The 72,089-nt window shown below is 34.5% G+C and overlaps 1 protein-coding gene across 1 annotated transcript; it reads right to left on the reverse strand.

Moving 5' to 3' along the window:
* Window positions 1–13,997: 13,997 nt before the first annotated feature.
* LOC132548462 (ETS-related transcription factor Elf-3-like) lies at window positions 13,998–23,806 on the reverse strand. Its single transcript, XM_060212334.1, has 8 exons — window positions 23,741–23,806; window positions 23,013–23,481; window positions 18,179–18,418; window positions 17,133–17,273; window positions 16,422–16,553; window positions 15,639–15,839; window positions 15,063–15,255; window positions 13,998–14,106 (listed from the first exon to the last, which is right to left on the reverse strand). The coding sequence occupies exons 1-8, from the start codon at window positions 23,765–23,767 to the stop codon at window positions 13,998–14,000; spliced, it is 1,512 nt and encodes a 503-aa protein (XP_060068317.1). The 5' UTR covers window positions 23,768–23,806.
* Window positions 23,807–72,089: the final 48,283 nt, after the last annotated feature.

A 72,089-nucleotide genomic window follows, 5' to 3' on the forward strand; every position in this document is an offset into this window, starting at 1 on the left:
TCGTTGAGACATTAGCAGGTTAATTCATAAAATATAATCTTTAAGTTTGTTATTGTGTGGTTGAATTGGTTTGATGTTCCAAATACCCCAAGTTCTCTTTCCTGCAAGACATAAATAATAGTATGCCATCACAAGATCAAACTGAATTCAAACTGAGAATGAATATGTCCTCAAATGAGATCATCATCGTGCTGGTAGACCCAAATCTCATAATCACCGTTATGTATCAATGTAACCAAGTGAATGCTTGATTTGGTACGTACCGCATGTTATGGTATCAATGTATTCCAGATCCGCACGAGGGAAGGAGATATAAGATGTTTCAGAATTTTCTGCCATTCACTTTTAGCTCTGCGTATCATGGTGGTCTTCTCCAACTCGCTTTGCCAAAATATTGTCTCGCCGACCCATTTTAGTATCTAGTACCAATCGAAGTGGAACTGAACCATATATGGGTCATCTATGTCATTCAGACATGCAGTTACAATGTAAACTATCTTGCCAATGATCTCAATGAAGTAATTTGACAAAAGTTGATCGTTGAAAAGTACTCCCTTCTCCAGAAGTCCATGGTAGAACTATACAACCTATCGTGTTTTGGTGAAACAGCAATCGCTGTTGGCTGTTTGAGAGTCCAAATATGATTTTCCAGCTGGTAAAAACGACGGCATTCTAGCCTTATATCCCAGCTCAGCAAGAATATTTAAGCCGTCCCTGAAAGTAGGATCCACAAAGATATTGTCGGTAACATGCAGTCAAGATTTCAGGAAGGTGAATTTCTTCAACATGAGCTGAACTATGGATGCATCATTTACACGTAATAAGGGCAAATTGTGTCTAAAACATACCCATCAGGCAGCACAAACGATATGAACTTTGTATAATCCGTTTGTTCTGTCATTCATATGATGCCCTTTTTGAAACTTGTGATCTTTGCTTTTGTTGAGGTAGATATAGTTTCCATCTAAGATCAGAGTGACTTGATCACCATAAAATGCTTTGGTAAATACAGTATTGTGTGTAACAGCTTTTTGGCGTGATATATGGGCTGTACTAAGGTATTTGGGTACAGCTAAAGTGTTCAGTATATTAACAATTTTGTGAAAATATCATGACAGTGTGGCTCTGGATAGGTTAATAAGCATGGTCATATGATTCCATGAAAGACTGATTTTAGGTTTCGCCCAAAAATACAAAAAACAGGTCTGTTGCACTTGTAGTCACACTTGAAGATGAAACAAGGTCACACATGCCATACATGCCCTTAAATTGGCCCAAGGTCCAGCAAGTCCATGCATGGCAGTTTGAATCTGATAAATTTTCAAATCTCATGTTTCGGTACCTGATGTACAATTTCAAGCAAACCATTGATTAAAACTGAGGAAAGAAATCCACTTTGCAGAGGAACATAATTGCTTCCTATGAGATGTTCAGAACATACAAGAGCATCAGAAAGGCACCAAAGTGAATATTTATGGATAAGCGAGTGACGGACAGACTTGGGAATATTTACACAGATGTCGTTATACTTTAGGCATAAAGAACACTTCCAATGTGAAGAGGAAGCGTACTTCCATCATTATATACGAAGAAGATGCAGGTGTGTAGGGTTCATTTCATTGTCATTTGGTTTATCTTCACTCTCCTCAAATGAACCGCAAGTAACCATAAAATCATTATTACACCGATCGTCGCCCTATGAGTTAGGTTGTGGTCTTTTTCAAAGTTACCTCAACTCTCTACAGCAAATCCCTTGGTGTTTAAGCAATGTTTTAACTTATTTTTTCGAGGAGAATCAAGACATCGTTCTGATTTGAAGTTCTTGTCGTCGATCTTTAAATCTTGCTTTGCAACTTCGGATAACACATTCATCATAAATTTTACCCATAAGCAATATCACAAAATAGGTGCTATATCAAAAAGTTGAAATACAAGATTTGGTATTCTGTTCAGATAAATCAAGCAGGTATAGGAACAACAGGACATAGATAAGTAAGATGTTGTACTAAATGTGCAATTCTAATGCAAAGTCTCAATAGCAGAAAATAAAACAACTCCAGTTTGCCAAAAACTAACTCCTGCACCATTCAATGATGAATTGATTCTAGGGAAATGTGTTGACTGAACAACAAGCCTTCAATAAATGACAGCATTATCTACAACCAATTAATTACTTTTATAATAAATTCTGGCACTGCTGACTAATTTTGCTCAATAAAATGTATCCCTGGTGGCTAATGGGCAGAATTCACCAGTTCATGGCCTTCAGCTGCTTACCTCAGCTTCAGCTTGAATGTTTTACGCAAGGAGAGATACTGCCGCTTTATTGATTAAATAATGATGCATTAAATTCTGCTTTAATATACATTTTACATTTTTTGAAAAAAGACGAAAGTAAGCACAGGTCATGTGAGTCTGTTTATAATCAAATGAGGCAAAATGTGATTTGATTTTTTCCCCAATTAAAGTCACATATAAGTAATGAATGAAATTGAAATAAATATACATTCGGATACAAAATAAGTAGTTTCCTAATTCTGCCATCCCAAGAAAATCTATCCAAGGAACAATTTACCGAAATTTTCCAAAACTTGCATTTGTTAATTTTTTCATGAAAAAAACTTCCATGACTAATGTAAGATATGTTTGTAATACTTTGTATATGAGTTCAAAACATGCGGCAGACTTTAATGAAGAAGATTTGATACAATCTAATTATTTATCATAGGTTCTTGAACAAGTATTGGAGTAAGATGTGCATCCTGGCTCACACCCACAGCAAGGTTCATGAAATAGGCCACAGCACAAGTCATAGGTTCCTATGGAGTTTTTAAACATACATTCTTAGGGGATACTACACACGGTAGTTAATTACATGTACCGTGAAACAGGTCCTTAGTCACATGTAACATATCAACATGATCAAAATCGAATAGGCAGATCAAAAATAGAATAGCGTATAGGATCAAGTTTAAACCCAACGAGATTTGTAACGTGGCACGGACGCTATGAATGTTTTTTTTTTTTTTTTTTGGCTCCGGAACATGTGATGTTGATGTTATCTCAATGCACTGCTGACGTGATATGGTCGAATTACGTGCCATCGTCCTGGTTGTGAAATTCCCGATCGCTCCCTAGGGTGTGACAAGTTTACAAACGTCTTAACTAAGAGATCGACATTTTTTATCATAATTATGTTAATCATTTCTGATCATTTAAACTATCTGTGATTAATATGTTCTTTATAACAAACATTGATTTTGTGGATTTTTCATTCTTTTGTACATAAGTGGTCGTTGTTTTCTTATTGTGGGAAGGGCCCTGTCAATCTCGTGTCTTTTTGTTATGTGAATAAGAAGGCACAATTAATGGATATCACAATATATATATATTGCAATATAAACGACTTTGAAAGGATGAGCGTGACAATTTTGGTATCCTTATAAATATCTACACCTGTTTACTTCCTGATTAATTTATATTCTGTAAACATTAACGTGGAAATTTACCAATAACAAAGATTTCATCATAGACTTTGATTCGGTGTGCGCTTCCAGTATAATGAGGTATGCTGTGGTAGTTCGCTCGGAAGAGGTGAATATATAGACTAGGAAGTAGTCAGCAATGGCTGTAACGCTTAGATATCCAGTGCCTTGTTTGAACTAAGTGGCAATTCGTTTATTTCTACACATTGTTGAAATTATTCACTTGTGGTCTTTTGTATTGAATGCTACTGTTGACCTGTGTGTCGTTTATACCGTCTTAGCATCGAAAGGTTCTTTTCACTTCTGTTGATTCTACAATACTGTTATTGAAAGGTGTGTTTCACGTGTAGGTCACATGTATGTCCTTAATACGATCTCGCATAATAACCTTTTAAATGAAAATTTATTCTTTTGAGTATCATATGAGGAGAAATAATCAGAAGACCAAGTCATAAAATGACCGAGTTCCTGGTTAGCAATATTTAGTGCAGTTCGAGGTATTTTTTTTTCTCCAAAACTCTGTTTACGTACATATGGGAACTAACTGTGTCCCTCTGTTGGACGTTGTTTTTTAAGATCTTATTTGGGAACGTGACTCTATTAACTTCAGTTGAGGAAGATTTACATGGCAGGTGTCGTCGAGAAAGCAATAGACACGCAGGGAAAATATCTGACCTTCCGGTGTTTGCCTAAAAAATATGAGTCGGTAGATAAGGGATTAAAAACTTGTTTGTTTGCTTTTAACAATTACTTCTCATGTAGCGCATATTGATAAGAGAATGGATATACCCATGTAACAGGTTTGTTTATGTGTCGCATGAGTGTATTACAACATGATTATCTGACTATCTTTCCGCCATTTTTTTTTTTTTGGCTTGGTCGAGCCGATCGTTAGTGTTCTTCCCTTTAATGCCCCGTGTATCGATCGGCGTTCATGCAATGTTTTATATATAGTTTACACTAGAGCGACAGTTTTGAATTTTCCTACTAATTCTCAGGTGTTCATTAGATAAAGGTTTACGTTGTAAATGTATATTACCCTATTGGTAATTATAACGACGTATTTGTTTGTATTAAAATGTAATTTTATAATCATCAATATTGATATTGCCATGCTCAAAATTGCTGTTAGAAGAAATTCCAGTCAACATGTTTAGTAATTTAGCAGTGAATATTTTAATTAATCTATTTTAGATATTGTTCTTACTGAGAAGTATCTACTGGGATCTGTCAATGTGTACTAATTATAAGAAAAACAATTCTGTGTTATATGTGGTACTGTAAAAAGGATTGAAACAATCGTAAGGTTTATCAAATGTAAATTAGATATACATGTATGCCAGCATAATAGTTGTATCCTTAAGGAAAGGACGTAAATCCAGCTATTATTCGTAGCATTTCAGTAAAGCAATCGTTTCTGATGTTTAAATACGACACATAAGTAAAGGGACATAACTCCAGCTGCTGATCCCAGTACTTTAGCAGGGGACATAACTCCAGCTAATTGAATCTGGTCAAACTTTGAAATTACGGACAATGAAGATTGATATTGCCAAGTTCACCTCTAGGAAGAAGTGCATTCAGTCTTTGTGTTACTTTGTAGAGTTATTACAAAATAAGAGAGAATTCGGACCGGGTTAAGACACGTTCTGATAACGCTAGTTTGGAAATGTACTGAAAATCTCAAGTGTATGTTGTTGGGTTCCACCAGTGAGCAGTTTGAAATGCATTGATCAAGGCCATTTGAAATATCAACGTGACGCAGGAAATTTTCATGACTTCATATATGTCGATTCAAAATGTTAACTAGTCAAATTACTTAAAACGTGGGCGCTGCTGTTTATTTCATTTCTAAAAAAATGATAAATGAAAACTCTGATTGTTCATCATTCTGGAATATCATGCATTACAACCATGTAATATTCACACCTTACACATAAAAACAAAAAACCGACAAGAACAAACAGGAACAAATTGTACATAAATCCAAGCCAAGATCCTTCTGGCATCTGTCCACCATGGCTCTCAAGATTGAGGGAGACATAATCAATTGCGAGGGGTATTTGTTAATAGCTTGTGATTGGCGTATAGTCGTAGATACCTCTTTAAGTTTCGACAATGCTAACATGAAACAAATTTAATATAGTCTACCGAATTCACTTACCCTTTTAACGAGGGAATAATAACCAAACTCAATCCACGGCTAAAGTTTAACACTATACAATATCAAATCCTTACATTTCTGAAAATGTCTTTTAGAGCGACACAATAAACACTTAACTAGATATTGGGATCTATTTTAGCCCTGCTTAAACATGGAATACATCGAACTAATGGTGCATTTCTGTAGAAACGTATGTTCAATCTCTCGAAAAACGTTTAAAACTTTAAGGTATAAGAAATAACGTGAAAATTTCAAAAGTGATATCTAGGATTTTTTTTAACTTCAGGAAACCTTTTGGACAAGTTTATTTGGCATTTTTAATTAGCGTGATGTTTACATTCTCTGCGGTATGAGTTAACAAACATTAGGGGAGTGGGTAGTTATGATAATGTGATTTTATAATGATGTACCTGTGGCAGTGTCCAATGGTTATAGTGGGTAACTGTCATAAAATATGTCACAGAGATAGTGACGTTATCATTATGTCATACTCACTACATGGGGTCAGAATGACTCTTAAAAACGAACACATGGTGTCAGGATGACTCTTAAATACGACTAAATGGTGTCAGGATGACTCTTAAATACGACTAAATGGTGTCAGAATGACTCTTAAATACGACTAAATGGTGTCAGAATGACTCTTAAATACGAATACATGGTGTCAGGATGACTCTTAAATACGACTAAATGGTGTCAGAATGACTCTTAAATACGACTACATGGTGTCAGGATGACTCTTAAATACAACTACATGGTGTCAGGATGACTCTTAAATACGACTACATGGTGTCAGAATAACTCTTAAATACGACTACATTGTGTCAGGATGACTCTTAAATACGACTACATAGTGTCAGAATCACTCTTAAATACGACTACATGGGGTCAGAATGACTCTTAAATACGACTACATGGTGTCAGAATGACTCTTAAATACGACTTAATGGTGTCAGGATGACTCGTTATTAAGACTAAGCGGTGTTAATGTCAGGAAACTTCTCAATTACGATTTAATTTTGTCATGATGAAATTAGTACGACTACTTGGTGTCAGTGGGACTTTCATTTTGCAACTACGACTGCGTGGTGTCAGGATGACTCTTAAATACGACTGCGTTGTGTCAGAATGACTCTTAAATACGACTGCGTGGTGTCAGGATGACTCTTAAATACGACTGCGTGGTGTCAGGATGACTCTTAAATACAACTACGTTTCGATTACAATATTGATAAAATTCTATAAAAGAAAATATTAATCATTATGAAAGTTTTTTTTTTCGATTATTATAATATATAGTTCTATTAAATTTAAAATATGTTATAGTTCCGCGCCATTATGCTGATCATAATCTGCAAAACGCTAGCATAATTCGATCACCACTGATTAAAGATAGGCCTACATCATACATCCTTGCTACCGAATGTGTCATGTTTTAATTCGTATCAATGACCATGAATTGTATGAGTAAACAAACAACGTCATGGGATGAAAAGTTAGGAATGTAAAGTAAATCACTATTTTTATAGTACCTCTGTACTTGCCTGCTAAAATGAAAGACCGTTATAAAATTTTTAAAGATATATAAATTATGTGATTTCTGTTCCTAATTGATTGACTCACAGGCTTTTAGTGCTCGTCACCTAAACTTGTCCTCTCTGTTGGCATTATATATAACATAAATGACTTCATTCCTCTTTGTGAGTTTTCATACCCCATCACTGTGTCGATTCGGATCATTTGTACGTCGTCAAACACGTGGTGTCACGACTAAAGAAACAGACAGAAAGTAATATCGTTTAACCTCGGCCTTCCACATGTCGTTGTCATAGTAACACTACACATCAATCACCAAATAAGAGTACTCCTTTTGACTGAAAATGATTTGAAGGCAAGGTCAGAGAATGAGAGGCAAATTCAGCAATCTTAAAAAATGTTTTTTCATTTTAATTTCAATAAACCAGTTATATCATACGAAACGTAACTAGATCGGGAGACATCTGATAATAATTTTCTTGATAAGTAATTAAGCACGTATCAGTTGTACAAATGACCAAAGAGAGATGTTGTTATTTTATAAAAAAAAAAAAAAAAACCAACATACCATTCACTTTAAAAGGATGTATTGATTTTTGCCTATTTTCTCAGCTTTATTGACCTTAGGTTTTAACCAGCAATTGTATTTGTGCAGGCATCTTGCATTCCTTTTTGAGTATTTACCTTTTAATTTTGTTACATTTGCCAGCCTATTTGTGATTTATATGTTGTATAATCATGGTGCTTATCAGTGTGTTTACTGACTAATTTACAACATGTTGTGTACATAATGGTTTTTTATTTAAATCTCTCGGAGTTTCTTCCCTTGCGCTGTCTTAAAGACGTGGATTTAAACGATGCTAATAAATGTACGTCAAGTATCTAATCTATTATCAAATATCTAATAATAACCCAGAACAATTTCTACAGGTTGGTAGAGGAATCTTCTTTTATCACTACTACTTATCTGACTGGTTGTGACATAGGATTTGTTTTGTTCAAATCCAATTCATGAAAGTAACCTCTTACTGCTTCTGGAAGGTTATGAATTTGACAATTGAATGGATAGAGTATATTAAACACGTATTACATTTAATTGATTTTTTTTATTTATTTAGCTTAAACAGTATTTAATTTATGGATGGAACAGAAGAAGAAGACAAAATAAACAGAGGTGAAAAAGGATTGACAGCAAGCTTGTAGCTTATGTTAGTCATTTACGATAAATTGATCAGCCTCACATCACTACCGAATGGTAATAGCTTGTAATACTAGAAAAACGGAGTGAATATTATTTTTATCTAATTTTCTTCCGTCGCCTCTCATGTTTCTACAATTTAGATAAAGATATATCAGCGACGAGACCTAAAAGGCGAAACAGTGGTACATTATGTATGTGTGACGTGGACTACTGGCTAAATTGTATGTAATTTTACCTATATCTATTTGTAAAGGTCCAGCTTACGTGTATATCTTTAGTACAATTATATCAAAGCCATAACAATGCCGTATAACACTGAGTTGTATCACTATCAATTGCGCCCGTTTATCCCATGTAATCTGTTTTCTATCTTAGTACAACTATAACTGGAATGATATGTGATTGTTGCAGATGTGCAGCCGTAAATGGTCAATGCGAGGAAACAACATTTCTGCTGACGATAAAGTAATGTTTAATATGATATCATAAGATTTTTATAGCTAAAAGGGACATTAAATTAAAAAAAAATTAACTTTATCATTGATTTTACGTGTTTTATACACTTCCACTTACGTTTCTATTATATCCCGATATTAACTATTTTCAATGTCCAGCTTGACCACTTTTTTGTTTCGGGTAAACTCTTCCTAAACTTAGCGCGGATAACGTCACGCGATAGTGTTGAAAACGAGGCATTTTATTTTGTGAACACGAACACATGGTGGCTGGCCGAAATGATAATGACGGTAGTGACACAGTCAGTAAAATTCGTGTTTTCCCTCAACAGATTTTACTATGGGTGTGGCAAATGTTAATTGATAACTCTAAGTCATTTCAGAATTACCAAATCATTGACACTGAACGCCAATCGATTCAGGCGGGAAGCCAATTTTGTTTACAGGTGCAGTGTTTTGTGCGCACGCATAATTGAGTAGGAGTTAAGAAACAGTAACCAAAAGAATGATAGGAGGTAGCATTACTGTACTACTAATTACAAATCTATATCTGTGTAAGTTGTATACTATGGCAGTACTATTTGAGAACCTTATCTAAAATCCGACAGGATAAGAAGTAGAAAGAATACCACGGAAAACTGACTTAATTACTCGATATTGTAACAACTGGGATTAAAGATGTGTCAAAGCTGGGACAGAATACTAGGCATAGGAAAGTTGGTATCCCGACGTGAAATTTGCTGTCTCAATGCCAGCAGATCACTGCAAATCTCGGGACATGGAATGTTTAAATATGTGATACATTTATCCTTACTGATGTGCTGGCTTACTAGATTTTTGGTCCTCTTACGATACGAATTAGCTTTGTTGTTCACATTAAAGACTAAACAATAACTTTAGAATTCTAATTTCAGTTGGTACAAATATTATGGTTATTGATTTCTGTTCTATTCTGATATACGTAGAAACGTCTTTCTGACACATTAAGCGGGCGTTATCATTGTGGAGAAATATTACCGGAGATAAGTAAACTACAGGAGACAGGTATAGCTAACGCGGCATTCAAGTGTCTACATTCCTGTTGTTCAGTGTTATTAGTCTAAACTCTCGGGAACATGTACATTATTGTTTCTGCTTTTGTGGAAACACCAAAGATACTATAATGTATGTGATGCTGGGACATCTTCCAATGCTATAGGTATATTTGTATTAACTTCACTTAAGATATATTGAGGAATTGAAAGTCAAGAACACTTTAGACTCTTCTATATTAGCTGCTTACCTCCTAAAACGAAACCAATGACAATTTTTTTGTCATTTGAATTTCACTGTCCTTAACTTTAGATAGCAGCAAAATCTCTGTTTCAACAACCAAGTCGTGTTTAAATGGCGCAGTTGCTTCGACGAACAAGTGCTTGGTCCAAATATCACGGTTTTCCTGCAACATCTCGACGGTCACAACACATCGAGAGCTGTAGTCCTAAGGATCCCTGCAGGAAGTTTTGGTTGTCCATGTTTGATATTAATAAACCTGCTAGTTTTGTTGTATTGCTTTTGCCCACATTTTTGAACTTGACATTACTGATATCAAGGGTGTCGTTGATGAAGTAGAATACACTACTCCTTACGGAACATAAGGTTTTTGTTCTCTCTATGCCTTTTGGAATATCCGTATAAATGTTCTTTTGGCGATGAATTGATGTAACTTTGTCGGATTTGAGTTGGACATCTTAGGATGTACACAAGCATATTGGAATTGTGTCAAATCTTCTCATTTTAGTTGTTAACAATTATGGAATACATCTGTATTGTACCGTACTTAACCAAAACAAAGCAAAATATACTGCTGATATTAAGAATTATTGTTTTCAGAATGTATTTTTTTTCAATGACCATTAATACTCATATAAACATGAGGCAAAGCTAAGGAAAAGAAAATGATGTTATTGAAAAATGAAAAGGAACAGATTCATAAAATACAGAATATCATCAAATAAAAAATTCAATTCAATACGCGATATAAAATCAAATATGTTTAAAAAACAAGATATAAATGACAAGAATTCGTAATGAAGTTAAATTTTTTATTCTCAATGCATCTGACATTCAATTCAACAACAACAAAATATCTCAATAGGGATATATAAAATATATCATTAGGAATCAATTTCTTCTTAGTTACAGAAAGACAAAACGTGAAAATGTTTGCAGCATTCTGAACTTTGCCTTCCTCCCTCAATGATATTTTCTGGCCATAGGGTCCTGATGCATGTGTACTATTACAATAACATTGGATAACATGTTTTAACAAAGGAGCAGGGCACCGGTTTGAATAATTTGCACAAAAGAGAGTACAGCACTTGATGTAGATATTTGAATTATAAAAATACATAGAAATATTTGATACAAAGTTATCAACATTAAACGTTACATATAAATGAAAACATCCGATCTGACTTGAGAAATTGTCTCCGAAAAGTGAAACATACGAGGACAACTTACTAGTTACTATTTCCTTCAACATGACTTCAATAGAAATGGAAAAATACATGTATTTATAGGATAAAGTATCCTGGCCACAATATCAACAAGGATTGGTATCGTTTATGTAATCTCACAAAAGCAGTACGGTGTCCCAACAATGGAGATAATTGTAATATCATGATTTTTACACAAGTATTTTATTAGAGAAATAAAAGACAATTTTACCCTTTTCACCAGTAAAATGACAAAAATAATATATTGTCCAAACATAATATTGAGATTCTGATGAAGATGCATGTACATTTATGATAAAACCTGTTAGCATATTAAACGTGAACTGTATCAGTCGAAGTCACAAATTTGTTGATAAGAGTTTTCTACATCTAAATTTTCGGTTAGTTATTTTTGGTTTGTGTTTTTGCCTCTGCCGGATTTGGTATGAATAGTTATATTCGCTTTAAAAATACTTGGAATGTTAATAAGTAATAAAAAAATAATTAAAAAAATATTTACATAGTAGAAAATCTATTTATACTGTACTGCAAGGTAAACACAAAAGAACAATTTTATAGAATGTGCCATATACCTTAAACATATTGAATAAATAATCTGTTCTTTACATTGCATTCTTTTCACCTTATTAGTTTTTTGAAATAGTCATTATTTGATGTGCACAAATAAGACTAGGCCTGTTTTCACATTTGAACCTATTTAACTAAATGAAAATGGAATTAGATATTTTATATAATAAACATTACACTTGCTTGTCCGTATTAACGAAATAATTTTCAAGATACCAGCATTACTAATGACCTGTTGAAATAAACAGCAATGTAATCATTTGGATGACACAACAAAATGTTTACCGTTATTAAGATATTTGGGATGTAATTAATGACTTCCTGTCTAAATCCCGATGTTTACCGATGTTTATCAATCTCGGCAATCTTCGGTTTACGTTACGATAAGACATAGTGGACTGTCAAACCTTGATCAAGACGGACATACAAATGTACGGGCGCTTTGCACACCGCCACTAGCCATTCCGAACAGACAAAGAAAACACTCAGTGAATGCAATGTACATTCTTTTACTCTGAATACCCTATCAGTTTTTAAAGTAATATCAATGTTATGAGGGTATAGTAATTCATATATCAATAGTTTTTAACCCTGTGAACAGAAACTCATAAAACTTAAGGTCCATATGCCTCAATCCTCCCATTACACCCCTTATATCCTAACGCCCTTCAAATGACCTTTTACCAGGCACTCGAAACGTATATTTACAAATGTATTTATCTTTTATCTAATATACAAGCATATTTCCGTCAATCATGATGCTTATGGGAAAATCTTTTTAGATGTTTCTTTTTCTTTTTTGTAAACGTTAATTCTATGTGATTCATTATCAACCCAGGATATTAAAATCAAAATCAGTGAATAATATAATGTTCAATTAGCAAATTATAATATACAAACGAGACAAAGCGAAATTTACGGTTGTTTTAGTGAGGAAACCGTGTTTTGTCTCTAACAGTCTTGGTGAAATTAGTGTCATCTTATGACAAAAAAACAAAACAACTCAACATGACATATAACATTCAGTTACCCTATCACATAGAGAATACACGAAAAAAAATAAATAATTTTTATAAGTTCATATGACTATACAATAAGTCAATGCAATACATCACAAGGTCTCAACAGGTCACAATCTTCTTTTAAATTCGTGTGCTTATGATTGAGATGTTATGATATTAATTCTATTTTCATATTCATAACATAAAAAATCGTCGACCTAATAATAGATAAAAAATTAAGAACACATATTTTTCTTAAACAAAAACATTGTTGCATTTATACTTGCCACAAACAATCAATTACAAAACAAACAAACCTTCGTACAAAGTTAAGACTGATCAGTCACCCATACTATATACCTTTCCGCATTTTCATGATCCTCACAGTCTGTACTTATTTACAATTAAACAGTCACTAAAACAATCAGAGAAAATATGTATATATTTAGTAAAAAGATAGCAGATCAACTGCTGAAATATATTGCAAAATACAGGAGATATACTGCCTCAAAGTCTTTACTTAGCTAGCTTATCCAGCTAATTGACTTCCTTGTGCTCGTTAGATTTGAGACGAAAATATCAAACAGCTGTGAATTAAGAGTATCCTCCTCGATATCAAGTTGACCTAGGCCTTGTGCCTGACATTCCTCTAGCCTTCATTGCATTAGGTATTCAAGGAACAAATTGTCTGTGTATATATCCGACACAACCATCAGTGACTGTGATGTGATTAGGGAACACCAAGATCAAAAGATTATCTCATCGTCATTTTAGATCGAATTAGAAATTTAGTCTCCCATAACTAATTGATATGCAATAATCATTGTTATCTGTCCAGACTTCTATATCATGGTTTATGTTTACACCGTAATTTGTGACATCCACGCGACGTGTTAACATAAGTAGATATTGCAGTATTATTTTGTATCAGAATTCATAGTTACAAATGTCTTCAAACATTTATGAAGTGAACACATACATTGAATTGTTTGTAGAAATAACTTTACATGATGAACGTCTAAACACGTATAAATAACAGTACATTTCCAGTTGTTGTGATATAATATGTATTTGAGACTTATTGACTAGGCTATAATGATAACTTCTTTTCTCGGACACGTTCCATAGCCAGACTCGTAAATTTGTACACCAATCTTCGTCCCTCTACCCTCTCTAAGATACCTCTCTTGTAGTAATGTCTGAAACAAAACAAGTCATCTGTTGATAGCCGTATGCAATATATAATTTTAATATAATTGACTGTATGACATGCAATTAACGACAAATTACTTGGTGGCCATTGACACGTCATCGTATGATATGCAGTGTGTAGATTCCAACAACATTAACAATGAAATTGAATTGTTTCTGATGACTAACATATGTGGTTTAAACATGGATCTTGATGGATACATGGTAAATGCGTCATATGGTTGTTACTATGAAGATGAATGATCAATTTCAATGGAAGAGTTTTCTTTTGCTTGTAAGGATAGAGACGACATAGTTCCATAAATTGATTTAACTGATATTGCACTTTGTTCTATCCTTAAATAAATTGTTTTGTCATTAAATCAATAAAAGACTACGGGAGATAATCCTTACTCAGACTACTGATGCCACAATCATCATAACATTTATTGTCAGTTACTGTTTTGAGGTCCTGAACATCTTTACAGTAAATGAGCTTTTTTTAACCTACAGGTACAAAATGCTACAAGGTGTAAGCTTTGATTCATTAATTATCATTGACAATTACAAAGATCCTGTTAGATATTCACGATTGGTGTTTGCAATTACAACAGTTTGGGGTTTTCAAACATATGCAATATAGCAAAGTATTATAAGAACAAATTTAAAAAAACCTTCTTTAATAACGTCCTTAAATTGTACAAAAGATGCAAATGAATGGTATCTTGCAAAAGAAATTCACGATTGAATACAGTAATGACAAAAAAGTAAAACTACATTATACGTATGTTTCGTCCTTTTAGAAAAGTTTATGTTCAAAAGATATATTTTTTGCAACTAGAGGCAAGTTCTCAATTTCTTTATCGCAATGTACGTATAAATCGAAAAGGTCAAAAATACAGGGTGAAGGTGATCCATGCGACAATGAACACTCCGATAACAGTTTACATTATTACACACCCACCTCATTGCCCTGCTCAGTTTTTCGTATGTCATGTTTTCGTTGTTTTTCAAACTGCCCCACAATTGTGCCACAGCCTCTGATTGGACGAAGCGAAAGACGCCTTCCCTGTGGTTCTCCCAACGTAAATACTGAGGGTTATATAATGGATTCATCAGAATCTCATAGATGAATTCCCACAGGTGTTGATTCTTAGCTGAAAATAACAAGAAACGATTTGGCTACAGAAAACTATAATTTAACACACTAAAATCTTTTTACTTGCAGAAAGTATATCCAGTTAATTCATTTGGTGTTATACTTGTATAAATGCTATATTATACAGCTTGAATCAGCAGTGGACTCCAGAGAGGACGACAAAAAGGAAAATGCGTGCCAAACATAGCATAAAGTGTCCCTTCATACAATAGGGAAAATAATACATACGTTGACAACGCCAGATTAAGTTTGAGTCCACAATAATTAAATTGTATCGCGTTAGCAGAACGGAAGTGATACGACTAGGATTTAATAAAATTATTTTCATGATTATCGTTGCTTTATCTGATCAGAAGCTTTCACTAATCCGTGCAAGCTCACCTTTTTTCTCTTTCTGCGCTTCCTCATCTGTTGGTAGGCTTTTGATCCTTGGTCTACCTGGCCGCCGTCTTGGAATAGGCGTTGATGTCAGCTCGCAAGGCATAGTGCACTGGTTGGCCCCTTGGGTTGTTGGACAATATGGTTGGTACATACATTGGCGTTCGTTCATGTTACATACAGAAGGAGTTGCTCCGGGAAATGCTGAAAATGTAGAGAAAACAACTTATCATAACACACAAATAGTTCCTGTTATATTCAGAATCAGCGAATGTATTCAAATAATGAATAAAAATTGAAACATAAGTAATAACTCCTGTAATAAAGTTTCTTAAACTTTGTTAACCTATAACTATAATGGTATTTGTAGCGTTCAGATTAGTAACGTTTAATTTGGTGCAGTCCGAGGACTTTGTCCATATATTTACTTACTTTACATTCACGGGCACCAAAGTGCAGATATACCAGTAGTTCTGTCAAAAATTTCTTATACATGTCTATTTTCATTTTTCAGCAACAAAATGTCTCAGTTTTCTGCGATTAAAACACACACTCTACAACATATATGGTATCCAGTGTAGTGCACACCAGTGAAATAATTAATGGTAACTTCTACCGGGAACAAAACGATCTTCTTTGAAATTCTATATAAACATCTAATGAAGAGCCGGGTTGTTAAACTCCAGGCAGTGTTTACGTTGACACACATATATTATATATACTTGTTTTAACATGAACTTAAAAAGTTTTTTTTCAAAATTTGAATTCCTTCGAAAGAATACTTACAATGCCTTGCCTGCATATGATGAGGAAGTGGTAGCCTTGGGCATGCGTACGGCTGTTGTGGCTGCTGCTGGTGAGGGTAAAACATGTTTTCTTGTCTTTCAAGCTTCCCGAGATCATTACACGACTGATAATCTGATAACAATAAACACTTCATTTTAGAAATAAAATGTAATTATCTAGATTTTATTTTATGGTCATTTTAATATTTATTTATAAAAAGTTATTGTGATATTTTGGGACGAGCAGTTTTAGATTTCGATGATAAGACGATTTGGACTTTTCCTTAACTTATACTAAAACGCAAGTAGCACAAATGATGGCCAAGTTTTGTTTTATGAATGAAATGTCTTGGGTGTCATTTCCTTGTTTTCTTGTAGTCATGAAATATATTTAATATGTATTTTCACCCGAAATCAAAATCAATATTTTTCTGTTTTGAAAACGACACTTGATATATTTACTGCACATTGTTCAACTAAATAAAACATGCATTGTAATGGGAAAATGTTTTTATTTCTTAATGAAAATGTTACTTAGGATACAACTAAACGTTTTAATAAACGCCAAAGGTATAAATATAGAGTTTAATCCTTTTTTCACATATAGCAAGTATATCTTAACTACATTGTAGCAAATATTAATATGAATATTCCACGTGAGGTGGCATTATAGTTCCAAACTTCTCATCAACAAACTCTAATAACTCGCTACCTTGTAAACTGTCGTAACTCCTGGACATGTTTTCCATTTGAAAGTGTGGAGGGGAGGAGGAAAGACTGAGAGGTGAAGAACAGGAATCATCGGTCCCGTCTGTCATAGGTGTACTGGTATCCAAACGATGTTTGTAACCCACTGAAACACAGCATCGTGAATGATGTTATCAAGGTAATTTTGGTTCTATATACCAAATACAATCCATGTAATGGAACACGTTTATACCCTGTTAATGTCCTATAATAATTTTAACTTTAAGCTACATCGGTACAGAGGATATAGAAAACAATATATTTGATATTCTGAGGACTATGTGGAAGCCATTATGAGTTTATCATCTTAAAAAAGTATAACGTTTAAGACTTAAGCTGCATACATTTATCATATCAGCTGTTCTATTTTATGAGATCGGTATTAAACTTTACATTAACGTCGCTGTATAGTATCATTAACGTGTAAGTAGATACATATCACATTTTCCAATTTTATTCAACAATTTATCAAATTCAACTCTATTATACTAATAGGAAATGTGAAGATCATTGATAAAATGCGCTGGACAGGTCTATTAATTTTATCGTTTTATTTAAAGGGAACATGAGAGGCCGTATCACATCTTCGTGTTCTACCTGGCAACCTAATTAAGCAGTCATGCTTCAGTCACCATATGTCACTTCTACATCTTTATCAACGAAAGTGCATGAATTAGGCGAGTTTCGTTTCGCAGGAGATATGCACGAATGCATTTTACACGTGAAGTTCCAATGTTCTTAGAAACAGGTATAATAGAAATGTTCACATGGTTTTCATGAGAAGCATTTTCCCACGGAAGTACAGATAATGGATTGTAAAGTGGCAGTCTTCAGAGACATTATAATGATTCAATTAATTTTCACTTCCTTCAACTGTCACTGAATTAACATTATAACTGTCGAATTTCACATGGTCCGTATTGTTAACTTTGAATAAAGAGATTATTTAAAAGTTGACATGGTGTAATAACCTTTTCAACAATTTCATAACTTATCTCTTTTATAACTTACTTCCATCCTGCAGTTTTCTAAATTGATCACACAAAAGTCCGCCAAAGTTTGGCTCTAATTGTAGAAACTCGTCCATTCCCATTTTACACAGGTCTGCTCCCGATACTCCTCTGAAGTTTTCTGCATGCAGTAACGAACAATCTAACTGCTGTTTCTCTGCTACATCAAATAGCCAATCCAGCACATGCTTTGCGTTCCAACTTTCAGGGGATTTCCCGCTCCAAGACTGGCCTTCCTGTTCTGAAATGAACAATCACACCCATGATTAATAGAAGATAAGTAAAAAGTTTTATGTCATAGCGCTAACAAAACATTTGAACAATGAGGTTTTTTTACCTGAATATACAATGGAGATTGACCGAGATGTTTTTAAATCCTCAAATTAGGAAACACTATCTTGCATATCAAAGTAATTGTAAATGGAAATCTATCAAATATATACATTCATTTTTCTACACACTTGTGTTAAATGACATCAAAAGCAATTTTCAGGAAAATGATATATATATCATACATTATCAGTGCAGTGGTATTCATATAACGTTTCACAGTATTTGGAAATAGTAAATTGTGAGTACGTAATACAGTGCGAATATATACTGATTCAATGTATCTCTAAAGAAGCCTTTAGGATATTAGTTTATGACAATATTAGAACACTACAGAGTGTGATTTATCATCCCAGCAAACTATTGTCCCTTTAGAAGATCAAGAGTTGGTAAGTAAAGAGTCCCAGTATAAACAGCAGTGTGGACAAGGTGATCACGTGAAGGGCGTTCCTTACACGTGTAAACTTGTTACGGAACAAAGTACAAGGAGGCGAGTCTGTGTAGTAACCAGCCAGAACACATGTTTAAGGTTCATTAACCGTGTTAACCAAAAAGCACACAAGGCAACCAGGGTTGACTTGATATCAAATATTCTGTAAGGTTTTTTTTCAAACATTTTTCTTTGTCTTCAATAAGTATTGAACAATTGAACAATTTTTTTTCAAACTGAATATGATAAGATTATATATTACGATTTTATTACGATAATAAAAATTACGATTCAATTATTCAGGTTCCTATGAATGAAACATCAAATGAATTGCAGCGATAAAAGCTAATATCAAGGCAGGTTAACAAAGTTAACGACTATAAAAGTGTATGAATGTTTTGATAAAGTTTTACATACTAAAGTTACAATGTAGTTGCGAATTATTTGTTTATATTGTTAACCTAGACATACGATAATTGCAGATCTAAACGGTTTATGAAAAAATCTTAGATGACTAGGCATACTTAGTTTACTACTTTAAAAGACAGGTGCGCCACTAGCGGTTACGTAATACTAAGAAATAAGTAAAAATTCAATGAAAAATTACTTGTACGATACAGGAACCAGTATGAAGCCCAGAATCTTAGTGTCATTTCCCATGTAGGTACTTCCTCATTAGAGCTTAATATCATAGCTATAAAAAGATTGTACGTGTCTTTGTTTTGGTTAAGTCTTTATTTCTTTAACGGGGAATGCATACAGCCCGGAGGCTACTAGACAAATAAGAAAACAGTAAAATATGTACAATGACAAAATGTGATGCAATTAAGACACACTCTCGCACACTTTCACTTGCACTTCCAGAGATATGTGAGAGAGAGAGAGAGAGAGAGAGAGAGAGAGAGAGAGAGAGAGAGAGAGAGAGAGAGAGAGAGAGAGAGAGAGAGAGAGAGAAATGGGGGTAAGAATCGATCATAAACCGAAAACAATTAATTATAATTTTGTTTGAAGGTACATCGATTGTGTCATAATAATATGAATGTATTTGTGCATATCTCAAGTAAGGATATCTCATCTCTAGAAATGTTTAGAAGATAAGCATGCTATTTATAATTAATCAGTTTGCATTTTATTTGTAAATATTATATGCTGGAAGAAACACGGACGAAAGTAAAGGTGAGACAGTAATGTTATAGTCAGTGTACTTGGAAAATTATAAATGTTACAATTGTATATCTCTTCCCTATGTACGATACTTAAAATAACAACATCAACAAAATATTTAAGAAAGAAATATATAAGAAAAACTTTTTTTTATTTTGTAAACAAACAACATCTCAACAACATAATGACATGAAGAACAGACACGGCGATATCTGGGAGTCTTTAAGAAGAAGATGAAGAAATCACAACGTCAGGTGAACAAGGAGACCGAAATGAGAGGACATTTCAAATAAAAGATAACGAACCAAATAAGTTTAACAAATAAAACTGGGTTTCAAAAAGAAGACAAGAAAAAGTGTGCTAGAAAAAACGAAAAGACAGACGACATCAACCGTCTCGAAGTTTAAGAACGTGGAATGTCATAACCTATTTAGGGGTTGAGAAAACGAGAATGGCCAAATAAGGTTGAAGACATTAAAAATGCTATGTAGTACTATTTTATGTTAACAGGTATAATGTTCCTTACAATCAGCTTAGAATCAACATGTTCGTTTATGACTGTTGTCCACGCACCATTGAATGAACCTAAGTGGGCTTTCAACCTTCATACTTTTTCATTCATTAAAGTCCTCGTGTTTCCAGATGACAGTCCTTAACCCTCATCATGATTTGATATTAATAAATAACAGGCTATAAGAAGGGTCACATTCATATAAAGGATGTAGTGGGTAACATCTTGGTGGCATTATCTTACACCATATTCATTTTGACGGCCTTATAAGTCAGGTAACTGCACACTACCATAACCACAATGACTTACATATTTAAGATCAACAAGAGGCCCAAGGGCCTTTACAGTCACCTGAGCCACAATGGTTCTTGTAACATGTCATAGAAATGATTTTGTTAAAAAGGTCAGATAACTTTCACTATTTGTACACATGATGCAGATGTAAATTATGTATACTGCTATCCCAAGCTAAGGCTTCTAACCAATTTTGAATACAAGAAATTTCAATCAAGACTTGAATTTTCCAATATAAAATCGGGAACGGTATAACATCTTTGAAATTTCAGTCAATTTGAACAAATTTTGGCCCCGGCCATCAGCCTCTGGGAGTCAGTCAAGGTCGATATGTGCATCTCATCAAACAGTCAGTTCATACCGATAGAAAATAAATTCTAACCACGTTTGAACGATTTCGGAAAGAAAAGAAACAAATCATGCTCAAAAATGTAATTTCTTATACAAAATATAGTTCCTCTCGGGAAATGTGAGACCCTAGGGTCATGAAATTTATAATGTTTATAAAGCATCGCAAGACACATCCTGCCATGAAGAGTATTTGGTTCTATATTATCTGGGTATTGAGGAGAAACATTTTGAAATTTCAATCCAAGGTCAATATTTGCATCTCATTAAACTGTCATCTTAAATAATTCTTAGCAGGTCTGAACTATTTCCAATACAACATAAACAAATAATGTTCAAAAATATAATTTTCCTATATAAACTATAGTAAACTTTACCCCCTCCCCTATGGGAAATGTGAGACCTTGGAGTCATGAAATTTACCATTCCGGTAAAACGTCTGAAAGCCTTTCCATCCATGAAAAGTACTTGATTCTAACATACCTGGGAGTTGGAAAGAAGAATTTTGAAATTTCATTCATTTTGACCGATTTTTGACCCCGCCCAACAGCCCCTGGGGGGTAGGGATCATATAATTTACAATTTTGGTGTGCCTTAGGCCAAGGAAGATTTTTGTAAAATTTCATTGAAATCCGATCCGGAGTTCTCCAGAACAAGTTGAAACTTTTTAAAAGTTCACGATGCACGACGCAGAGTCTCAGATGACCTAAACTTTCTAACTGCAATCGTACCAGTGATCTATAATGGTATACCACTCGCAATTTTCCCAGTCATTATTTCCGTCAGACATCATATAGCGATAAAGGTAGGATAAAGAAGACTTTTTCTCTTCTAGCTTTCCTGTTTGTGCTTAAAATCATCATGTACATGAAATCCTGACATCGCGCGAGAAATGTTAAGATTGCGTTCGCAGGAAAGAAATTGCAGTTGAAAACAAAATGTATTTTGAACGATCAAAAATGAATTAGATAATTTTCGTTTTTTTTTTATTTGTTATTTGTTCGCGAGATAGATACCGTTAGAAATAGCATTACTGGCTTACACACAAATTTACATCTACATATTTACCCAAGCTGCTTGTATGGTTTGTAGAAAGATACTAGATATACAACGGTTACCATGGAGCTACCTATTAACTAAAGTTAAAATTGACGGAAATGTGCATTGATTTCACAAATGAGAAATTAATAGCGCTGTATTCCAAAGACAACATGCTTAAATCAACATTTCGCGCCATTTCTAATTTTCTGCTATAACTGCTGGCAGAAATATTTTTGGTTGTGAATACCTGAAAATGCGGAAGATTTTGTTGCATGTTAACAGAAACACTTTGATATCTTATTTAGCGAAAAGAAAGTAAATCCAATGCTACTTGCGCTGTTTGATATCCATGTACCACTCTTAAGCATAATGTGAAATATGAAAAAAACGGGGGCATTCAACATGTAATTTTCCAAACTATTAACAGCAAAGCATTTGTAATGCACGAGAGATACACTGACCATGTTTAAAGCAAGCATGCATGTCTAAAATATTATTCAAACATCAAATGTTTGTGTTAATTCATAGGTTATCTCAAATATTACGACATTTACATAACATATATTCGATATGTGAAAACAAGAATAAGCGGCAGAGTTTGTAATCGGTCTTTGAGACCTGAAATTTGTTCTGCAAACAATGAAATACGATTACTTAGAACAATTAAAATCGGAATACATGTTTTTTTTCCACAAATAACATGATAAATTTGTTTACCTATTTTGTGGTCCCCTGTCTGTAGCCGCTGGTCGTATTGTGAACACAGTTGTGATGTAACACTGAGTTCTCTGTCAAAGTGGAAACTTTTATTCTGATAGTTCAAACAACAATTCGTGTCTTGTTTAGATGAATCAAGAGTCGGTCCATATCCGATGTTCCCATAACTTGCCTGTGCACTTGGTATGTTAGTATTCGGCGCACAGTTAGTGATATTGATATTTCGTTGAGGAAGTTGAGAATAGTTCCATGAATGAAAAGAGGGCATACTTCCTGTAGAGTTTTGATAACAGTTTCCTTGTCTCGGCAACTCCGACTCAGTGTTATAATCACATAGAATCTCCTCAATGTCCAGAGTATTCTGATGGTAGCCACCGCGTCGGCAGTCGCTGGGGGGATCTGGTGACTCCTCCATCAGAATTGGTGGTTGAAGAACATTGTGGTCCATTTCCTCGATAAGGCTGCATATCTAAGGTAAGAAAATCAATATCACATATCATGCATAAATCATATATAAAATGATTATGTATGCAGATTGCATAACTGTTGAACCTTTTCTACATGCATATGCAATGCATATGTAATTATGAAATAAACACATCATTGAAAAGAATGTTTGTTATACCTTAGAGTATGCAGGAATTGTGGAAAAATACATGTCATCGATGTCTCCAATGTTGAGTTTTACAATCTAATAAAACGGTAGAGGCCTAAGTTAGATGACTTACGTATTGCGATGGACTGGCGGAAGGCATCGTATTGTTTATCTGCTTCACGTGCTCGAGCCGGAAATCCACGTAATTTCCTGCTGCAATTAGAAAGAAATTGTAATTGGTTACCGCCACGTGCCCTATGCCGTAATGTTCATATTTCATCTTCGCCAATTATCGTGCACCTTGCTGTCGATTGGTTGACTCGTTAGGCCGTGACAATGCTTGTCCTAACGTTCATTCATAAGTCTGTCAACGAGGAATTACTCGAGCGGAACCGATCGTCTGCCATGTAGCCAATAGCTGGGCACTGCTAAGGTTAACATCACCCTATGTAGTTTATTGGTCTATCTTACGGCTCATAAAACATTCCTTAGCTGATACCGTGATCTCACTGACAACATCAGGTATGTGAACGATCAAGGCGAACCTGACAACGGATATGATTCGCAAGCTACCATAAACAAATATGGACTAAATGAGCTGGAGTAAACATTGGACTTGTTAGGGACACGGCTGCCACATGGCAGGTATATTAATGCAATGGTAATCTAGTTAAATGAAGTTAACACAGTAGTCACTTCCTGCTAGCCATCTTATTAACGTTTTTTATCTTAAGAAAGGAAGTAATATAATATCAGATAAACACGTTTTAAACTAAGTAAGAATTTAATGTTAGATTTACCGTTTACATCCTCATTTGTTATACAGTACAGGTGTAAAATACGGGTAGGTACATGCTGGTAACATGCTTTAGATAGAAAAGACACAGAAAAAAGTTGTCACTGCTGCCAGACAACCAATATCTCACTGTTTAAATCTACCACACTGTTTGTGTAATACCAGTCGTTGGCTAACATGGACAGCATCATTACATCCTAAAATGAACTGAAACATGATACACGAACAGAAATCGGAAACTTTAAACAAAACAGAGACCGACAATGCTAAATAGATGAACGAAATATAGGGTTACATTTCAATCATTCAAAATGGTCATTCATAGTTATATCCTACAACACGAAGAAACTTTAGTCACCTAAAAAGGGAGAGTGGAGGAATATATGCCATGATTTAAAACACAACCAAGCGTTAGTTATCTTTTACTTCCTCGTGTCGTACTGAGCAGGCGGATTTCACCAATCTCTAATGACATACACAGGTAACATGCTATGTATCCTTAAAATGTTAAACATGATTCGGTCTGTCACCGGCAACTCCGGTCATTCTACTCTTGCCAGACGGTCCACGATCATCTCGAGAAATACATTGTAAGATAAGATAAACAGAAGGTTTGGTAATGTTCACATAAAAACAGTACATTGTATAAAACACAACTGCTTTTCTTCCGCTTTTAAAAGTCATTTGGTCACTAGTACTGTATATACACATATAGATGTAAATATATAAAACAGTTATTTTATTAATTGCATTTGAAACTTGATAGAAATGTTTTATATCACTTCCACAAATGATTCTATACTATTTGTCCGTTTAATATGTAGCTTTGGTCACAAGAAAAACAGTTACAAGACTTAAAAGCATGTCGCAATATGAGATAAGAAATCCTTTCGTGTCAACAGATGTATACAAATCACATATCAATCAAAATCGTTCAGGCATAACAGCTGACTACGTATATAAACATACATATTGATGATAGAGACTGGTCGATATATGACTACGTTTGGAATGGATACAATACGTGTTTTGAAATCGTCTATACCTGTAATGTGAGAAATCATTGAATTTTCAGCCCATTGTCTCCTAAGTAAACATTTCATTTGTGATTGATGAAAAATTTATGACAGTTGAAACTCAAATTTCAATCCAAACTGAAACTGAACAGAGATAATATTAAGATACGAGCGGAGTAATATATTGTGAGGTCCATTGAACTAACCACACACCCACCCTTTATTTCTGATCACTATAATCGTTTATCTGAAAGCATAAAGTATTTCGTAATCAGTCGTAACAATATGTAAAATAAAATAAACAACTACGACAACAAAAAAAAAACTTCCAAATTCATTACAAATAGTAAAAAAATGAGCACAAATCGTCTTCACAAACACCAGACTACATAATGTTAGTTGCTTCACACTACTATGCAGAGATGTTTTCTGTTTAATACCCAACACACAAACATTTCTCTGTCCGGTATCGCACACAAACAATTTTCTGTCCGATACCGAACACAAACATTAATCAGTCTTTTGAAAACTTTAAACGGGTATCTCTACCTGTATATAATACTACACAATAATCATTGACCGCTAAAGCCCTCAGCACATGTCATTATACCAAGAAATATGCAAATTTATAAGTCTGAAACATGCAGATTTTAAAAGTATTAAGTTTGCTTTTTTATATTCGGAATACAGACTTCATTACATTGCAGACTGCCTGTGTTTAACTTCCTTTATTTGTAAATCCTGTTTATATAAATCTTCTGTTCTAAATTCGCAAAATTCTACGATGGGGTCATGAAGTGTTACATAACTATCAAAACAAATCCACTATCTCGATTTAAAACGCTCGGGTGATTGATGACGTCCACCTCACAGTTTTGGTTTTCCAAGAAATACGATGTATTTTCTTGGAAATATCACAGCATTTGTATTTATAGTGTGAATTTTTTCAATATCCGTGTTCGCAAATAATTGACGCTCATCAAACGGGTAGTTTTAAGTGTGAAACTCTATACCGTTAACATAAGCGAGACATTTCGTCTACACGACAGGATTAGATCTAGAAGAAAAATTCTACCGGAATTTGAAAGGCATGGAGCATAGCAGCTCTGCAATATCCGAGACTAATGAAAATGGAAATTATTATGACAGTATCTTCACTGTCATGAATTTGCTTGGCTAACCTTTTACTTGATATAAAGATGATTTTACACAACCGAAATTGACATGTATTAAAATTATTTTAACCCTCTAAGTATCCGGCTGTCACACAAACCAATAGCATGACGTCTGAACATATAAACACGCATACAAAAATATCAACGCCATACTAATTTTGTGATCGGCCCCTCGAGATAGTGCCCGAAATTATCTTCATTTCTTGAAGAACTAACTAGTTCACCAAAATATCCGTGTCTTTACTTTTCTTGATACTTCCAACAGCATGTCATTGTGGCGTGTAAGCTTCTTTCCAGACACTGCCTTACTCATATAAAGATAATCTTAATTGCTATATTGATGATCGTATCGACTAAACAACAACCGGTCATAGTACATCTTGACTAAATCAGATGATCGTACGAGACGGGGACATTATACAAGGTTTACGCGCCAAAATATAACCTTCCAAAACTCTAATCCCAGTAATCTGTTTCTAGCGTCCATATTGCAAAGCATCTAGACGACTCGAAAGTTGCAATCTTCAGTAGACTTATCGGCTACTTTTTCCCTAAATGTATAGGTTGGCAATTAATCGATAAATTCTCTTTGTTTTAGTTGTATAGTCTAAAACCGGGAGTCGCACCGCCGCACGCGATCTTGTCAAATATTTACAGAAAAAATATAAGTTGATAGCATGAGGAAAAGTGTATAATTTAAAATAAAAATGAATAATTGATGCCAACTAAAACAAAGTGAATTAATCTTAATGTGGTTACCAAATGATATCAGCTGAATTGTGTATGATTACAGTATACATACATAATAGATATCGATGAAACAATATACAGAACTGTAGGTCATGGCTACCAGTTTTTATTTAATCCAAAACGTAGATTTAATGGATGTTAACAGAACATAATTCACTGAAGTAAATAAAAAATACGAAAATGAATTACCTGATTACACAAATTTTTCGAAACTCTTCAATGAACGGTGATATATCAGTTAGAGTAATGTTATATATAAATACTAATTACTAACTACTTTGTAATAATTAATGAAAATTAATTAAGAATTCATACAATAATCTATTTATAATCGTAACGACTATACAACAATTGATTTCAGTACATCGTGAATAAATTAGATGATCTGATCACTTTGCGACGTTGTACAAGGTTTATTTGTCGGCCATATTGCCGAGATCGTATTGAAAACCTTCTGAAGTTTCACTATTGAATACACCAGAAACTTATTGGATACTTTTTCCTTAAGAGCGATCTACGCGCTGGTTCATTTATAGCTAATTACTTGCTTGTGTATTTTGGATAAAATAGCCGATAAATTCAAGGTGCTGAACCTCTATTATTACACAAGCTACATACATGACGATTTATATGTTAATTGCTTATGTACTGTGGACCAAACTGTCGATAAAATAACGGCGCCGTATCTATATAGTTTTTAACAGGAACCGTGCGATAGCACTCGACCTACGTCCTACCCAATGTACGTTGTTGGAAATCACGTCTAGCCGTTTTACTCAATTAAAAACGCAGATTTCATGGTTAACTGCACCAATATATATATATATACTTACTATAGGTTAGATTGTAATGATAAAACCAACAAACAAAAGACAAACACAAATATATTGTCAGGTACAATATATTCAAGACCAACGGTTTTTCACTAGATTCTGTTAATTGTGCAAATCATGTGCATTTAATTTCTAAATATTCGATAAACTCGCACATATGTCGTCTCGTATTGCGAATTAATTAACAAAAGGTCTTAGGAACTGACGATATTGGTATCACAAATTAGTAAGTTAAATTGCCTTCTTAAGTCATATAGGGAGCAGCCACAACAGAACTTAAATTGAATGAATATCAATGGTAACATTAATGAAACATTACAACACTGTGAACGCTGAATTCGGCACATACTTATGTACCCTCTATACAACAAAACTTGATCGGAAATATAAACTTGATCCCGGGGCTAAATTTCGTATCAATAAACGACAATAGTTAGACACTGTATTTTTAAAGACGTCACAGCTGAATGCGGTCTACATGAAGCATTTTTTGCGGAGAAATTTGCTCGATAAAGAATAATAAGAAGCACCATGCACCATGTGGCCAGGAGAGAAACACTTAAATGCTAATACCGTCCCTCGGAATTAGTCAGATGAAACAAGGCAACGCTAGCGGAAATCACTGAGATTATCGTTAAGATGCGATAACATACTTCCGATGAAACCTCAATTGAGACTGTATTTAAGGTTCATAACAATTTCAATGTTTATAATTATATTGACGGTACTGTTACTTGGTTTCTTTTCATGTATGGACTTCATAGCCAGACATTTAATCAATGAATAACAATGCAAATTACATATATGACGGATGTGGACGAGATACATAAATTTTGATGTTTATCAATAAACCTTATGACGTCTGATGCCTTAACCATACAATGTAACTGTCAACATACAAAAATGCATTGTAATGTATACACAATGTAACTGTCTACATACAAAAATGCATTGTAATGTATTCACCGTACAATGTAACTGTCAACATACAAAAATACATTGTAATGTATACATCGTAATTTTTAACTGTCAACATACAAAAATACATTGTAATGTATTCACCGTACCATGTAACTGTCAACATACAAAAGTACATTGTAATGTATACACAATGTAACTGCCAACATACAAAAGTACATTGTAATGTATACACAATGTAACTGTCAACATACAAAAATACATTGTAATGTATACACAATGTAACTGTCAACATACAAAAATACATTGTAATGTATACACAATGTAACTGTCAACATACAAAAATACATTGTAATGTATACACAATGTAACTGCCAACATACAAAAGTACATTGTAATGTATACACAATGTAACTGCCAACATACAAAAGTACATTGTAATGTATACACACTGTAACTGTCTACATACAAAAATACATTGTAATGTATACACAATGTAACTGTCAACATACAAAAATACATTGTAATGTATACACAATGTAACTGTCAACATACAAAAATACATAATGTATACAATGTAACTGTCTACATACAAAAATACATTGTAATGTATTCACCGTACAATGTAACTGTCAACATACAAAAATACATTGTAATGTATACACAATGTAACTGTCAACATACAAAAATACATTGTAATGTATACACACAATGTAACTGTCAACATACAAAAATACATTGTAATGTAACTGTCAACATACACAATGTAACTGTCAACATACAAAAATACATTGTAATGTATACACAATGTAACTGTCAACATACAAAAATACATTGTAATGTATACACACTGTAACTGTCAACATACAAAAATATATTGTAATGTATACACACTGTAACTGTCAACATACAAAAATACATTGTAATGTATACACAATGTAACTGTCAACATACAAAAATACATTGTAATGTATACACAATGTAACTGTCAACATACAAAAATACATTGAAATGTATACACACTGTAACTGCCAACATACAAAAGTACATTGTAATGTATACACAATGTAACTGTCTACATACAAAAATACATTGTAATGTATACACAATGTAACTGTCAACATACAAAAATACATTGTAATGTATACACAATGTAACTGTCAACATACAAAAATACATTGTAATGTATACACAATGTAACTGTCAACATACAAAAATACATTGTAATGTATACACAATGTAACTGTCTACATACAAAAATACATTGTAATGTATACACAATGTAACTGTCAACATACAAAAATACATTGTAATGTATACACAATGTAACTGTCAACATACAAAAATACATTGTAATGTATACACAATGTAACTGTCAACATACAAAAATACATTGTAATGTATACACAATGTAACTGTCAACATACAAAAATACATTGTAATGTATACACAATGTAACTGTCAACATACACAAATACATTGTAATGTATTTACCGTACCATGTAACTGTCAACATACAAAAGTACATTGTAATGTATACACAATGTAACTGTCAACATACAAAAATACATTGTAATGTATTCACCGTACAATGTAACTGTCAACATACAAAAATACATTGTAATGTATACACAATGTAACTGTCAACATACAAAAATACATTGTAATGTATACACAATGTAACTGTCAACATACAAAAATACATTGTAATGTATACACAAAACTGTCAACATACAAAAATACATTGTAATGTATACACAATGTAACTGTAATGTCAACATACAAAAATACATTGTAATGTATACACAATGTAACTGTCAACATACAAAAATACATTGTAATGTATACACAATGTAACTGTCAACATACAAAAATACACTGTAATGTATACACAATGTAACTGTCAACATACAAAAATACATTGTAATGTATACACAATGTAACTGTCAACATACAAAAATACATTGTAATGTATACAAAAATACATTGTAATGTATACACAATGTAACTGTCAACATACAAAAATACACTGTAATGTATACACAATGTAACTGTCAACATACAAAAATACATTGTAATGTAACTGTCAACATACACAATGTAACTGTAACATACAAAAATACATTGTAATGTATACACAAAAATACAAAAATACATTGTAATGTATACACAATGTAACTGTCAACATACAAAAATACATTGTAATGGATACACAATGTAACTGTCTACATACAAAAATACATTGTAATGTATACACAATGTAACTGTCTACATACAAAAATACACTGTATAAGTTGTATACAATAACACTTAGTTGTGTACAGTAACACTTAGTTGTATACAATAACACTTAGTTGTATACAATAACACTTAGTTGTATACAGTAACACTTAGTTTTATACAGTAACATTTTGTTGTATTCATATATTTAAGAACGATACGTAAGACAAGTTAACCTCACATTACTCAATAACACTAAAGGGAGAAAATCGAACTTTTTATTTTAGGATATTGATTATCTGATTTTGTTTTTGAAAGGATCGAAGAATTATAATGGATTTTTTGTTTTATAGCTTCATAGAACAAAAAACCTATTCAACCTTATTATTCAGGACAAAGGTTCTCAATTAGATTTATATCACGGAAACCAGCGGTAATGGTAACGGAGGTTTACCGATGTACGCGCGCAATATCTCCCGCTGAAATTCCAGGTTCACAAATATAAACAGTAAATGGATTCCAGGAATGGTATCCATAGTGAACGTAAAACAACCGTTAAAATGTTCATTCGTTTTAAATTGATTTATTTTTGTGTATTTTGTTGTTGTTCCTTTTTGGTTTTGTTTGTTTGTTTGTTTTTGTTTTGTTTTTGTATAAATATTTGCTTTGGATTAAATATCTATTGAGCTTAATATATCGGCATATCATGTGTTTTATTACTGCACTTTCAAACTGTTCGCTGAGCAAAGACAATTTAAACTTAAGAAATAACTTATTTGTGTATAATAAGATGGCAACTTTACATCTCAATACTGTCCGTGTGTTATTTAATTGGAAAATGATAATCGAAAAAGACATAAATTGAGTAATGATATACCGTTGTAATTAGAAATTGGTGTTAAAATACCTTTCACGTAATTTTTCAGAGTTAGAATACTGCACGTTTTAAGACAAAGTACACTGCCATACCATTTATTATTGGACATCCGCGTGCAGAGATTGGAATTTAATTAACGTGAATACTGTTATGTAAATAGTGAGGCTTTCATCTGACTAAGACATGCCTGTATATACATGAGTAACACACAAACCCTTTGCACGCATGCGTTCACCAACAAAATTTACATAATCGCGAAATTAAATGTCAAACGCCGAATAACGTTATTTCCCATATTAGGACCTTGTCCGGAAAAATACCACACATGTGGCCATCTTTCCTTACCTGTGCTGTTAGAGCGAAAAGCGATTAAGATTATTTTGAAATGTTAGTAGTTCACACCTAATGGTGATCACGGTTACTGCTTCATAAAAAACAAGCAGTTGATCTGACAGTAAATGATGGTAGAAGGAGACAATAGTTGCTATTGTCTTACATGTCTTTTTCTGCTTGCGTTACCTTTATCCGCCATGTTTTGAAGAGTTGGCTTCCGTGGAGAGTTCAGTTAATAGCGAAGAGCAGTTGAATGGCGATTCAAGTAGTAGTATATCGGGGTCAGGACTTTAGTGGACAAAGTCTATGACGCAACGTCCGCACGGTGGAAATCAGTCACACTTATATTTTATCAGAAAATCTATGGCCTTTTAGATCACGTGATAGCAATCCAACACGAAGGCAAGAACGGTAATCTTTTCTCGAAATTGTAGAAAAAATGCAGTAGTGTAGTATCAATAATGTTTTAAACAACACAAGATTGACAAAACAGAAAATAGACTATATTTTTTATAACATGTATGTAAAGAGGAGATATCTTTCCAAGCTTCAAGGGTGAATTCTTTTATCCGAGTTTCCGTCGTCGTACGGTGATATTTCAGGAGACGAAATGCATACCGTTCTTGATAACACTTTAAACACATAGATATGGCTATTTCCTTGACAAAATAAAACTGACCAACACTTATTCCATACCATGTTTTGTAGAGTTTTTTTTCTTGTTCGGGTGCGTCTTTGTGACATGCAGTCAGATAATTGCTAAATCGAACAACTGATTGCATATTTAGCGATGTCCCCTAATGAAATGAGATTGCATAATATCCCATTGATTAGCTCAAAGACGTATATTGTTTCTTACCTACAAACACGTAATTATATAGCGAAAGAGTGGTTAGGTGTTGCAGTAATGTGGTTCTACATCAGTGTAATTCTACATCTGTGTAGTTAAACATCAGTGTAATTCTACATCTGTGTAGTCCTACATCAGTGTAATTCTACATCTGTGTAGTTAAACATCAGTGTAATTCTACATCTGTGTAGTTAAACATCAGTGTAATTCTACATCTGTGTAGTTAAACATCAGTGTAATTCTACATCTGTGTAGTTAAACATCAGTGTAATTCTACATCTGTGTAGTTAAACATCAGTGTAATTCTACATCTGTGTAGTTAAACATCAGTGTAATTCTACATCTGTGTAGTTAAACATCAGTGTAATTCTACATCTGTGTAGTTAAACATCAGTGTAATTCTACATCTGTGTAGTTAAACATCAGTGTAATTCTACATCTGTGTAGTTAAACATCAGTGTAATTCTACATCTGTGTAGTTAAACATCAGTGTAATTCTACATCTGTGTAGTTAAACATCAGTGTAATTCTACATCTGTGTAGTTAAACATCAGTGTAATTCTACATCTGTGTAGTTAAACATCAGTGTAATTCTACATCTGTGTAGTTAAACATCAGTGTAATTCTACATCTGTGTAGTTAAACATCAGTGTAATTCTACATCTGTGTAGTTAAACATCAGTGTAATTCTACATCTGTGTAGTTAAACATCAGTGTAATTCTACATCTGTGTAGTTAAACATCAGTGTAATTCTACATCTGTGTAGTTAAACATCAGTGTAATTCTACATCTGTGTAGTTAAACATCAGTGTAATTCTACATCTGTGTAGTTAAACATCAGTGTAATTCTACATCTGTGTAGTTAAACATCAGTGTAATTCTACATCTGTGTAGTTAAACATCAGTGTAATTCTACATCTGTGTAGTTAAACATCAGTGTAATTCTACATCTGTGTAGTTAAACATCAGTGTAATTCTACATCTGTGTAGTTAAACATCAGTGTAATTCTACATCTGTGTAGTTAAACATCAGTGTAATTCTACATCTGTGTAGTTAAACATCAGTGTAATTCTACATCTGTGTAGTTAAACATCAGTGTAATTCTACATCAGTGTAGTCCTACATCAGTGTAGATATACATCATTGTAGACCTACATCAGTGTAGATATACATCATTGTAGACCTACATCAGTGTATTTATACATCGGTGTAGTTCTACTTCAGTGTAGTTATACATCATTGTAGTCCTACATCAGTGTAGATATACATCATTGTAGACCTACATCAGTGTATTTATACATCGGTGTAGTTCTACTTCAGTGTAATTCTACATAATTGTAGTCCTACATCAGTGTAGATATACATCATTGTAGACCTACATCAGTGTATTTATACATCGGTGTAGTTCTACTTCAGTGTAATTCTACATCATTGTAGTCCTACATCAGTGTAGATATACATCATTGTAGACCTACATCAGTGTATTTATACATCGGTGTAGTTCTACTTCAGTGTAATTCTACATCAGTGTATTTATACATCAGTGTAGATATACAGTAGATATACATCAGTGTATTTATACATCAGTGTATGTATACATCAGTGTATTTATACATCAGTGTATTTATACATCAGTGTAGATATACATCAGTGTAGATATACATCATTGTAGACCTACATCAGTGTATTTATACATCAGTGTAGTTCTACTTCAGTGTAATTCTACATCATTGTAGTCCTACATCAGTGTAGATATACATCATTGTAGACCTACATCAGTGTATTTATACATCAGTGTAGTTCTACTTCAGTGTAATTCTACATCATTGTAGTCCTACATCAATGTTTAATCGTAGTTATACATTAAGGAAATTCAGTGTAGCCATATACAGTTCAATGTAGATTAACATCAGTGTGTAGTTATACACGCATGTAGTGTTTCACCAACGTATTTATAAATAAGTCTTATACATCAGTGCAGTCATACAACAGTAAAGATTAATCAGTATAGTTATACACCAGAGAAGTGACTAATCAGTATAGTTATACACCAGAGAGGTGAGTAATCAGTATAGTTATACACCAGAGAGGTGAGTAATCAGTATAGTTATACATCAGAGAAGTGAGTAATCAGAGAAGTGAGTAATCAGTATAGTTATACAACAGAGAGGTGACTAATCAGTATAGTTATACAACAGAGAGGTGAGTAATCAGTATAGTTATACACCAGAGAAGTGACTAATCAGTATAGTTATACACCAGAGAAGTGAGTAATCAGTATATTTATACATCAGAGAGGTGACTAATCAATATAGTTATACATCAGAGAAGTGAGTAATCAATATAGTTATACACCAGAGAGGTGATTAATCAGTATAGTTATACATCAGAGAGGTGACTAATCAGTATAGTTATACATCAGAGAGGTGACTAATCAGTATAGTTATACACCAGAGAGGTGACTAATCAGTATAGTTATACACCAGAGAGGTGACTAATCAGTATAGTTATACATCAGAGAGGTGACTAATCAATATAGTTATACATCAGAGAGGTGACTAATCAGTATAGTTATACCCCAGAGAGAAGTGACTAATCAGTATAGTTATACATCAGAGAGGTGACTAATCAATATAGTTATACCCCAGAGAGGTGACTAATCAATATAGTTATACATCAGAGAGGTGACTAATCAATATAGTTATACACCAGAGAAGTGACTAATCAGTATAGTTATACACCAGAGAGGTGCTTAATCAGTATAGTTATACACCAGAGAGGTCATTAATAATCAGACTAATCAATATAGTTATACACCAGAGAGGTGACTAATCAGTATAGTTATACATCAGAGAGGTGACTAATCAATATAGTTATACACCAGAGAGGTGACTAATCAGTATAGTTATACACCAGAGAAGTGACTAATCAATATAGTTATACACCAGAGAGGTGACTTATCAGTATAGTTATACATCAGAGAGGTGACTAATCAGTATATTTATACATCAGAGAGGTGACTAATCAGTATAGTTATACACCAGAGAGGTGACTAATCAGTATAGTTATACACCAGAGAGGTGACTAATCAGTATAGGTATACACCAGAGAAGTGACTAATCAATATAGTTATACACCGGAGAAGTGACTAATCAGTATAGTTATACACCAGAGAGGTGATTAATCAGTATAGTTATACACCAGAGAGGTGATTAATCAGTATAGTTATACATCAGAGAGGTGACTAATCAGTATAGTTATACATCAGAGAGGTGACTTATCAGTATAGTTATACATCAGAGAGGTGACTAATCAGTATAGTTATACACCAGAGAGGTGAGTAATCAGTATAGTTATACACCAGAGAGGTGCTTAATCAGTATAGTTATACACCAGAGAGGTGACTAATCAGTATAGTTATACACCAGAGAGGTGACTAATCAGTATAGTTATACATCAGAGAGGTGACTAATCAGTATAGTTATACATCAGAGAGGTGACTAATCAGTATAGTTATACATCAGAGAGGTGACTAATCAGTATAGTTATACATCAGAGAGGTGACTAATCAGTATAGTTATACACCAGAGAGGTGACTAATCAGTATAGTTATACACCAGAGAGGTGACTAATCAGTATAGTTATACACCAGAGAGGTGACTAATCAGTATAGTTATACATCAGAGAGGTGACTAATCAGTATAGTTATACACCAGAGAAGTGAGTAATCAGTATATTTATACATCAGAGAGGTGACTAATCAATATAGTTATACATCAGAGAGGTGACTAATCAGTATAGTTATACATCAGTATAGTTATACATCAGTGATAGAACAGAAAATGTATTTTTATCTTTGAAGTAGAAAGTAGCATTATATTTTTTAATCAACGAAATTATTGATAAATCAGTGTATTTATACATCAGTGTATTTATACATCAGTGTAGAGTGTATGTATACATCAGTGTATGTATACATCAGTGTAGATCAGTGTATTTATACATCAGTGTATTTATACATCAGTGTAGAGTGTAGATATACATCAATGTATTTATACATCAGTGTATGTATACATCAGTGTATTTATACATCAGTGTATTTATACATCAGTGTATTTATACATCAGTTTAGATATACAGTAGATATACATCAGTGTATTCATACATCAGTATGTATACATCAGTGTATTTATACATCAGTGTATGTATACATCAGTGTAGATATACATCAGTGTATGTATACATCAGTGTATGTATACATCAGTGTAGATATACATCAGTGTATTTATACATTAGTGTATTTATACATCAGTGTAGATATACATCAGTGTATGTATACATCAGTGTATTTATACATCAGTGTATTTATACATCAGTGTATTTATACATCAGTGTAGATATACAGTAGATATACATCAGTGTATTTATACATCAGTGTATGTATACATCAGTGTATTTATACATCAGTGTATTTATACATCAGTGTAGATATACATCAGTGTAGATATACATCAGTGTATTTATACATCAGTGTATTTATACATCAGTGTAGATATACATAAGTGTAGATATACATCAGTGTATTTTTATTTCGCTCTGATATATCAGTGTAGTTTGAGAAGTGTTTTTACTATTGTATAGGAATGAAGTAACAATTTGGTGCTGTTGTTCAGTGTAGCTAAACAGTTTAGTGTATATAGGTATTGTAGTTAAATAATTTTTTATTTTCATTGTACATTGTCAGAGTTTTACATCGATGGAAGTGATATATTGATGTGGTTATACGGGGAAATATTTACAACAGTGTAAGTTTGTCCATTTCGCCCTTTTGGAAACAAGACGAAAACAAAAGAGTTTCAGTTTTATGTTAATGCTGAAGTAACTTGTATATTTCTATAAACAAGTCGTTCATGCGAGGACGAAAGAAACCAAGGGCGAAGGTTTCTCATATCCAGTGAAAAATGTAGTGAGATTATACAACATTAACTACCTTAGTGGAGTTATTCAACAGTATCTACATTAGTGAAGTTATACAACAGTATTTACATCTGTGAGGTTATACAACAGTAACTACCTTAGTGAAGCTATACAACAGTATTTACATTAGTGAAGTTATACAACAGTATCTGCATTAGTGAAGTTATACAACAGTATCTACATTAGTGAGGTTATACAACAGTATCTACATTAGTGAAGTTATACAACAGTATCTACATTAGTGAAGTTATACAACAGTATCTACATTAGTGAAGTTATACAACAGTATTTACATTAGTGATGTTATACAACGGTATCTACATTAGTGAAGCTATACAACAGTATTTACATTAGTGAAGTTATACAACAGTATTTACATCAGTGAGGTTATACAACAGTATCTACATTAGTGATGTTATACAACAGTATCTACATTGGTGAGGTTATACAACAGAATCTACATTAGTGAAGTTATACAACAGTATTTACATTAGTGAAGTTATACAACAGTATCTACATTAGTGAAGTTATACAACAGTATCTACATTAGTGAGGTTATACAACAGTATATTAGTGAGGTTATACAACAGTATCTACATTAGTGAGGTTATACAACAGTATCTACATTAGTGAGGTTATACAACAGTATATTAGTGAGGTTATACAACAGTATCTACATTAGTGAAGTTATACAACAGTATCTACATTAGTGAAGTTATACAACAGTATCTGCATTAGTGATGTTATACAACAGTATCTGCATTAGTGAAGCTATACAACAGTATCTACATTAGTGATGTTATACAACAGTATCTGCATTAGTGAAGCTATACAACAGTATCTACATTAGTGAGGTTATACAACAGTATCTACATTAGTGAGGTTATACAACAGTATCTGCATTAGTGAAGCTATACAACAGTATCTACATTAGTGATGTTATACAACAGTATCTGCATTAGTGAAGCTATACAACAGTATCTACATCAGTGAAGCTATACAACAGTATCTACATTAGTGAAGCTATACAACAGTATCTGCATTAGTGAAGCTATACAACAGTATCTACATTAGTGAGGTTATACAACAGTATCTGCATTAGTGAAGCTATACAACAGTATCTACATCAGTGAAGCTATACAACAGTATCTACATTAGTGATGTTATACAACAGTATCTGCATTAGTGAAGCTATACAACAGTATCTACATCAGTGAAGCTATACAACAGTATCTACATTAGTGAGGTACAGCTTTAAATCAGTTATGTATTTGTTACTTATGCGTGAGTGTAGTTTGGTATCCACATTTTATTCGTTAGTGTTATACCTGGAGTTTTGATAATCACTATTATTGTCACTCATGACAGTAGATTTACAGTATATGTATACATTCGTGTATTTTTACACATTTTAGTAAATAACTGTAAATTAATTTCCTATATGCAATGTAGTAATATTCTAGTTATTAATTGTTACCTCTTTGGTACTTGGTGCATTGGTACATCCTGGGTATATGAGCTATATATTAGTGTAGTTATACATTTTGACTGTAATAAATCAATATTATACATATGTTTGTCCTGAGTGAAATCAAATACCACAATGTCAGTTGATGTATGCTGATTATTAATGGATTCGAGTAATCTGCGTTATTTACGTTGATTGATTGATTGATTGGTCAAGTGAGTGAGTGATTGAGTGAGTGAGTGAGTGAGTGAGTGAGTGAGTGAGTGAGTGAGTGAGTGAGTGAGTGAGTGAGTGAGTGAGTGAGTGAGTGAGTGAGTGAGTGAGTGAGTGAGTGAGTGAGTGAGTGAGTGAGTGAGTGAGGGAAGGAGGGAGGGAGGGAATGAGTGAGGGAGTGAGTGAAGGAGTGAGTGAGTGAAGGAGTGAGTGAAGGAGTGAGTGAAGGAGTGTGTGAAGGAGTGAATGAAGGAGTGAAGGAGTGAGTGAGTGAGTGATAGAATGAGTGAGTGAGTGACTGAGTGAGGTAGTGAAGGAGTGAGTGAGTGAGTGATGGAGTGAGTGAAGGAATGAAGGATTGAAGGAGTGTGAGAAAAAGGAGTGAAGAAGTTAGTGAAGGAGTGATGGAATGAGTGAGTGAGTGAGTGAAGGAGTGAACGAGTTTGTGAGTGAGTGAGTGAGTAAGTGAGTGAAGGAATGAAGGATTGAAGATGTGTGAGAAAAAGGAGTGAAGAAGTCAGTGAAGGAGTGATGGAATTAGTGAGTGAAGGAGTGAACGAGTTTGTGAGTGAGTGAGTGAGTGAGTGAGTGAGTGAATGAGTGAGTGAGTGAGTGAGTGAGTGAGTGAGTGAGTGAGTGAGTGAGTGAGTGAGTGAGGGAGGGAGGGAGGGAGGGAGGGAGGGAGTGAGTGAAGGAGTGAGTGAGTGAAGGAGTGAGTGAAGGAGTGTGTGAAGGAGTGAATGAAGGAGTGAAAGAGTGAGTGAGTGAGTGATAGAATGAGTGAGTGAGTGACTGAGTGAGGTAGTGAAGGAGTGAGTGAGTGAGAGAGTGAGTGAAGGAATGAAGGATTGAAGGAGTGTGAGAAAAAGGAGTGAAGAAGTCAGTGAAGGAGTGATGGAATGAGTGAGTGAGTGAGTGAGTGATGGAGAGTGTGAGTGAGTGAGTGAAGGAGTGATTGAAGGAGTGATGGAAAGAGTGAGTGAGTGAGTGAGTGAGTGAGTGAGTGAGTGAGTGAGTGAGTGAGTGAGTGAGTGAGTGAGTGAGTGAGTGAGTGAGTTAAGGAGTGAGTGAGTGAGTTAAGGAGTGAGTTAAGGAGTGAGTGAGTTAAAGAGTGAGTTAAGGAGTGAGTTATGGAGTGAAGGAGTGAATGAAGGAGTGAGTTAAGGAGTGAAGGAGTGAGTGAAGGAGTGAGTGAAGGAATGAGTGAAGGAGTGAGTGAGTGATGGAGTGTGTTAAGGAGTGTGAGGAGAATGGAGTAAAGGAGTGAGTGAGAAAAAAAGGAGTGAAGGAGTGTGTGGAAAAGTGATGGAGTGACTTATGGATGAAGGAGTCAGTGAAGGATTTTGTGAGTGAAGGAGTGAGTGAAGGAGAGGGGCGATTTAAGGAGTGGTATATTGGAAGAAGAAGTCTGTTAAGGAGTGAGTGATAAAGGAGTAAAGGAGTGAGGGCTATGGTATATAAAGATATAGTGTTCCGTCAGAGCGTGCATCTCCTTGAAGGACACTTGGATGACATTAAATAGATGAACCGTCTGTGTATCTCAGTCAGAATTCTAACGTACACGATCTACCCAGTAACACAGTGTATATTAGATAGCAACAGCGGGTAGTGTTCCATCATTATGACAGGCAACCCCAGGGGTATGGGCTTGTGACGCCGTCACCTTTCGGATGACCCCATGTCTACCTGCTCAGGCACTGATGTTACATAAAAATCTAAACGGGTAAGCTGATAGGCGATTGTAATGTGTACGATTATGTATTGATCCAAATTTCTAGTTCAGAAACTGTAACATTAAGCACCTTAATCATTGTTTTTCTTCTGTAACAGTATCAAACTTTCAACTCTTTCCATTATAGCTAATTGCAATGAAAATCGCCTGATATCAGTACTGATGATGTTTGCCATGAAGCTGTGTTAGATGTGTTTGTGATCGTAAAAAATGCACATGCGTGTGGAGGCTAGTGTTACACGTGTTCGTGTTTATTAGTGTTAAACGAGAACGCGCGTGTGGGTGTGTTGTTACACGAATATGTTTCAGATATGCATATTTAAGTGTGACGTAAGCATGTGTTAGTGCCTGTGTTACACGATTACATGCATCCGGTGTTATCTATAAGTAAAAAAAAAGTATGGGTAGGGTTGGGTAGGAACACCGGGTGGGAGGAGGGAGTGTTTGGAGAAGTGCGAAGGGTGTCGAACGAGCGAACGTTTATAATGTGATAACGTTTTAGAAGCCATAAAACAGTGCTAACATAATTTGATAAGTTAAAAAAGATAACTTTAAACAAGTCAGTCACACGGCTTGTGCAATGTAACATAATGATGTTTCTGGATTGTTAAGGCTCCGATGTTATCCGTGTTTGTTTTAGACAGGACACGATGTAATGTATTGTACATATAAAAGAAAATGAGACTAAGAGCCTGGGTGAGTACTGTACAAAGGACATATACCTGTACACAAGACAATACAGTGCGGGATATATATAATACGTCACATACAATGCTAAACCATTATTGTGAACAGATACGCGTGCAAAATGACAAACATAATGGAACTAAATAATATATATTGCAAGATTATATAAGATACATTGTATATCTGCAATCGATAATGGAAACATAGAATTTCCCCGTAATTTCTAACTTTGTATCCCATACACCCTACCCCATCCCAATCGGCGTCCAATCTCCCCCTCTAACCCTGTCGCAACAAATTGAAACATTTACTCAAAAAGAAAATCATTTATTTACACTTTTTTATACATGTAAAATTTTCCAACTGCAAAATACTATTGGAAATAACCTGAAAATAAAACAAAACACAATGGAATTAAATTAAATATTATGAGACAAACTATAACAAGCTTACCTAAGGGTTCGCTGCCATTATTGGCGATGATAATATAATTCCATATACGATGTTAGCATCCCTCCTGATTCTCATCGTACTTATTCTTAGATTGAGTAGAATACTACCTCAGTCACGTGGTAGACCTAGCATATCTGACATGAAAACTGAGTAGATATGATTGGCTGACAACAAACAACCAATGATATCACTGCAATGTACATGAAGAGTGTGTGCTGATAAACCTGAGTAACCTGTGCGACCCATTAATACATTCATTAGTAAAACCCTTTGCTGTCACGAGTCACGTTATCAAACTTCTGGTGACAATTTGTATACACTGAGCTGTTTCCTCGGAGTAATATATGGACTAATAGAAGTGACTATATTGATGGAAGCGATGATGAGAGAGCAGACGATAAAGGCGAGGAGGTTTGACGTGGATTGTCAGACGGACTGCAGCGGTTCAATATTCCTGCGACAGGCGTCGGGCACACGCCGGGTGTGTATCCGGTTGATTGTTTATTGTTTAGCTTGTATGTAAATAAATGATAAGGTGTTTAATTTATGTATGGTTTATATATGAAAGTGTACTGATGATTTAGCAAGGGAATCACTTTGCTGAAACACCAATTAACATATTTCGAAAAAACCTGTGTTACTATTCATAATTCGTTAAAACAGTAACAGCGCGGTGACATTACTGTATGTAAGGTGATACGGCATTCGATAACGATACATCAAGGTCAAATATGTGTTTACATATACTTAATGTTGTAGCTACCACTGGAAGTGTAGGCAGGTAGATACACATATATAGCACGCACACTGTACGATGTCTGACAATTTGGCTGTAAGTAAGAAGTGAGATGTTTGAGTTAGTGAGAAATGAGTGAGTGAGATGTGCGATTTAGTTTGAGTGATGTGTGAGTTAGGGATGTGTGTGAGTATTGAGATGTGTGGGATATGAGATTATAAATACTGAAATGTGCGAGATGCGAGAGCAATGACGTTGACAGTGAGATTTGAAATGTGTGAGGGTGGGTATTGAGATGTGTGAGGAAGAGATTGAGTTCTGTATGGAATGGTATTGTGAATATTGAAATGTGTCAGGGAGATATACCGAATATTGAAATATGTGGGCGTGAAATAATGATAATTAAAATGTGTGAGGGGAAGGTTATGAGTATTGAGATATGTGAGTAAGGATGAGTGTTGAGATATGAGAGTTATGATGAGTATTGGGATATGAGAGTTATGATGAGTATTGAGATATGTGAGTTAGGATGAGTATTGAGATATGAGAGTTAGGATGAGTATTGAGATATGAGAGTTATGATGAGTATTGAGATATGTGAGTTAGGATGAGTATTGAGATATGAGAGTTATGATGAGCATTGAGATATGAGAGTTAGGATGTGTATCGGGATATGAGAGTTAGGATGAGTATTGAGATATGAGAGTTATGATGAGTATTGAGATATGAGAGTTATGATGAGTATTGAGATATGTGAGTAAGGATGAGTGTTGAGATATGAGAGTTATGATGAGTGTTGAGATATGTGAGTAAGGATGAGTGTTGAGATATGAGAGTTATGATGAGTGTTGAGATATGAGAGTTAGGATGAGTATTGAGATATGAGAGTTATGATGAGTATTGAGATATGTGAGTTAGGATGAGTATTGAGATATGAGAGTAAGGATGAGTGTTGAGATATGAGAGTAAGGATGAGTGTTGAGATATGTGAGTTAGGATGAGTGTTGAGATATATGAGTTATGATGAGTATTGAGATATGAGAGTTAGGATGAGTGTTGAGATATGAGAGTTATGATGAGTATTGGGATATGTGAGTTATGATGAGTATTGAGATATGTGAGTTAGGATGAGTGAGATTGAGAGATATGAGAGATATGAAGGATGGATGATATGTGTGTTGAGATATGAGAGTTATGATGAGTGTTGAGATATGTGAGTTAGGATGAGTATTGAGATATGTGAGTAAGGATGAGTGTTGAGATATGTGAGTTAGGATGAGTATTGAGATATGAGAGTTAGGATGAGTATTGAGATATGAGAGTAAGGATGAGTGTTGAGATATGAGAGTAAGGATGAGTATTGAGATATGTGAGTTAGGATGAGTATTGGGATATGTGAGTTATGATGAGTATTGAGATATGTGAGTTATGATGAGTATTGAGATATGTGAGTTATGATGAGTATTGAGATATGTGAGTTATGATGAGTATTGAGATATGAGAGTTATGATGAGTATTGGGATATGTGAGTTAGGATGTGTATCGGGATATGTGAGTTAGGATGAGCATTGAGATATGAGAGTTAGGATGTGTATCGGGATATGTGAGTTATGATGAGTATTGAGATATGTGAGTTATGATGAGTATTGAGATATGAGAGTTAGGATTTGTATCGAGAATTAGGATATTGATATGTGTGAAGGAGAGATTGCGAGCACTGAGATGCATGTGAGAACTCGGAGAAACATTTTTAAGAATGTGTAGAAAGATCGATATATGGGAAATGAGATGTGCATGACATAATGGTAATAATTTAGATGAGTATGGTGAGATGTGAGTGCAGTGGTATGACAGCAAGATGGGACATGTGATATTCGAAAGAACGCCAATTCGTACGCAGTTTTGTGAATAATCAGATCATGCAAAAAGAATTGTTTATTATTTCGTTGACAGATGAATTCGTGACGTAAAATTACTCATGGTATCACCATAAATTAAACTACCACGAAAATGAATGCTTTAAAAGAAATGTATTTATTGTGCATGCCATATTGCTATCGGATATTCAAGATGTAAGCCAGCATTTTGAAATTTGACATTATAAGATTGTTACCACTTTTTCAAAAGAACTTAAATGATCTCATCGAAGCATAATGGCCTTTTTATATGGATCATTTACGTGGATACCACGACCTTTTGACCTTCATCAATTATCGAAGATGACCGTCAGTGGCCATTTTGGATTTTGATTTTCAAGATTGTCACTACAGTATTTTTGGAGAATTCCTGAAAACAAGAAGAAAATACCAACATGTCCACATAATCATAATCCATACTCAAATGCAATAAAACTAGGGCAGAACATGATGAAAAGGAAGATTTACTCGGAGACTACTGAAAAATGTACATGTAGAATAAGACCATGTGTTTTTGAAGAGCAAGCGTCTTCTGCTTCATGTGAATCTTTGCAAATCGAAGTAAGTATAGTCACGTTCTCAGATGATATCAAGGTAAACAAAAACGGAACCAACAGGCAAACTAACGAGCATCAAACACCTCCAGCACAAAGAAATAAAATAATTTTCTAAAGATCACAATGACGTCCGTGAAACCTGCCCATTATTTTCTTCAGCATGCATCTTTTAAATCCCCGTGTTACTACTTTGTCCTTTAGTTGACGACTTCTTGCACAGAAATCGCGATAATGGGAACAGGCCGTTGAATATTAAATCAACAGCGACATGTAAACAACATAGGTTTGGGATGCAGTTATGTTGATATCTAGGAATGGAAAATTCACAGTAGGGAAATTGAAATAATCACACTTAACATCCAGCTTGACTTCTAATTGTTCATCATTTACGAGACTGACATTATCGCTCTGTAACCGACTTTCATTGTGAATTCCACCATTTCATCTCCATCGTATATTGAAGAGCCTGCAGTTGTTTTAAGGTCGAATGACAACTAAAGTCGATTTTTAATTTTTGACGTTTGCAAGCAGCTCTTAGTTTACACTTGACTGTTTGAGTCATCAGAATTGACAAATATTTTCACTTTGAAAGGCCAATTGCAAACGAAGAAAGGACAATAGGCAAAATAAATGGAGATTATTGCTGGTGAGCGCAAAGATCTCCCTGCCATATCTTGTTAAATATAATACATGATGATTAAAGTATACATAAAATTTCTCGAAAGAATCCTCTCATGACATTGATGCACACAATCAGAGAGAGTATTTAAAGGTGTACTGTCAAGTAATGTTAATGTCGGTTTACCCTATATTCAGGTAATTTTTAGCTCTGACTCCACACCAGACAACTGCCTAGAAATATATCTAAGGTCTGTTACAGAGAATAGCAGAAACCTAAGTTCCGTAGTCGCATGCTCAGGCATTTTGATGATATTGTATAGTTATCATCTGTTGTACATGTACATATCGCTGAAAATGGTACGCGGGTATCATGGTGGAAAATTCAGCTGATGTTTTATAAGTTCCCCACAGGCAATGTAGAGTACCGATGGTAGAGGCAATATGTCAAAACCTGATTATCCTTGTAACCTTCCAGTCAATGCCACAGGGTAGGCTTCTAGAGACTCGACCTAACGACATCGGTCGCGTTCATATCCCTTCATAGAACATTGAATCACACACTAAGCAGTGTTATACATACACCGAACACCATTTCAGTACATCTACAGACGGTATTTAAACGAAATATTTAGTCTCCTCTAACGAGATATGTGTTTGTTTACCGGTATCGAGATGAAGAGTTGAATACCAGTTATTACGAGTCTAGGAAAAGAAATCAACCAACAGCAAATTTGAACATTTTAGTAATTCAACAACCTGCTTAGCAATATCGGCCAAGATAACAATACATAACCATAATGGTATCTTGTAGTTGCATGAATTAACCTTGGTGTGACTGTATGGTTATCTTGGTGGTATTTTGCCAGCAGTAAGGGTATCTTATTTGGATCATATCGAAAGCACAGGGTTGTTGGCATCGTTCGTTGGCAAGCATGGATGATTCGGGATGACGTCCGCGAAATAATACTATATGGTTTCCATTTATCATTGGTAAGTATGATACCCTCGGAGGGTCTTGTTCGCGAAAACGCAGGGTTATTATGTCTTTGTTTGTATGGCTGATTCGCAGTTTTACCTTCTCAGGATAATACTATAGAGTTAATCTGGTATTGTTCGGTGGTGAGCATAGCTAATTTGGAATGTTACCTTCTCGGAACGTTACTATAAAGTTATTTTTAGAATTGTTCGGTGGTAAACATGACTGATTTTGAGGGTTACCTTTTCGGAATGTTACTAAAGTTACATCAGCAGTGTTTTGTGGTAAATATGACTGATTTGCTACAATATACTGATTGATATATAAAGCCATACTGATGATTTCGCTATAAATCTGACATTTCTTAAATTTTCCCTCTATTTATGAAGGTCATGTCTTTTTACACACGTTGACGTCAGAGTGTTCGAGGGCTAAGTGGACCGTATACAGCGCTTACGTCAACGCTGAGCAAGAAGGAAGGAAACACTACCGGAAGCACACAATAGGTGTTAACAACGGATCCAGTGTATATAGTTTAACTTGTAAACGACTTCTTTAAATCGCAAATTTCGACAATAAAAAAATTTAAAATCAAAAGTAAACTTTCGGATTCATCAAATTCCTGCTTTCAATTTGTTGCGAGTTTGACCATTAGCGTGTCTCATAGCCTCGGTTGAAACTGCTTCCGTTTAGTTGGAAATAGATATAGTAGCTGGGGTTTAAGAACTCAGGATGATTTAATAAAAACATGGCGTCACTGCAAGTGACTACAGTGATCCGCCACGAAAACAGCGATACGGAAATTAAAAAAAAACGACATGTTACCAAAATCGAGAAAAAATGAGGATAAATATTTAATGCTACAGACATAGACATATAATTTTGAAAGCTGGTTCCGATTGTTTCGTTTAAATATCGAGGTAAGCGACTGAATCAAGCATGGCCTAACCTTCCGATTTATACACGGTGATCATGGCCAATACCTTTACTGTTATTCAAAATCAGATATTATCAAAAAAACAAAAAAAAAAAAAAAATTAAAAGTGTGTTACTTTTTTGATAAAGACTTCGATAAAGTATAAAGCTTAACTCTCAAAATTCCTTTCCTCTATTTTCTTTTTAAATACTCCATACATGAACAATTCATTCCAAATTCTATGTATCATTTTAAAAAAGGCTTGTGCATTCAAGATTGAAGATGAGAAATTAATTAATTTGCTCACTGTAATTGTTACACTGTACCTAAGAACAATCCAAGATTTCGAAAGTCTAAGAGACCAGTGACGCACAGGCTGTGTAAAATGAACACTCCATCAATTTATGAGTACGAGGTTGTTCAATTTTAAAAGTTTATAACGATTCAACCTACATGGATGTCTATCCTACGACAGACCTGTCCAATATCCGTGTGTCAAATGTCAACGCGCTCAAGTGCACGTGTCTGTGTTGTCAAGTCCATGTCGTGGTTTGAAAGGTTTGATCATAAATCTTGTGATGATTGAAAATTGTAAAATTCTTCACTTAAACGCTTAAACGATGAAAATAGGACTGTATTAATTTGGAATGAAGAGGAAGAATTGATCTCAAACCCAAATTGCGGCAATAGGGATATAAAAAATTAATATTATAATATTTATATCAACTGCATATATTATTGCCTTTTAACAATAGAATCAATGTTTGGTGTCACTTTTAGCAGCTCGACCATTTATCAATGTCCAACAACAACGAAAACATTAATCCGAACGGTATAACGACAAACATCATACGGACATCAACTAACATAGCACGTATAACAACTGACATTGTACGGACATCAACTAACATGGCACGTATGACAACTGACATTGTACGGACATCAATTTACACGGCACGTATAACAACTGACATTGTACGGACATCAACTAACACGGCACTTATAAGAACTGACATTGTACGGACATCAACTAACACGGCACGTATAACAACTGACATTGTACGGACATCAACTAACAAGGCACGTATAACAACTGACATTGTACAGACATCAACTAACACGGCACGTATAAGAACTGACATTGTACGGACATCAACTAAAACGGCACGTATAAGAACTGACATTGTACGGACATCAATTTACACGGCACGTATAACAACTGACATTGTACGGACATCAACTAACACAGCACGTATAAGAACTGACATTGTACGGACATCAACTAACAAGGCACATATAACAACTGACATTGTACGGACATCAACTAACACGGCACGTATAACAACTGACATTGTACGGACATCAACTAACATAGCACGTATAACAACTGACATTGTACAGACATCAACTAACACGGCACGTATAACAACTGACATTGTACGGACATCAACTAACAAGGTACGTATAACAACTGACATTTTACGGACATCAACTAACACGGCACGTATAACAACTGACATTGTACGGACATCAACTAACAAGGTACGTATAACAACTGACATTGTACGGACAGCAGCCGATAAAGCAAATATAATGATACGGTGAGGAAGTAAAATGATGGAAACCAGAACGATACATACAAATTAAAACTAAAATTATCGATCAAAATTATTTGATAATTAAAAGGGTTTAGTTATCAATCAAAATGATGTGGTTTTCGATAAGAAAAGTAAAGAAATCAATAAAAATGGTCAGATAATGAATTAGAATAATTAATTATTCAAGTAAAATAATTAAATAAGCAATCAAAATAATGAAGATAGATTGCTAACTGGCGGGCACAACGACCCAGGTGTTAGGATTGTAGTTAACATTTTACTGACAATAGCTGACAAAATAGCTGAATATTTTAATTCATAGCAATTCTAAAGATAGGTTGACAACTAAAATTAAGAGTTTATCAAATTAAAACCTGATTAGAAAACGATGTAACAGGGTTTCTGAAATTAACCAAACATAAATCTGATTCATAGGACATAAAAACTTTCGTTCCTGACAGTTACAATACATTTCTGTAAAAGGGTCTGTTTAACCTTAATGCATACATAGGGAACTATGGAGGGTGTACATAGAGGGAATCCGAATGTGGTCACCAGGGCTTCAATTCGTGTATTTAGTGTAAATACAAACAGGAATAACTATTAACTAGGCTCAATATTGTGATAGTAGCGTCCATTTGGATGTTGGTTTGATTTTAATTTACAATGGCACATTGTAAATCAGTACTGTACCATAATCTGTATGGAAACTATCGTATGTTTAAACAACATTTGTTTATATCCTATAAACTCCAGTGTATCAGAATGAATACCTCGGAATCGTTGTCATTCCCTTTAGCACGAAAAGCTCGGTTGACAAATAATAGAATTAGAGCGGTTTTCTGTGGCACAACAGTGTTTTTATCAAACAGTTTTTTTTTTAAATCGATGTCCATGAAATAAATCATTTAATGATCAGCGTTTTTACGTCAATAGGAAAATTTCTACAAGAGCAACACAAGACAGGTAGTATGAATATCTCATATATATATATATTTCTCCCGGAGATTCGTAGGAAAAGATAGAAATTCTAACTTTATATGAATATCGTCATTACCTATTTACGTTACAAGTTGATCCCGTGTTGGCTAGAATTAGTATAACCATCTTACACGGAGTATAGAAAGGCAGCTCGAACGCTTTTTGACAATACTAACAATAGAGCAGCACCATCCTGCAATGTATCGTAACCATGCTGTAGATTAATAACATCATTTATTTTGAAGCACATATCGTGGAATATTAGCAATCTGTACCAGATTTTTCGTTCCTTATATTCAAAGAACACTTTTACATCTTATTTGTCCATAAAGTCATACGTGTTGATAAGAAGATGGCGGCGCCTTGTGAAATATTGACTTTCCACATAGCGGGAAATACTTGTCCTTTGAGATATACACAGAGTTACTGTTCTTGGCGAGTGAACAGTTTCTTGTGCATGAAAGCCCGAGTTTGTTGAGTTTTCCGTCCGTTGTTCGCTATCGAAGAAAAATTAACTCTATTACTTTCGGCGAATTATTGTTGAAGTATTCATGAAAATGTACAATTAATTTCTAATTTAAAAGCAAACGGAATTTCACCGTCAAAAAAGGTTATCGTGAAGTCAGGAGATAGTCCGTGACTGTATACCGAGAGTACGCCTTGCAGGGGTTCCCCTGGTTTCGCGTTTATAACTTTTCTTTTTCTCAGCCAATCGCATATTACTTTTAAAATGACGTAGGACGATTATCCATCATCTTATTATGCCAACCAAAATCGCTTGAATAAAGCAAATGTCGTCATTTCGATCTAATTTAGAGTCAGGAAATTCCAACAAAGGGAATTTCTTACCCCGGTTTTTGTCACGACAAATCCAGAACTTCGCATGCTAAAATATGAGCGCATATGAGTTTTGAATAATTTCTTGATATAAAAACAGTACACTTACTTCACAATAAACGAGAAAGAACTTACGAATAACATGAAACTGTGTCTCCGTCCGGGCGACGAATTCGGCTGTTGTAGTCAAGAACGACAACTCAATACTGCTTCAAGTTCGCGGGAGTGTTAATATTTCGCGATATGTCAAATGATTGTTCATCAGACGACATTGATGATTGCTCAATGAATAGGTTTTTCATCTGAAAATCTGCTTCTGAACGAAAAGTAAACCTTTGTTTGTTCCGTACAGATGGATACCCTCGTGGAAGGAGAGTCTGGCTGGTTAACACTCTGCGCAAGCCATATACTGACTAACCAAACACTTTTAGCCAGCACCCGGCAAACCTCATACTGACCAACCAAACTCTTTCAGCTAACACTAGGCAAGCCTCATACTGACCAACCAAACTCTTTCAGCTAACACTCGGCAAGCCTCATACTGACCAACCAAACTCTTTCAGCTAACACTCGGCAAGCCTCATACTGACCAACCAAAAACTTTCAGCCAACACTCGGCAAGCCTCATACTGACCAACCAAACTCTTTCAGCCAGCACTCAGCAAGCCTCATACTGACCAACCAAACTCTTTCAGCCAGCACTAGGCAAGCCTCATACTGACCAACCAAAATCTTTCACTCTGATCAGCACTCAGCTGATATACCTAAATACTGACCAACCATTTTAAACTCTTTCACTCTGAGGACCATTATAACAATCTATCAATCTGATATACCATTATAACATGTCTCTGTTAGTGAGGACCATTATAACATGTCTCTGTTAGTGAGGACCATTTTAACATGTCTCTGTAAGGGAGGACCGTTATAACACGCCTCTGTAAGGGAGGACCATTATAACATGTCTCTGTAAGGGAGGACCATTATAACATGTCTCTGTAAGGGAGGACCATTATAACATGTCTCTGTGAGGAAGGGAGGACCATTATAACATGTCTCTGTAAGGGAGGACCATTATAACATGTCTCTGTAAGGGAGGACCATTATAACATGTCTCTGTGAGGAAGGACCATTATAACGTGTCTCTGTAAGGGAGGACCATTTTAACATGTCTCTGTAAGGGAGGACCGTTATAACATGTCTCTGTAAGGGAGGACCATTATAACATGTCTCTGTAAGGGAGGACCATTATAACATGCCTCTGTAAGGGAGGACCGTTTTAACATGTCTCTGTAAGGGAGGCCTAACATGTCTGTAAGGGAGGACATTATAACATGTTCTGTAACATGTCTCTGTAAGGGAGGACCATTATAACATACCTGTGTAAGGGAGGACCATTATAACATACTTCTGTAAGGGAGGACCATTTTAACATGCCTCTGTAAGGGAGGACCATTATAACATGCGTGTGTAAGGGAGGACCGTTATAACATACTTCTGTAAGGGAGGACCATTATAACATGCCTCTGTAAGGGAGGACCATTTTAACATGCCTCTGTAAGGGAGGACCATTTTAACATGTCTCTGTAAGGGAGGACCATTATAACATACTTCTGTAAGGGAGGACCATTATAACATGTCTCTGTAAGGGAGGACCATTATAACATGTCTCTGTAAGGGAGAACTATTATAACATACTTCTGTAAGGGAGGGCCGTTATAACATGCTTCTGTAAGGGAGGACCGTTATAACATGTCTCTGTAAGGGAGGACCATTATAACATGTCTCTGTAAGGGAGGACCATTATAACATGTCTCTGTAAGGGAGGACCATTATAACATATTTCTGTAAGGGAGGACCATTATAACATGTCTCTGTAAGGGAGGACCATTATAACATGTCTCTGTAAGGGAGGACCATTATAACATGTCTCTGTAAGGGAGGACCATTATAACATGTCTCTGTAAGGGAGGACTATTATAACATGTCTCTGTAAGGGAGGACCATTATAACATGTCTCTGTAAGGGAGGACCATTATAACATGTCTCTGTAAGGGAGGACCATTATAACATGTTTCTGTAAGGGAGGACCATTATAACATGTCTCTGTAAGGGAGGACCATTATAACATGTCTCTGTAAGGGAGGACCATTATAACATGTCTCTGTAAGGGAGGACCATTATAACATGTCTCTGTAAGGGAGGACCATTATAACATGTCTCTGTAAGGGAGGACTATTATAACATGTTTCTGTAAGGGAGGACTATTATAACATGTCTCTGTAAGGGAGGACCATTATAACATGTCTCTGTAAGGGAGGACCATTATAACATACTTCTGTAAGGGAGGACCATTTTAACATGTCTCTGTAAGGGAGGACCATTATAACATGTCTCTGTAAGGGAGGACCATTATAACATGTCTCTGTAAGGGAGGACCATTATAACATACTTCTGTAAGGGAGGACCATTATAACATGTCTCTGTAAGGGAGGACCATTATAACATGTCTCTGTAAGGGAGGACCATTATAACATGTCTCTGTAAGGGAGGACCATTATAACATGTCTCTGTAAGGGAGGACCATTATAACATGTCTCTATCAGACAGGTACACAGTGGTATGCCTCTGTAACGGAGGAAAATTGTGACATGTCTCTTTCAGACAGGTACACAGTGGTATGTGTCTGTAACGGAATGGTAATTTATTAACCAATGTATATACCTTGGCGATATTTTCATCATAGCTCTTCGCAAGATATGAACTCGTATGAACTGAAATATCCTATTTAGAAGTAAAACACAATATATCAGGATTTAAGGTTTAAATGTATCGTGTGATTGATATGGTCTATTTAATCTTCTGATATTCATCTTGTTGCATCTTTATACAAGTAAATTTATGATGTTTGCCTATTGTACTTAAAGAGATAAAATGTATAGCGATGTAGAAGACTGACTTATGTACATATTTGATATCAATGTATGTCTTTTTTATCTTTATTTACCAAAGATTGCACATATAGGTAGTTCCTTCACAAGGCACATGGATTGGTCATTTAAACAACGAACGAAATTCCACGACAAACGTATACTCTGTGTTTTAAAACAGACAGTTCATCTGTTAATATACAGTGACTTATATATATAATCTGTGTTGTACTTCCTTGATATACGCTAATGTCACAAATACAATTCAATGCAAAACCTATACATCCCTATAGTTACCAAGTCCTGTTGTTCAAATTGTATGGAGCAACGATATCGCCTTTAGTAGGATTTGATTGGTTCAGAATTAGCCAATGGCTCTTTGTACAGGTGTTTCAGTGACCTTGTTGGACTCTTTCAGTAATAGCGCTTTAAGCTCACACGTGTATGTATATATATATGAAGTTGTAAACGGCGTACTAGGTATTGATTAGTGAATCCCACATGGGACGTACTAACAAGTGCATTTGATATGTGCTACTGTCTACAACCACATAATTTGAACACGCACACGACGGAATACTAGTCCTGCTTGGTTCATTGAGAGGTAAATACACACTTAAATCGCTCGCGTTGTTGTAATCACGCGAGCGTAGCAGGATAAAGTGTCGTGTTGTTCTATCGCTAACTTCCTTCAGATTGAGTCTCGGTATTAAAGTTAAACATAGGACAGCTGTGTGAATATCCTGGTAGTATGCCGGTATCCTAGTAATGACCTAGAAGATAAGAGCAATTGCATAACCCTAGATAAACGTTCCTCCCACTACATGTTGTACATACGACAAAGTAAGTCAACATATTCTTTTGTAACATACTCTGGCTCCAACCAGCTTATGTTTGGTACCAAACGCATCTAAGTCATATCTCAGTTCTTTTATACAATCAAGTATTTGTTCAGTGGTTAAGGTTCCTGTTAAAAATGACGTCATATTAACAAATGTTAATAAAAACTCGAACCCGATGAAACAATGACCGCATATAATATACAGAATGATTACAAGGAGAACATCGAAAGCGTACCAGGACAATACGACCGGAAGAGTAGGTGTGTGCTGTTTTATAAACGGTACATGTCATGTAAGTCTTCGGGTCAAAACAAGTTTATAATGTCACATTATCAAATGACAATGTTGATAATGACGAAATAACTAGATACACTAACAGAGACATATTTTTTCCTTACGAGATCATGATGGAGATGAACCACATTTCCAGTAGTCTTAATAAAACTGTATCTGTCCGAATGTACACTGTCTCTCACGGAAATCATGATGTGTGGTATGGAAGCTTTTGAATATCTAATCGATTTGGGAACCACTTAGGTTTTGGACGTAGGCTAGTTACTATCACGGAATGGAAAATTCACAATTGGAAAAGCGACATCATTGCATTCATCATATCTTTAAGGAAAGATGACCATGGTGTATAACTCACCTAGACTAAATATTTACAATTTAAATTAGTTTCGGTGGGTAATAATGTGCTTTTAGTATAATTATGAGCGATAAGTGCCCGAATAATGATAACACGTGAGTAGAAAACGACCTGGTGTGTATTATTTTCGTACTTTTCAAATGAGCATATTTGAAGCTAAATATGTTGCTTGATAGAGCTCTTTGTCTGCTAGAGACTAAAATGATACTTATCAGAGGTAATGTACGCGCACACAACCTTGGATGTCACAAATAATAAACGATAACCAGCAAGTCCCTGAAGCATCCCTCAACTTTATATTAATCAGAAATGTGTACCGACAGCGGTAAAATGTACACTCGTGGGGTGAGAACCAACAAGTCAGACTCCGTATAAAAAACAACGATACGATGGCTTTTTACACGTATGCTACACACCTCTCTTTCATATCTGGTAAATCTCTGACTTTAAGCATTGTCAGATTTGTGGTCTATTGCTGGATAATCAAGGAATAGGTGCTCCTCAATCTGGAAGTCTTGATATAAAGAAGATGATATTTCAGCTGGAAGCATGTATTTTTATAACATACGAAGGTGATACAAGTGCACAAAAGTTCTGCTATCAGATGTTACAAATGAGACAAATATGACAAGATGTTCAATGTCTTCACGAAATCGACCGTCATTGTCTATATTTTAATTACATTATTATCAAGCTGCCTCTCCCATCGTCTTTATTTAGGGGAAATGCATCATTGGTATGTGCCGTCATAGATCACACGTCTTAGGTTATCTGACTTCGCTTATTCTTGTTTTCATTACAACTCCCTAGGTACATAGTTTGAGAACGTTTTTCACGTAGATATTTTTCAGTTCCTAACAAATGTTTAAATGCTACAATGTGTTATTCGAGTATTAAATGTGCTATAAATGGATTCGGTAATGTGACTCCAGAAAATGTAGATGCAATGACAAAGTCTAAGAAATCATACCAACAATGTTCAATGTCACATCTGGTAGGGATGGAAAGATAGGTCATTTTCATAAGATTGACTTTAACGTACTGGCTTTTACTTTGCGTTAGAACAACTTCGGATTTGTATTCCATGGATAGAAGAGATTACATTTGTCTTTTTGGATTATACTTATTGATTTCATTTGTAGAGACGCCGGAATTGAATAAATATTCCCCGTTTTCAATAACGCTTAATATTGCGTTATCATTCATATGACCCTTCCTCCTCAAAGACATACTATTTGGATATGTCAAACCAGATGTGGTAATGTTCTCATTTATATATTTTTCCTGAGGTAAGGCTTGGCAATCATTACATGTATACATATTTCCTAATTAAGAAAATATCGGATATTGATTTTAAACATTTTCCAGGTATTTAGGTTGAAGCATTCCCTAAATGTTATGTCGGATCCCGACCGAGATAATTTCTCTCTATCTAAACAGGAGTCATTTAATGGTTTTCGTGTCTATCTATATAAACTGTGAGCTGTCGAATTCAGTTAATATTAGTTAAAAGAAAGTAGATGTGTTATTTATCTTTGAAATTGGTGATATCGTATAAAAGACACGCAAATGAACAGCATTTTCAATTCAAATTTAGCATTAGATAAGTAATGCGAAGAAGTAAACGGAATCATACAGTCGTTTCATCATTCTAGGACTCGTCTGTGATGCTAAGAGTCTAGATCCTGAAACCTGTGAGGCAATCGAGGGAAATAAAAATTGATCGAAAGAAATGTCAAAAACTAGGTGGTAGGAGTACAAGCCCCGTAACTCAATGAACTTCATAATTTTTATAAACGAGTATTTGACAATCTCAAAAGTACGTCACCTGCATGGGTATACTCTAAAGGCGTACTCTGAAGCCTAGCGAAATTCTTCTTACAGTGTTCAAAGGATATAAACCGTTACAATTTAACGGGGAATTTTACAGACGTTTGATGCCAGAATACAGCACTACAAAGTCTAATGACTAGACTTAAACCCACTTCAATGGTGAAGAGTGATGAAGGAGAGTGTCACTTAAAAGGGGCTTGACAGACATATTTCAAATACAATAGACGCCAATAGTGTCATTCAGATTAAACGATTTACATCCACTTATAAAAGACTCCATTGATAATTTGGCTCAAATTTAGGTGATTTTTGTTTTTTATAATCCTAGTAAAGAGGATCACTTATATATGGTTCAAATGCTGACGTAAAAGCCATTATAATTATTTGGAGCTAGGATGACAACTCAAACGATATCTAAATGATTTTAAAATCCACACCAGGCAAATTTTTCTTCTGATGACATTTGGTCCAATCATTTGTAGCACTGCGATTCTTATTATCATTTGTTCTACCGAGACCATTTCAAGCAATTCTTTGTTCTACTTAGATCGTTTGGTCCAATTAGTTGTTCTACTGAAACTGTTTGGTCCCATTATTTGTTCTACTGAGACTGTTTGGTCCAATTATTTGTTCTACTTAGATCGTTTGGTCCCATTATTTGTTTGATTTAGACTGTTTGGTCCCATTATTTGTTTGATTTAGACTGTTTGGTCCAATTTTTTGTTTGATTTAGGCTGTTTGGTCCCATTATTTGTTTGATTTAGACTGTTTGGTCCAATGTTATGTTTGATTTAGGCTGTTTGGTCCCATTATTTGTTCTACTGGGACTGTTTGGTCCCATTATTTGTTTGATTTAGACTGTTTGGTCCCATTATTTGTTTGATTTAGACTGTTTGGTCCAATTATTTGTTTGATTTAGACTGTTTGGTCCAATTATTTGTTCTACTGAGACTGTTTGGTCCCATTATTTGTTTGATTTAGACTGTTTGGTCCAATTATTTGTTCTACTGAGACTGTTTGGTCCAATTATTTGTTTGATTTAGACTGTTTGGTCCAATTATTTGTTTGATTTAGACTGTTTGGTCCCTTTATTTGTTCTACTTAGATCGTTTGGTCCCATTATTTGTTCTACTGAGACTGTTTGGTCCCATTATTTGTTTGATTTAGACTGTTTGGTCAAATTAGTTGTTCTACTGAGACTATTTGGTTCAATTATTTGTTCTACTTAGATCGTTTGGTCCAATTGTTTGTTCTACTGAAACTGTTTGGTCCAATTATTTGTTTGATTTAGACTGTTTGGTCCAATTTTTGGTTTGATTTAGACTGTTTGGTCCAATTATTTGTTTGATTTAGGCTGTTTGGTCCAATTATTTGTTCTACTGAGACTGTTTGGTCCCATTATTTGTTTGATTTAGACTGTTTGGTCCAATTTTTTGTTTGATTTAGACTGTTTGGTCCAATTATTTGTTTTATTTAGACTGTTTGGTCCCATTATTTGTTCTACTGAGACTGTTTGGTCCAATTATTTGATTGATTTAGACCGTTTGGTCCAATTATTTGTTAGATTTAGACTGTTTGGTCCCATTATTTGTTCTACAGAGACTGTTTGGTCCAATTATTTGTTCTACTGAGACTGTTTGGTCCAATTTTTGGTTTGATTTAGACTGTTTGGTCCAATCATTTGTTTGATTTAGACTGTTTGGTCCAATTTTTTGTTTAATTTAGACTGTTTGGTCCAATTATTTGTTCTACTGAGACTGTTTGGTCCCATTATTTGTTTGATTTAGACTGTTTGGTCCAATTTTTTGTTTGATTTAGGCTGTTTGGTCCCATTATTTGTTCTACTGAGACTGTTTGGTCCAATTATTTGTTTGATTTAGACTGTTTGGTCCAATTATTTGTTCTACTGGTCCCATTATTTGTTCTACTGAGACTGTTTGGTCCCATTATTTGTTTGATTTAGACTGTTTGGTCCAATTTTTGGTTTGATTTAGACTGTTTGGTCCAATTATTTGTTTGATTTAGACTGTTTGGTCCAAATTTAGACTGTTTGGTCCAATTTTTTTGTTTAATTTAGACTGTTTGGTCCAATTATTTGTTTGATTTAGACAGTTTGGTCCAATTTTTTTGTTTAATTTAGACTGTTTGGTCCAATTTTTTTGTTTAATTTAGACTGTTTGGTCCAATTATTTGTTCTACTTAGACTGTTTGGTCCCATTATTTGTTTGATTTAGACTGTTTGGTCCCATTATTTGTTTGATTTAGACTGTTTGGTCCAATTATTTGTTTGATTTAGACTGTTTGGTCCCATTATTTGTTCTACTGAGACTGTTTGGTCCCATTATTTGTTTGATTTAGACTGTTTGGTCCAATTATTTGTTTGATTTAGACTGTTTGGTCCAATTATTTGTTTGATTTAGACTGTTTGGTCCAATTATTTGTTCTACTGAAACTGTTTGGTCCAATTATTTGTTTGATTTAGACTGTTTGGTCCAATTATTTGTTCTACTTAGACTGTTTGGTCCAATTATTTGTTTGATTTAGACTGTTTGGTCCAATTATTTGTTTGATTTAGACTGTTTGGTCCAATTATTTGTTCTACTGAGACTGTTTGGTCCCATTATTTGTTCTACTGAGACTGTTTGGTCCAATTATTTGTTCTACTGAGACTGTTTGGTCCAATTATTTGTTTGATTTAGACTGTTTGGTCCAATTATTTGTTCTACTGAGACTGTTTGGTCCAATTATTTGTTTGATTTAGACTGTTTGGTCCAATTATTTGTTTGATTTAGACTGTTTGGTCCAATTATTTGTTTGATTTAGACTGTTTGGTCCCATTATTTGTTTGATTTAGACTGTTTGGTCCAATTATTTGTTTGATTTAGACTGTTTGGTCCAATTATTTGTTTGATTTAGACTGTTTGGTCCAATTATTTGTTTGATTTAGACTGTTTGGTCCAATTTTTTGTTTGATTTAGACTGTTTGGTCCAATTTTTTTGTTTAATTTAGACTGTTTGGTCCAATTATTTGTTCTACTGAGACTGTTTGGTCCCATTATTTGTTTGATTTAGACTGTTTGGTCCAATTATTTGTTTGATTTAGACTGTTTGGTCCAATTATTTGTTTGATTTAGACTGTTTGGTCCAATTATTTGTTTGATTTAGACTGTTTGGTCCAATTATTTGTTTGATTTAGACTGTTTGGTCCCATTATTTGTTTGATTTAGACTGTTTGGTCCAATTATTTGTTTGATTTAGACTGTTTTCCAATTATTTGTTTGATTTAGACTGTTTGGTCCAATTATTTGTTTGATTTAGACTGTTTGGTCCAATTATTTGTTTGATTTAGACTGTTTGGTCCAATTATTTGTTTGATTTAGACTGTTTGGTCCAATTATTTGTTTGATTTAGACTGTTTGGTCCAATTATTTGTTTGATTTAGACTGTTTGGTCCAATTATTTGTTTGATTTAGACTGTTTGTCCAATTATTTGTCCAATTATTTGTTTTGATTTAGACTGTTTGGTCCAATTATTTGTTTGATTTAGACTGTTTGGTCCAATTATTTGTTTGATTTAGACTGTTTGGTCCAATTATTTGTTTGATTTAGACTGTTTGGTCCAATTATTTGTTCTACTGAGACTGTTTGGTCCTATTATTTGTTCTCTGTTTGGTCCAATTATTTGTTTGATTTAGACTGTTTGGTCCAATTATTTGTTTGATTTAGACTGTTTGGTCCAATTATTTGTTCTACTTAGACTGTTTGGTCCCTTTATTTGTTCTACTTAGACTGTTTGGTCCAATTATTTGATTGATTTAGACTGTTTGGTCCAATTATTTGTTCTACTTAGACTGTTTGGTCCAATTAGACTGTTTGGTCCAATTATTTGTTCTACTTAGACTGTTTGGTCCAATTATTTGTTTGATTTAGACTGTTTGGTCCAATTATTTGTTTGATTTAGACTGTTTGGTCCAATTATTTGTTCTACTGAGACTGTTTGCTCCAATTATTTGTTTGATTTAGACTGTTTGCTCCAATTATTTGTTTGATTTAGACTGTTTGCTCCAATTATTTGTTTGATTTAGACTGTTTGCTCCAATTATTTGTTTGATTTAGACTGTTTGCTCCAATTATTTGATTGATTTAGACCGTTTGCTCCAATTATTTGTTTGATTTAGACTGTTTGGTCCAATTATTTGTTTGATTTAGACTGTTTGGTCCAATTATTTGTTTGATTTAGACTGTTTGGTCCAATTATTTGTTTGATTTAGACTGTTTGGTCCAATTATTTGTTTGATTTAGACTGTTTGGTCCAATTATTTGTTTGATTTAGACTGTTTGGTCCATTATTTGTTTATTTGTTTACTGAGACTGTTTGGTCCAATTATTAGACTGTTTGGTCCAATTATTTGTTTGATTTAGACTGTTTGGTCCAATTATTTGTTTGATTTAGACTGTTTGGTCCAATTATTTGTTTGATTTAGGCTGTTTGGTCCCATTATTTGTTCTACTGAGACTGTTTGACTGTTTGGTCCAATTATTTGTTTGATTTAGACTGTTTGGTCAAATTATTTGTTCTACTGAGATTGTTTGGTCCCATTATTTGTTTGATTTAGACTGTTTGCTCCAATTATCTGTTTGATTTAGACTGTTTGGTCCAATTATTTGATTGATTTAGACTGTTTGGTCCAATTATTTGTTTGATTTAGACTGTTTGGTCCAATTATTTGTTTGATTTAGACTGTTTGGTCCAATTATTTGTTTGATTTAGACTGTTTGGTCCAATTATTTGTTCTACTTAGACTGTTTGGTCCAATTATTTGTTTGATTTAGACTGTTTGGTCCAATTATTTGATTGATTTAGACTGTTTGGTCCAATTATTTGTTTGATTTAGACTGTTTGGTCCCATTATTTGATTGATTTAGACTGTTTGGTCCAATTATTTGATTGATTTAGACTGTTTGGTCCAATTATTTGATTGATTTAGACTGTTTGGTCCAATTATTTGTTCTACTTAGACTGTTTGGTCCAATTATTTGTTTGATTTAGACTGTTTGCTCCAATTATTTGTTTGATTTAGACTGTTTGCTCCAATTATTTGTTTGATTTAGACTGTTTGGTCCTATTATTTGTTCTACTGAGACTGTTTGCTCCAATTATTTGTTTGATTTCCTATTATTTGTTCTACTGAGACTGTTTGGTCCAATTATTTATTTGACAAATAAAATAAACTATATGGTCTGTAGAAAGTATGAGTATCAAGAAATATGGTTTTCTATTCAACGGTAACATATGTTGTTGAAAATTGTTAGAAAATAAAAACATCGTTATTATATCATGTGATGTCATTGTATGTCCATTGTTCCATTCTAATCAACAACCATACGTTATATTATCAATTTCATCAATTAATGAAAACCGTAGCTTCAATAATTGCATTTAAATCCCCAACAGAATTTCACTAATAATCGTTGTTATACCCAAAGCACCAATTTTAAAGAAAAATGAAACTTGATTAGACTTTATAAAGCCATTTATTTCAACAGATAGTTTTGACAGCAGCCGGAAGAGGTGGTTCTCAGTAGGGAATTGTGGGAACCTAAGTATTACAGCAGTTGACATATTTTGACAGATACTGACATCACTCACCAATAAGTTCATTGGATATCGTATTTAAATGTAAACGTTTAACCTTAACTATATAGAAACATGAGAAATGCGACAACCGTCTGAGTATGTAGTTTTGATTTAAAAGAAAACCTATGATAATCGACGTTTTAAAAAATACACTTTAAGTGATAAGTCTAAATCTAGATATCGATTATCCGGCACAAGAAGATATCGGTACACTTCTGTTGTGGATCATATACACAAACAGAACAAGATGATATATAGATGATTTCAGATTTATATCTAAACTTTTGAATGGCATTACATTTAGCATCTTACAAGCGATCCCGTTTGATATACGAGACTAAAATTTGTTCGTTTAAACGCTCGCTAAAAATGAAAAAACAAATATGACGAGTTTCATAAACCATTTATCAAACGGAAACGATTTCAAAATCCACATTATCACGTGATTAATTTTTCGAGCAAACAATTAGGAAAAACCATGTCCGCTATCTCTCTCTCTATTGTCTCCATTGTTACGTCACAATTCAATTTGTGAATATGTGACGTCATTTCTTTATCTATAGCGTCGTTACGAGAAGTAAACTAGAACATATTCACTGAATAACAAGACAATTATGTGATACCTTGTTGTAATATACATAAATATAACTGGTTGTTATATAAATAATGATGTAACGTAAAGTCTATTTTACACGTAGATAGCTGTAGACCTGTGTGTCATTGGAAACATCTCGTCCTAGTTATTGAAATGTTTCAAACATTTTTTATCTCGCTCTCCACAATACTTTCTATGTTACCGTCTTATGTTATCAGATAGAATTACATTCGTCACACGATGTCAGTAATTGTGTGAACTATTTGAAAGAGTATTAGCATTGTTATACACCAACATGTAACAAATATCCAAACGTTGCTATTCTTTCAGACAATAACGGTTAACCAAGGTCATCATTGCTGGTTTTATAAGCTTGCAAGATAAACCAGTGATAAAACAAAATGGCTCATTGTGCCCCCTCCAATAGGATCACACCCCAGGTTACCCCACCAAGCACGAAAACGTGCTTCGGGCAGAATTAGGACCCGGCTTGGGATTTTTTCGGAGACTCCAAGACTAGACAGGAAAGTCCAGGTCATGACTTATGACATGTGCTTAGGTGTGTGTGTCGTTTGCTTCTGCGGGAATGTTTGATATCATGCATATTAACAAATATCGACAAGACTAGGATTAAAAAGTCCTATGATGCACAAAGAAAAATCATGTTATTTTTTATCAACTAGAATTGAAGTCATATTCATTTTCGTTGACAAAAATAAAAGAGGATATCCATGGGGTAAAAAAACTTTCAACGGGTATAACATAAAGTGGAACAGACGATACTCATTCTGATGAAAAATACATATGATGACGGGTGAGTGACCATGTAATAAACAACAATATTTCACCACAGATCAAAAACTACCTATGCATACACTCATTCATAATTAATGTAACGAGAGCAAGAAATGAATAATAATAAAATTTACATGGAATCGTTGAAAAAGGTATTATCCAAGCATCACAGATAAAACGGCCAGATGTCTATATATATCATCGCGTGATCTGGATTCACATTTTTTTGAAACAGGCAAGATATAGAGTTCGTGATTGTTACGTCAAACATACTCTCAAGTTTTCGTTGGTTAGGTTTTTGATTGCCCTGCAGTTGTTCATTGAGTATTGTAGATCGGATATATTTGTGTTACTACTAGACAGTACTACGCGAATGGTCCATCGGAAAAGATATTTAGATGTGTCATTATAATTAAAAAATGGGTAATTAACCATCGGCGACATTAAGCAGGAGTTGTCTTCAGAACCAAGATCCCAGGGACATAGAAATAAATAATGTTTGATATGTATATATATGTATAATGAATTTAACTCAAACTGTATTTTCCAGCTTTAGAAATATTCGTAACAGTAAGTTTGTCTGAAGAGCGTAAGTAATGTTTTTTTTTTATATATTAAGCTTTAATCTATTTAATACTTTGCTTCCGTTATTCACTGAAATTCTCTATTATAAACGAGCACGATACTTGCCATGTAGGTGCTGTAATCGCTCTTTATTATATACTTCTGTTCGTTTTCTGTTGAAGACTTGTACAAAACGATTTAACAATATGTTAATCAAAACATATCAATTTCATCAATTAATGAATAGCGTAGCTTGAATAACTGCATTTACACTTGTAAATTGAGACTGGAAGACAGATTATATCCCCAACATAATTTAATAAATAATTGCTGTTATACCCAAAACACCAGTATCAATGAAAACTGTTCTGCAATCGCTCTTTTTTATACTTCTGATCGTTTTAAGTTCAGGACTTGAACAAAACGATTGAACAATATGTTGATAAAAGAATCCAACATAAAATGCATTAACAGTAAGATTTCCGAGTTATCAACATTCCCGTGAACTTCTACTTAAATGATAAGCATTTTCACAAAGAAGAAAAAGTAGAGCCCGAGATTTGTACTTTGTTTTCGTAACGTTAAGGTAAGTAAAAGGCACAGCAAAAAAGTACAAATTCTGGCCTGTACATCATGTACATGGTCGAGTACTGATAACTCGCGCCATATGTAACACACCGATTTCCATGAAATAATATCTACACGACCAACGGTCTGTTGTCACAAGAATCCTTCGGTACTTCTTAATTACCTCTTCAGACAATTTAGGAGGCTATTCCATTAAACAGACATTTTGGACATCCGTTTGCTACCTATAAACTTGCTGGACATCCAATCATTGACAAGGAAACCTAGTCAATCGAAACAGGTGATGTACACTCTTCTAACATTGAAATGAGTTTTATCTATGTAAAACGTGTCTTATTGAAATAGTCATTAAAATGTTTTATATACTTTGTACTACTTACTATTTGCTAAGTTGGCTAATTGCTATCTACAATTATTACCATGTATTTGTAGTATTTGTGATACGTTTAACATGGCGTTTCTATGGTATAGTTTAACATCATTTAGATGGTGTATTTATAAACTACTTACCGGCTGTATCTATAACATAACTTATCACTGTTTACCGGCTGTATCTATAACAAAACTTATCATTGTTTACCGGCTGTATCTATAACATAACTCAGAACTACTTACCGGCTGTATCTATAACATAACTCAGAACTACTTACCGGCTGTATCTATAATATAAATCAGAACTAATTACCGGCTGTATCTATAACATAACTCCGAACTAATTACCGGCTGTATCTATAACATAACTCAGAACTACTTACCGGCTGTATCTATAACATAACTCAGAACTACTTACCGGCTGTATCTATAACATAACTCAGAACTACTTACCGGCTGTATCTATAACATAACTCCGAACTAATTACCGGCTGTATCTATAACATAACTCAGAACTACTTACCGGCTGTATCTATAACATAACTCCGAACTAATTACCGGCTGTATCTATAACATAACTCAGAACTACTTACCGGCTGTATCTATAACATAACTCCGAACTAATTACCGGCTGTATCTATAACATAACTCAGAACTACTTACCGGCTGTATCTATAACATAACTCCGAACTAATTACCGGCTGTATCTATAACAAAACTTATCATTGTTTACCGGCTGTATCTGTAACATAACTCCGAACTAATTACCGGCTGTATCTATAACATAACTCAGAACTACTTACCGGCTGTATCTATAACATAACTCCGAACTAATTACCGGCTGTATCTATAACATAACTCAGAACTACTTACCGGCTGTATCTATAACATAACTCCGAACTAATTACCGGCTGTATCTATAACATAACTCAGAACTACTTACCGGCTGTATCTATAACATAACTCCGAACTAATTACCGGCTGTATCTATAACATAACTCAGAACTACTTACCGGCTGTATCTATAACATAACTCAGAACTAATTACCGGCTGTATCTATAACATAACTCATAACTTTGTACCGTGTTTATATGTAACATAACTCCGAACTAATTACCGGCTGTATCTATAACATAACTCAGAACTACTTACCGGCTGTATCTATAACATAACTCCGAACTAATTACCGGCTGTATCTATAACATAACTCCGAACTAATTACCGGCTGTATCTATAACATAACTCAGAACTAATTACCGGCTGTATCTATAACATAACTCAGAACTAATTACCGGCTGTATCTATAACATAACTCAGAACTACTTACCGGCTGTATCTATAACATAACTCCGAACTAATTACCGGCTGTATCTATAACATAACTCAGAACTACTTACCGGCTGTATCTATAACATAACTCAGAACTAATTACCGGCTGTATCTATAACATAACTCAGAACTAATTACCGGCTGTATCTATAACATAACTCAGAACTAATTACCGGCTGTATCTATAACATAACTCATAACTAATTACCGGCTGTATCTATAACATAACTCAGAACTAATTACCGGCTGTATCTATAACATAACTCAGAACTACTTACCGGCTGTATCTATAACATAACTCAGAACTACTTACCGGCTGTATCTATAACATGACTAAGTACTAATTACCGGCTGTATCTATAACATAACTAAGAACTAATTACCGGCTGTATCTATAACATAACTCAGAACTAATTACCGGCTGTATCTATAACATAACTACTAATTACCGGCTGTATCTATAACATAACTCAGAACTAATTACCGGCTGTATCTATAACATAACTCAGAACTAATTACCGGCTGTATCTATAACATAACTCAGAACTAATTACCGGCTGTATCTATAACATAACTCAGAACTACTTACCGGCTGTATCTATAACATAACTCAGAACTAATTACCGGCTGTATCTATAACATAACTCAGAACTACTTACCGGCTGTATCTATAACATAACTCAGAACTAATTACCGGCTGTATCTATAACATAACTCAGAACTACTTACCGGCTGTATCTATAACATAACTCAGAACTACTTACCGGCTGTATCTATAACATAACTCAGAACTAATTACCGGCTGTATCTATAACATAACTCAGAACTAATTACCGGCTGTATCTATAACATAACTCAGAACTAATTACCGGCTGTATCTATAACATAACTCAGAACTAATTACCGGCTGTATCTATAACATAACTCAGAACTAATTACCGGCTGTATCTATAACATAACTCAGAACTAATTACCGGCTGTATCTATAACATAACTCAGAACTACTTAGAACTAATTACCGGCTGTATCTATAACATAACTCAGAACTAATTACCGGCTGTATCTATAACATAACTCAGAACTAATTACCGGCTGTATCTATAACATAACTCAGAACTAATTACCGGCTGTATCTATAACATAACTCAGAACTAATTACCGGCTGTATCTATAACATAACTCAGAACTACTTACCGGCTGTATCTATAACATGACTAAGTACTGTTTACCGGGTGGATATATAACATAACTAAGTACTGTTTATATATAACATAACTAAGTACTGTTTACCGGCTGGATATATAACATAACTAAGTACTGTTTACCGGGTGGATATATAACATAACTAAGTACTGTTTACCGGGTGGATATATAACATAACTAAGTACTGTTTACCGGGTGGATATATAACATGACTAAGTACTGTTTACCGGGTGGATATATAACATAACTAAGTACTGTTTACCGGGTGGATATATAACATGACTAAGTACTGTTTACCGGGTGGATATATAACATGACTAAGTACTGTTTACCGGGTGGATATATAACATGACTAAGTACTGTTTACCGGGTGGATATAACATGACTAAGTACTGTTTACCGGGTGGATATATAACATGACTAAGTACTGTTTACCGGGTGGATATATAACATGACTAAGTACTGTTTACCGGGTGGATATATAACATGACTAAGTACTGTTTACCGGGTGGATATATAACATGACTAAGTACTGTTTACCGGGTGGATATATAACATGACTAAGTACTGTTTACCGGGTGGATCTATAACATGACTAAGTACTGTTTACCGGGTGGATATATAACATGACTAAGTACTGTTTACCGGGTGGATCTATAACATGACTAAGTACTGTTTACCGGGTGGATATATAACATGACTAAGTACTGTTTACCGGGTGGATATATAACATGACTAAGTACTGTTTACCGGGTGGATATATAACATGACTAAGTACTGTTTACCGGGTGGATATATAACATGACTAAGTACTGTTTACCGGGTGGATATATAACATGACTAAGTACTGTTTACCGGGTGGATATATAACATGACTAAGTACTGTTTACCGGGTGGATATATAACATGACTAAGTACTGTTTACCGGGTGGATATATAACATGACTAAGTACTGTTTACCGGGTGGATATATAACATGACTAAGTACTGTTTACCGGGTGGATATATAACATGACTAAGTACTGTTTACCGGGTGGATATATAACATGACTAAGTACTGTTTACCGGGTGGATATATAACATGACTAAGTACTGTTTACCGGGTGGATATATAACATGACTAAGTACTGTTTACCGGGTGGATATATAACATGACTAAGTACTGTTTACCGGGTGGATATATAACATGACTAAGTACTGTTTACCGGGTGGATATATAACATGACTAAGTACTGTTTACCGGGTGGATATATAACATGACTAAGTACTGTTTACCGGGTGGATATATAACATGACTAAGTACTGTTTACCGGGTGGATATATAACATGACTAAGTACTGTTTACCGGGTGGATATATAACATGACTAAGTACTGTTTACCGGGTGGATATATAACATGACTAAGTACTGTTTACCGGGTGGATATATAACATGACTAAGTACTGTTTACCGGGTGGATATATAACATGACTAAGTACTGTTTACCGGGTGGATATATAACATGACTAAGTACTGTTTACCGGGTGGATATATAACATGACTAAGTACTGTTTACCGGGTGGATATATAACATGACTAAGTACTGTTTACCGGGTGGATATATAACATGACTAAGTACTGTTTACCGGGTGGATATATAACATGACTAAGTACTGTTTGCCGGGTGGATATATAACATGACTAAGTACTGTTTACCGGGTGGATATATAACATGACTAAGTACTGTTTACCGGGTGGATATATAACATGACTAAGTACTGTTTACCGGGTGGATATATAACATGACTAAGTACTGTTTACCGGGTGGATATATAACATGACTAAGTACTGTTTACCGGGTGGATATATAACATGACTAAGTACTGTTTACCGGGTGGATATATAACATGACTAAGTACTGTTTACCGGGTGGATATATAACATGACTAAGTACTGTTTACCGGGTGGGTACTGTTTATGGATATATAACATGACTAAGTACTGTTTACCGGGTGGATATATAACATGACTAAGTACTGTTTACCGGGTGGATATATAACATGACTAAGTACTGTTTACCGGGTGGATATATAACATGACTAAGTACTGTTTACCGGGTGGATATATAACATGACTAAGTACTGTTTACCGGGTGGATATATAACATGACTAAGTACTGTTTACCGGGTGGATATATAACATGACTAAGTACTGTTTACCGGGTGGATATATAACATGACTAAGTACTGTTTACCGGGTGGATATATAACATGACTAAGTACTGTTTACCGGGTGGATATATAACATGACTAAGTACTGTTTACCGGGTGGATATATAACATGACTAAGTACTGTTTACCGGGTGGATATATAACATAACTAAGTACTGTTTACCGGGTGGATATATAACATGACTAAGTACTGTTTACCGGGTGGATATATAACATGACTAAGTACTGTTTACCGGGTGGATATATAACATGACTAAGTACTGTTTACCGGGTGGATATATAACATGACTAAGTACTGTTTACCGGGTGGATATATAACATGACTAAGTACTGTTTACCGGGTGGATATATAACATGACTAAGTACTGTTTACCGGGTGGATATATAACATGACTAAGTACTGTTTACCGGGTGGATATATAACATGACTAAGTACTGTTTACCGGGTGGATATATAACATGACTAAGTACTGTTTACCGGGTGGATCTATAACA

Source organism: Ylistrum balloti, unplaced genomic scaffold (assembly GCF_031769215.1).
Source record: "Ylistrum balloti isolate Yb309-2 unplaced genomic scaffold, AGI_CSIRO_Ybal_v1 Utg370010, whole genome shotgun sequence".
NCBI lineage: Eukaryota > Metazoa > Mollusca > Bivalvia > Pectinida > Pectinidae > Ylistrum > Ylistrum balloti.

Coding starts and splice junctions, on each gene's coding strand:
- LOC132548462 (XM_060212334.1), bottom strand. CDS start 23,767: ATGCCTTCCGCCAGTCCATCGCAATAC. Junction 17,274..18,178: donor TAGAAAACTGCAGGATGGAA/GTAAGTTATAAA, acceptor GCTGTGTTTCAG/TGGGTTACAAACATCGTTTG. Junction 14,107..15,062: donor AAACTGAGCAGGGCAATGAG/GTGGGTGTGTAA, acceptor GTTTTGTTTCAG/ACATTACTACAAGAGAGGTA.